The following is a 60,948-nucleotide window of genomic DNA, read 5'->3' as shown; positions in this document are numbered from 1 at the left end:
CCAGCTCTCCACTGTGGTCTGGGAAAGCAGTAGAAGATGGTCCAAGTCCTTGGGCCCCTGCACCCATGTGGGAGACCCGGAAGAAGCTCCTGGCTCCTGGCTTCAGATTGGCGCAGCTCCGGCCATTGCAGCTATTTGGGGAGTGAACCAACAGACTTTTCTCTCTGTCTCTCCCTCTCACTGTCTGTAACTCTAACTCTCAAATAAAATAAAAATAAAATATTTTTTAAAAAGGTACTTAATAAAAGGCAGGGACTCAAATAAATAATTGTTCATAATAACATTATTTTACAATAGTCAAAAATTTAGAAAGAGCACAATGTCCATCTGTGGATGAGTAAATGAACAAAACATGGTATACTCATAAGAGAATACTTCAGGAGGCCGGTGCTGTGCTTTGGTGGGTAAAACCAAATGCCTGCAGTGCTGGCATCCCATATGGGTGCCGGTTTGAATCCCACTGCTCCACTTCTGATCCAGCTCTCTTCTATGGCCTGGGAAAGCAGTGGAAGATGGCCCAAGTCCTTGGACCTCTACATCCATGTGGGAGACCCAGAAGAAGCTCCTGGCTCCTGGCTTCAGATCGGCACAGCTATGGCCATTGCAGCTAATTGAGGAGTGAACCAGCAGATGGAAGACCTCTCTCTCTCTCTGCCTCTCCTTCTCTCTGTGTGTAACTCTGACTTTCAAATAAAATAAATAAATCTTTTTTTTTAAAAGGCTACTTCAGAAAGTTTGTGGAAATGCATATTATGAAAAAACAATTCATAGATTTCCAAGCTTTTCTGCACTAAAATAAGTGATTTTTTTTTTATTTTAAAGATTTTATGTATTTATTTGAGAGTCAGAGTTACAGACAGAGAGAGTGAGAGACAGGGAGAAAGGTCTTCCATCCACTGGTTCACTCCCCAAATAGCCGCAAAGGCCGGAGCCAGGCCGATTCAAAGCCAAGAGCCAGGAGCTTCTTTTGGATCTCCCACGTGAGTGCAGGGGCCCAAGGACTTGGGCCATCCTCTACTGCCTTCCCAGGCCACAGCAGAGAGCGGGATCAGAAGAGGAGCAGCCAGGACTCGAACCGGCGCACAGATAGGAGAGAGCACCGCAAGCAGAGGCTGCATCTACTGCACCCTCGCGCTGGCCTCTAAGCTCATCTTTTAATTCCACTTTCCACAAACTTTTTGAAGCACACTTGTACAGTGGAATATTATTCAGCCTTAACAAGGAGGAAAATCTCCAACACATGCTACAATATGGATGAGTCTCAAGGACAATATGCCAAGTGACAAAAAGACAAATGCTACATTGACTCCACTTACGTTAGGTGGATAGAGTAGTCCAATATATGGAGACAGAAAATAGAATGGTGGTTGCCTGGGCCTGGGGAGGGGAACGAGGAGTTCATGTTTATTGGGTACAGAATTTCAGTTAGGGGTGGAAAAAGTTCTGGATCTGGCCAGTGATGAACAACGCAAATGAACTGGATGCCACCAAACTGTATATTCAGAAATTGTTAGGGGGAAGCATTTGGCCTAGCAGTTAAGATACTGGTTGGGATGCCCACATCCCACATCAGAGTGCCTGGACTCCATACCCACCTCTGCTCCCAGTTCTAGCTTCTTGCTAATGTAAACCCTGGGAGATGGCAGGTGATGACCCAAGTAGTTGGGTCCTTGCCATCCCCATGGGAGACCTGGATTGACTTCGGCTCCAATGATAGTTGTAGGTGTTTGGAGAGTGAACCAGTAGATAAGAAGACTCTCTCTCTCTCTCTCTCTCTCTCTCTTTCTCTCTCTCTCTCTCTCTCTCTCTCTGTAATATATAAATAAAAATTTAAAAATAAGGGTCCCCATTGTGGCATAGCAGGCTAAGCCACCCACCTATGACACCAGCATCCCACACTAAGCACTGGGGTGAGCCCCAGCTGCTCCACTTCTGATCCAGTTCTCTACTGATGTGCCCAGGAAAGCAACAGAGGGGATGGCCCAAGTACCTGGGTCTCTTCCTAATGCGAGACCACAATGGAGTTCTAGGCTCCTGGCTTTGGTCTGGTCCAGCACCTGCTGTTTTGGCCATTTGGGGGAGTGAACTGGCAGATGGAAGATCTGTTTCTCTATCTTTCTCTCTGTCACTCTGCCTTTCAAATAAATAAAGATAAATTGCTTTTATTTTAAAAATAAACAAATAGGGGCCGGCGCTGTGGCGCAGCTGGTTAAAGCCCTGGCCTGAAGCACCAGCATCCCATATGGGCGCCAGTTCTAGTCCCGGCTGCTCCACTTCCCATCCAGCTCTCTGCTGTGGCCTGGAAAAACAGTAGACGATGGCCCAAGTCCTTGGGCCCCTGCACCCATGTGGGAGACCTGGAAGAAACTCCTGGCTTCTGACTTCGGATTGGCGCAGCTCCAGCTGTTGCGGCCATCTAGGGAGTGAACCCGCAGATGGAAGACCTCTCTCTCTGTCTCTACCTCTCTCTGTAACTCTGTCTTTCAAATAAATAAAATAAATCTTAAAAAAAAATAAAAATGCTTAAAATGGTAAATGTGGTTATATATATTTTTCACAACGCTAATAAAAAGCCCATAAAACACACATGCCACATATCTTTGTATGACACCAGGCCCTGCTTCTCCCACTCTAAGGCAGAGTTTGTCTCCCCTATCAGACATTGGGCACCACTAGCTGAGAGCCCATGCCTCCTCCCTCAGACTGCAGGCTGAGACCCAGAGATGCTCAGGAAGGGCAGGAGACGTGGGTTCCCCTCCCCTCCAGGCTGCACTGTTTGTCAGGCCCATTTCACTGGGACCTGGGAGGGGCAGGCCATTCTTCCGTCCCCAGTCTCTTTGCTGAGTCAGGAGGGCATCTCTCCATCCCAGGTCACACCGGAACCTGGTCTTGGAAGTATGTGCTGTCCTAGAGACTAAGCAATTTGTCTTGACCTGAGAGATGGAGAGGGGAGGCTGCATAGGATCCTCTTGTGGCAGCTGCGGGTGGCAGCACTGGAGCACCGCCCATCTGTGGTTTTGATGCCTCCCTCTCCCTCCCCCGCCGGCAGCCCTGGGTCCCTCCTCCCCTCGTCCCCCTTCCCCCTACCGGGGAGAGGCTTCAAGCACATGAACACTTGGTACCGCATGTTTCGCACTCACAGTTCAGCATATGGCCGGACCTGCCTGTCTCTCCAGATGTGTGTGTGTGTGTGTGTCTATAGTGTCTGTACATGCTCATGGCTCCCAATGGACAAATGTATTCTCTCTCTCTCTCTCTCTCTATTATTTATTTGAAAGGCAGAGTTACAGAGAGGCAGAGAAAAAGAGAGGAGTTCCATCTGTTGGTTCACTCCCAAGTTGACCGCAGCAGCCGGAGCTGGGCCAATCCGAAGCCAGGAGCTTCTTCTGGGTCTCCCGTGCAGATGCAAGGGCCCAAGGACTTGGGCCATCTTCTACTGCTTTCCCAGGCCATAGCAGAGAGCTGGATCAGAAGCAGAGCAGCCAGGACTCAAACTGGCTTCCTTATGGGATGCCACCACTGCAGGAGGTGGCTTTATCTGCTAGGCCACAGCGCCGGCCCCAGATGCCTTCTCTTGACATTTTTGGACAGGAGCTACATACCTGTGCACTCAGCCCATCAGTGGGCAGAGCCTCCCCCTCTGCCAGCTGTCAATTCACCCCAAAGCCCACAGCCAAGATCCATCCTGGCCCAGCTTCCCTCTTTCCCTGAGGGTATGGCATCCAGGGCCTATGATTTGGCACAACAGCCCGTGAGGCACAGAAGTGGTCCTGCCAACACACACACACACACACACACACCGAGTTGAACAGCCAAAAGGTGGGAAACAATAGCTGGGGTTGGATTGCAGTTGGTGCTATGAGACAGGTGGGGGTGGAGGGCAGGGAACAATCCTAAGGAGAGACCCAAGGCTGCAAGGGGTGGGCTGTTTACCCATGCCTGACTCCATCCCAGTGCCCACTTGGCTCCCACCTTGAGCTCCGCCCGCCCCCAGTGTTGGGCTGCCCAGAACCTGCTCAAAGAGGCAGTACCAGGACAAAGTAAGCAAGCAGATGGCTGGCCCTTACCTGGTGAGGCCCGGGGCCCCACACTCTCGACCCTGGGTGTGCAGAATGGAGGGGTACGTCTGCTTTGCCAGGCTGCAAGCTGCTGGAGGCCAGAGCCCAGCACCGCTCGCATTCGTCCTCACTACTCCACTTATTTCACTCATCTGTAGGGCGTCTGGCTCTGAGGTGGGGTCCCATCCCCTCCCTGCTCACTCCCACGCCAAGCTCTGTGGGCAAGCCAGTGGATGCGTGAACGAGGGCATGACTCCACTTCTTCCCTGCACCCTCTTTTGGGGACACACAGGACTTTTGTGTGAGGCGGAAGCTCCGGACAGAGACAGGGAAGTTGAGCATCCATCCACCCCTCACGTGGATGGCAGGGATGAATCTGTGTGGCTGGGGGCCCTGGAGGAGGAGTTGATTGACAGGTACTCAGGAAAGAAGTACTCAGGGAGGTGGGGAATCCTGAGGCTTGGGTGGTGGGCGTGTTCTTGAGCAGTGCAGTCTGGGACCCAGGCCAGAAATTTTTTCTAGGGACCACTCCCCACAAAGAGGCCCCTCCCTATTCAAGGAGGCTTCCAGGGCAATGTTTCAAAGTCCTCCAAAGAACAACCACAGAGGTCCCACTGTGGGGCACTCACCTAAGCCGGGTGGCACTGGGCCTCACCTCCCAGGCACACCATTGCTTTTTCCAGGAGAAGGAGAGTGGCTAATGGCAGGGCCACTTTCTCTCTCTCTCTCTCTCTCTCTCTCTCAACCTAATTTTTAATTTATTTGACAGACACAGAGAGAGAGAGAGAGAGAGAGAGAGAGAGAAATCTTCCACCTGCTGGTTCACCCCAAAATGGGTGCCACAGCCAGGGTGGGGACAGGCCAAAGCCAAGAGCCGGGAACTCCACCCAGGTCTCCTGTATGAGTAGCTGTTATGGCCATCTGGGGAGTGAACCAGTGGATGGAAGACCTCTCTCTCTCTGTCTCTCCCTCTCTCTGTAACTCTATCTTTCAAATAAATAAAATAAATCTTTGAAAAAAAAAAAAAGAGGCGTGATGGCTGGCTGCTGCCACCAGGACAGCAGTGCTATGGCAGAACGGTGCACCCCAGGGCCTGGTGCAGGCATGGAGCAAGGGGCAGAGTGGGGCAGAGGCACAGAGCCCCTTGGGAAGTGCTTGTCGTGAGTCTGGTGTGGTGAGGAAGGGGAGGCAGCGGGGAGAAGAGACTCAGGGCCATGGGAGAAGGAGGACCCAACAATTGTGGCGGCCAGGAGGGAGAAGCCCACAGAGGAGGTAGAGGAGCCCAAGGTGACCTTGAGGTTTGGGTTGTTTATGATTTTTGTTTGTTTTTGTTTTTAAAGATTTTTTTTTTGACAGGCAGAGTGGACAGTGAGAGAGAGAGACAGAGAGAAAGGTCTTCCTTTGCCGTTGGTTCACCCTCCAATGGCAGCCGCGGCCGGCCCACTGCGCTGATCCAAAGGCAGGAGCCAGGTGCTTCTCCTGGTCTCCCATGGGGTTCAGGGCCTAAGGACTTGGGCCATCCTCCACTGCACTCCCTGGCCACAGCAGAGAGCTGGCCTGGAAGAGGGGCAACCGGGACAGGATCGGTGCCCCGACCGGGACTAGAACCCGGTGTGCCGGCGCCGCAGGCAGAAGATTAGCCTATTGAGCCATGGCGCCAGCTGCTTTTAAATATTTATTTATTTATTTGAAAGGCAGAGTTACAGAGAGGCAGAGAGAGAGAGAAGTCTTCCACACTCTGGTTCACTCCCCAAATGGCTACAATGGCTGGAACTGAGCCGATCTGAAGCCAGGAGCCAGGAACTTCTTCCAGGTCTCCCATGCAGGTGCAGGGACTCAAGGACTTGGGCCATCTTCTACTGCTTTCCCAGGCCATAGCAGAGAGCTGGATTGGAAGTGGAGCAGCCGGGACTCGAACGTGCAACCATATGGGATGCCGGCACTGCAGGCGGAGGCTTAGCCCACTACACCACAGCACTGGCTTGAACATAAAGGGGCTGGTGGTGGATGGAGTCCCAAAGACGCTGGAGCAGAGACGGTTGCTAAGAGACAAGCCTCGCACAGCCCCGCCTTCCTCTTTGCTGTTGTTACCAAGGCCCTTTCCTACTCCAGGGCAAGAAACCCACTTTATGCAGGGTCCCAGTGCCTCAGCAATTGGGTAATTTACAAAGAAATTTATTTCCCACAGTTCAGGAAGATGGCAAGTTCCAGGCCTGAGCTGGCACTGGGTCGTCATCTGGTGAGGGGTATTGTGGATCTCAGGGAAGGTGGGAAGGCAAGTGTACATGCAGGAAAGAAAGAAATGGAACCAAACCAATCCCTCCAGCAGAGCCCACCTGCACAGTAATGACTCCCTCCTGCAATGAGGCCATCAATCTGCTGGTGAGGGCAGTGCCCCCATGACTAATCACCCCTAACGGCCTATTTCCTGTGCTGACCTTGTGGTGCAGTGGGTTAAGCCACCTCTTACAACACCAGCATCCCACATCAGAGAGTTGGTTTGAGTCCTAGCTGCTTTGCTTCCTATCTAGCTCCGTGCTAATGCACCTGGGAAAGTTGCAGAAGATGGCTCAAGTGCTTGGACCCCTGCCAACCATGTGGGAGACCCGGATAGAGTTCCTGGCTCCTGTCTTCAGCCTGGTCCGGCCCTGGTAGTTGCAGGAGTTTGGGAAGTGAATCAGAGGATAGAAGATCTCTTTCTCCCTGTCTTTTCCTCTCTCTGTTACTTTGCCTTTCAGATAAATAAAACAAATCTTTAAAAAAAAATAATAAAGACCCACTTCTCATAATGTTGCATAAGCATTTAAATTTCAACATGAGTTTTGCAAAAGCCATCCAAACTATAGCATGTCTTGGGATGGGGGTTTAGCCTAGCAATTAAAATATTGGTTAAGATGCCAGCATCCTGGTTTGATTCCAACTTCCTGCCAATACAGACTTTGGGGTGTGGCAAGCAAGTGCTTGGGTTCCTGCCATCCACATAGGAGACCAAGATTGAGTTCCTGTCTCATGGTTCAGACTGGACCACTCCTGGCTGTCGTGGTCATCTGGGGAGTGAACCAGCAAATAGATCTCTCTCTGTCTTCCCTCTCTCTCTCTCTGTAACTCTGCCTTTCAAACGAATAAATATTTTTTTAAAAAGGTGAAAAATGGAATTAAAAAATAGGTTTACTTTCATGCCAAAGAAGTTCTGAAGTACCCTCATGTATATGGCGTGTGTGTGTGTGTGTATGTGGGTGGGTGAAAAGTGCTGTGAACCTGGGAAAGCAGAAGATGGCCCAAGTCCTTGGGTCCCTGCACCCACATGGAAGACCAGCAAGAAGCTCCTGGCTCCTGGCTTCGGATCAGCTCAGCTCTGGCCTTTGTGAGCCAGTTACGGATAATTTGGGGAGTGAACCAGCAGATGGAAGACCTCTCTTTCTCTCTCTATCTGTACCTCGCTGTAACTCTGTTTTTCAAATAAAATTAATAAATGAATAAATAAAGTTTTTTTAAAAAAGAAAGAAAGAGGGACTGGCGCTGTGGCATAGTGGGCAAAGCTGCCACCTGCGATGCCAGCATCCCATATGGGCATCAGTTCTCATCCTAGCTGCTCCACTTCCAGTCCAGCTCTCTGCTATGGCCTGGGAAAGCAGTAGAAGATGGCCCAAGTCCTTGGGCCCCTGCCCCTACCTGGGAGACCCGGAAGAACCTCTTGGCTCCTGGGTTCAGATCGATACAGCTCCGGCCGTTGTGGCCAATTGGGGAGTGAACCAACGGATGGAAGACCTCTCTCTCTCTCTCTCTCTCTCTCTCTCTCTCTCTGCCTCTCCTTTCTCTGTGTAACTCTTTCAAATAAATAAATAAGTTTTAAAAAGAAAGAAAGAAAGAAAGAGAGAGAGAGAGAGAGAAAGAAAGAAAGAAAGAAAGAAAGAAAAGTGCTGTGAAGAAAAAGTGAAATCACTTAAGGTGAGGCAATATTCCAGAGGTGGGGTGTGGCTATTCCATGGAGTGCTCAGCGAGGGCCATGTTAGCTACTAAAATGAGATCTGAGCAGAGAGCTGACTGAGATGCGAGGGTAAGCTACGACAAACCCTGGGCTAGAGCCTCCCGGGCAGAACGAACAGGCGTGCAGTGGTCCCGCGGCAGGGAACACGTTTATGTGCGCGAGCATCAGCGCAGACACCAGACTGCCTGGGGAAGCGTCGGGAGAACACAGGTGATGCAGTCACATAGGAGCTGCTGCAGGATTTGAGCGAGGTGTAACACAATATGGCCTCTGCATTTTATTCCATTTTTAATGTATTACTTATCTGAAAGGCAGAATGACAGAGAGAATCTTCCATATGCTGGTTCACTCTCCAAGTGGCCGCAATGGCCAAGACTGCCCCAGGCCAAAGCCAGGAGCCAGGAACTTCACCCTGGTCTCCCACATGGGTGGCAGGGGCCCAAATACTCAGGCCATCTTCCACTGCCTTCCCAGGCACATTAGTATAGGGAGCTGGATAGGAATTAGAGCAGCCAGGACTCCAACTGGCACTCCAATGTGGGGTGCTAATGCCGCAAGTGGCAGCTTAACCAACTGTACCACAATGCCATCCTCTGTCCTCTGTATTTTATTTTACTATTTATTTATTTTTCAAATATTTATTTATTTATTTGAAAGGCAGAGTTACAGAGAGGCAGAAGCAGAAAGAGGGGTCTTCCATCCCCTGGTTCATTCCCCAATTGACCACAATGGCCAGAGCTGAGCTGATCTGAACCCAGGAGCCAGGAGCTTCTTCTGGGTCTCCCGCAGGGGTGCAAGGGTCCAAGGACTTGCATCATTCCCTACTGCTTTCCCAGGCCATAGCAGAGAAATATAAACTAGTGAGTTGTATACCTAGTATTCAAAGCCATCATACTGGGGTGGGTGTCATGGCACAGCAGGTTAAGCCACCACTTGGGACATACTGCCTCTGCTTATGATCCAGCTACTTGTTCATACCCTTAGGAGGCAGGAGACGGTGGCTCAAATGAATGAGTTCCTGCCATTCGCATGGGAAACATGGGTAGAGTTCATGGCTCCTGGCTTTGGCTCCTGGCTTCCGGCTTCAGCCTAGCCCAGCTCTTGTTGTTGCAAGCATTTAGGGAGTGAACCTGTTGATGAAAGACATCTCTCTCTCTCCTCTCTCTTCCTACCCTCTTCCTCTTACTGTACTTCTCAAATAAATAATACTTAAAAAAAATAATTAGGCTGGATGAGATCATAAAAGGAATGAGTCGGCCGGTGCCGTGGCTTAACAGGCTAATCCTCTGCCTCGTGGCGCCAGCACGCTGGGTTCTAGTCCCGGTTGGGGCGCCGGATTCTATCCCGGTTTCCCCTCTTCCAGGCCAGCTCTCTGCTATGGCCCAGGAAGGCAGTGGAGGATGGCCCAAGTCCTTGGGCCCTGCACCCCATGGGAAACCAGGAGAAGCACCTGGCTCCTGGCTTCGGATCAGCGAGATGCGCCGGCCGCAGCGGCCATTGGAGGGTGAACCAACGGCAAAAAGGAAGACCTTTCTCTCTGTCTCTCTCTCTCACTATCCACTCTGCCTGTCAAAAAAAAGGAAGGAGTCAAGGTAGAAAAGAGTTGAGGTCTGAGGATTTAGCCCTGGGCCGGCAGAGGGAGCTGGGACGGTGAGGAGGAAGTGAAGGAGACTCTGGGGGAGTAGCCATTGGTGGCGGGGAAGCCATGGATGTGATCCCAGAAGCCCAGTAAGCAGCGGTGTCCAGTGTAGCCTAAGAGCCTGCGAGACAAGGGCTCAGGATTGATCATTGGATCTGTCAGTGACACTGGTGGCCTTCACCAGGGTGTTTCGGGAGTGCTGAAGTGAAAGTGGGCTCAAAAGAAAATGAGGAGTGGGAGTGATGACAAAAAGAGAGACAAGTATTTCTGAAGAGCCAGCAGTGGAAAATATAGCTGGGAAGAGATCGTGGTGTTGAGGGAAGGCATTTATTTAAGATGGGAAACAGGTTGATGACAATGATTCCCCCAGAGACAAGCAAATTGACAATGCAGAAGAGGTGGGAAGAAGTGGCTTGGGACCTGGAGCCCCACAGGTGAGCCCAGATGGAGGGGTTCCGTCAGGTGAGCCCCAGATGGTGCGTCTGTAGGAACAAAAGGGACGGCAGGCTATGCCGACAGATGCACGGAGGCGGCGGAAGCGTGTGGGATTTCTCTTCAAATTGCTTCTAATTTGGAAGCAGAGCCATATCAGTGAGCAGAAGGGAGGAGGGAGAGGAGGGTGGAAGAGAGAGGAGAATAAAATAGCTCTTGGGATGCGTGGGGGAGAGCAGGAACAAGGGTAACCAACACACACTTGGCATTTGGGAGGCCTGAACTTAAGGGAGATCAGTCAGCCTTGACCAACGTGCTTTGCCAGCCATGTTCTTCTGGCTGGGTGAAGGCCGGGGAAGTCACAGCGAAGGAGTTTTGCCATGTTGGCTATGATGAAAGGAGAGAGTGGCCCAGCAGTGGACCATTTATTCAAGGGACTGATTTCTAATGATGGATCGTGGACTCCAGGCTGGTTAAGGAGGGGAAGGTGGGTGTGGTGAGGGGAGGGAGGATCAGTGGATGAAAAACAAAGCTCTTCTTCAAAGGAGGCACAGTGCGCAACAAAATGCTACTATTTTTAATTGTTCTTAAAATCAGAAGGAAAAAAAATGAATAAAATTAAAGTGTATAATTATCAATCCAGCCTGGAACTACATTAGTCTTTATAACAGTGCAGTCATATAGTATATTTTTTATTTATTTTCATCTATTTGAAAGGCAGAGCAAGAGAGAGAGAGAGAGAGAGAAAGGGAGAGAGATGCACACACAGACCGACAGACAGAGATCATCCATCTACCAGTTCACTTTCCATACGTCTGCAACAGCCAGGGTAGGGCCAGGCTAAAGCCAGGAGCTCAGAATGCCATATGCATCTCCCAGGTGGGTGGCAGGGGCCCAAGCGTCTGGGCTATCATTCACTGTCTCCCAGGAGCAAAAATGGGAAAACGGATTAGAAGCAGAGCATCTAGACTTGAAACAGCAAGCCAATATGGGATGTGGGTGTCACATGCTGTGGTTCAACCCACTGCACCACAACACCTGTTCCTAATTTTTACTTGTTTTATTTTTTAAAAAAGTTTGTTTGCTTGACAGGCAGAGTTACAGAGAAGGAGAGACAGACAGACAGAGAAAGATCTTCTACCCGCTGGTTCACTCCTCAAACGTCTGCCACAGCTGGGACTGGGTCAGGCCGGAGCCAGGAGCCAGGAACTCCCTTGAGGTCTCCCATGGGGATGCAGGGGCCCAAGCACTTGAGCCATCTTCAGTTACTTTCCCAGACGCATTAGCAGGGAGCAGGATCAGAAGCAGAGCAGCCGGAACTCATATGGGATGCTAGTGTTGCCCGCTGCACCATAGCATGGGCCCCTGTCCCTAGTTTTTAATATTCATTTATGAAGAAAGGAGCCCATGAAGGTGAGTTAGCTGGGGCCCACAGAAGTTATAATGTCTCTTTCTATGTGTCTTTTTTTTTTTTTAAGATTTATTTTATTTACTTGAAAGACAGAGTTACAGAGAGAGGTAGAGACAGAGAGAGAGGTCTTCCATCTGCTGGTTCATTTGTCTAATGGCCACAGTGGTTGGAGCTGAGCCGATCTGAAGCCAGGAGCTTCTTCCGGGTTTCCCACATGGGTGCAGGGGCCCAGGGACTTGGGCCATCTTCTACTGCTTTCCCAGGTGCATTAGCAAGGAGCTAGATCGGAAGTGCAGCAGCCGGGACACAAACCAGTATCCATATCGGATGCCAGCACTGCAGGCCAAGGCTTTTTTGTTTGTTTGTTTAAAAACTTATTTATTTGTTTATTTGAAAGGCAGAATTATAGAGAAGCAGAGGGAGAGAGAGAGGGAGAGAGAGAGAGGTAAGTCTTCCATCCACTGTTTCACTCCCCAAATGGCCGTAATGACCAGAGCTGCACTGATCCAAAGCCAGGAGCCAGGAGCTTCTTCCGGGTCTCCCAGGCAGGTGCAGGGGCCCAAAGACTTGGGCCATCTTCTGCTGCTTTCCCAGGCCATAACAGAGAGCTGGATCAGAAGTGAAGCTGCTGGGTCTTGTACGGACACCCATATGGGATGCAGGTGACGGCTTTAACCCGCTGTGCCACAGCGTCGTGCCCCCCCATCTCTCTATCAAATAAAATTTTAAAAATCATCAAGTATTTGACAGAAGTGGCAGTGAAGAGTGGCAACAAACCAGCTACTAAAAGCTTCCAGGCGGGGGGGGGGGGGGCAGTCAGTGAGATCACGTGATGCCATCAACTTCAAAAGCTTCAAATACCTTTATTGCTTCATCAGTGACTATTAATGCTGTTCCTCAATGAAAAGGAATTTTTCATTTCCACAGACTCAGACACTCATCAACTCAGACTCCTACAGAAGGTGCCTAATCATGGAAAGAGCTCCCTGTACGCGGATCTGTGGGCAGTCCTACTTCTCTGGGAGCTGTAGCTAGTAGGATCACCTAGATGCTTGATAAACATTTGTTGAACGACCTTACAATGACAAAAAAAACTAAATACTACCTAAGTGGCCAATAAGTTTAACCTAGCCAAGTTTAAGAAATTATGGCATATCTGTTTAACGGAATGTCACACAATCAGCAACAATTATGTTTTTTTTTTTTTTTTTTGACAGGCAGAGTGGACAGTGAGAGAGAGAGAGACAGAGAGAAAGGTCTCCTTTTGCCGTTGGTTCACCCTCCAATGGCCGCCGCGGTAGGCGCAGCGCACTGATCCGATGGCAGGAGCCAGGTGCTTATCCTGGTCTCCCATGCGGGTGCAGGGCCCAAGGACTTGGGCCATCCTCCACTGCACTCCCTGGCCACAGCAGAGAGCTGGCCTGGAAGAGGGGCAACCGGGACAGGATCGGTACCCCCGACCGGGACTAGAACCCGGTGTGCCGGCGCCGCAAGGCGGAGGATTAGCCTAGTGAGCCGCGACGCCGGCAACAATTATGTTTTTGAATAACTATCCATATATGATATGGAGTGGCATTTGGGCTAGGGTTAAGATGCCTGCATCCATATCAGAGTGCCTGGGTTCAAAACTCACCTCCGGCTCCTAGTCAGCTCCTGGCTGATGCCGACCCTGGGCGGCAGCAGATGGCTTAGTTGGGCGCCTGCCACCCACTGGATTGGGTTTCTGACTCCTGGTTTCCACTCAGCCCAGCCCTCACTGTTGCAGGCGTTCGGAAAGTGAACCAGTGGGTCTCTCTGTTCTGTCTCTCAAATAAATAAATAAATAGTTAAAAGGCAGATAAAACATTATAGATACATTATGACTATACCTGGGTAAGAATGTTTGGATAGGAAAAGGAATCAAAACTATAATGGTGATTTTATTAAGCTAGAAGAATCATGGGTGATTTTTTTCCCTCTTTTTTTTTTTTAAGGTTTGTTTCTTTGAAAGGCAGAGTTACAGTGTGAGAGAGGAGGGAGGAGAAAGAAAGATCTTTCATGCACTGGCTCACTCCACAAATGGACACAGCTGTGGCTGCTTGGCCTGGAACTCCACTCAGGTCTCCCACGTGGGTGCAGGGGCCCAAACACTTGGGCCATCTTCTGCTGCTTTCCCAAGCCCATTAGCAGTGAGCTGGATGGGAAGTGGAGCAGCCAGGGCTCCCAAGGCTGCCACCAGTGACCATATGGGATGCCCGTGCAGGTGACAGCTTAACCCCAGCATCACACACCTGTGTCTCTTTTTATTTTATTCAAAAAAATAATAAAAATAAAAGTTCATTGTGGAAGGGGGGGGATGCTGAAAGGGATCAGTGAGAACAGAACCCCGTAATTCCATCAGCCAGGAAAGCCACTGCCCATGCTCAAACAGGATGTTTCCGGCCTTTCCCCACTGTCTAGTCTTTGCACGGGCTCTGACTTTTAAAAGGAGACTTTGAACAGTCACAGTGTTGAGATACCATAATCTATTTTTCTACCGTAATATTTGACGTGATAGTTGTATGCGATTTTACATTGGGAAAAAAAAATACGGTAGAGCCACGTCATTAATCAGATTCAAAAGGCTGTTGAGGGAAGAGGCGGGAGCGGAGGCGGGGGTGGGTGCGCGTTGGGTGGAGACCACAGAGACCGCAGGCCAGGGGGGCCGGGCCCCGGTGGGAAAAGCTGCTCTACGGGGACTTAGAGATGTGAAATCACGTTCCAAGGGCTGGCGCTGGACAGCCGCGGTCCTGACCATCGGCGCTCCTGTTCCAGGCAAATAAACCATGTTTCAGGTCCTCGTTTTGCACAGGGGTTTGCGCCTTGAGCCGGAGGGGCGACGAGCCCTGGAGGGGCTGCCCTCCCCCTCGCCCCTCTACCTAACTCCCCCCAATCGGAGCTCAGGTGGAGAGGCGCGCCTGAGGCCAAGGAGTGCGTGCGTCCCAGAGGGAGCTCGGGGCGGCGGGGGGCATTGACACAGGGGCGTTCCTAGCCTCCGGAGCTGACCACGGCAAGGAAGGGGTTGGGATGACTGAGGCTTGCGGGGCTGATATTCACACAGGCACGGGTCGGTCCTGGAAGGCTGTAGATGGCCGGGAGCAGAGAGAAGCGGCCGGCAGGGAGAAAAGAGGGGGCTGACGAGGGCTCTCGGCAGGCGGCCCGAGCGCCCCGAGTGTGCCCGGGGTGTCAACGAGACGCGCGGCGGGCGGCGGGCTGCTGCGGGCAGAGGTGGGGCGCGGGTCAGGGAGGCGGGGATGGGCGGCGGGAGGGAAGCAGGGTCGCGCACCTCCGGCCGGCGCCTCACCCAGGGCTCCCCATGGGGCGCCCACGGTTTCCTCCTTCGGTTGAAGAAAGCGAAGGGTGGGTGGCGGCGGCGGCTGGGGTCTGGGGCGGCGCGGGCAGGCGAGGGAAGGGGCCAGCGGGGCGAGGCGCGCGCCGTGCGTCGCGGGGGGGTGGGCGCCGGACGCGGGCGGGGGGCGGGCCCGGCCGGCACACGCTCCCCTGGCTGGGGGCCGAGCGCGCGCCACGAGCCGCCGCCGCCGCCGCCGCCGCCCGGGGTCGCCCGGAGCCCCAGATTCCCGAGCGCACGGCTGGCATGGCAGCCGCCTCGGCGCCCGGCCCCGCGGCCAGCTAGGGGCGGCCGCTCGGTGGAGCCCGTCGGATCCGGCCTCGCTCTGCGCCCCGGGGCGCGCCGCCTGCAAGCGGGAGGTGAGGACCGAGGCGGGGACAGGGGCGCGCGCGGCGGGGGGCGCTGCGGGGACTCCAGGCCCTGTGCCGCGGGGCGAGCCGAGCGCAGCGGAGGCAGGAAAGGAGACGCGGCAGCCAGCCCTGGGTGGGCAGGGGGTGTCGTAGGTGGAGGGTGGAGACAGCTCACTGCTGGGAACCGTCCCTCCCTCCGGCCCCCCGCTTCCCCTCCGTGCGCGAGGCCGCTTCTCGGCGCTGTCCCCATCCCCGCGGACCCCTCCGTCCCGACCGCGATCCCAGCCCCGGCCAAGCTCCGCGCTGCCCATCCTTCGCCTCCTTCCCTTAGACCCGGTTCTCGGGTTCCTGTCTCCAGTCCCCCCGCAGCCTCAACCCGCCCCCACCCCCTTCTTCCGTCCTGGCGCCCCTCTCTCTCTCCTTGGCTCCTGTCACTTGGAACCCGTCACCACGCCGCTATCTTTGAGTCCGGCCCCCTCCTAGCCAGTGCCGTCCCACAGGTGTCCACACGTCTGGCTGTGCACCCGTCCGTCCCTCTCGGGGTCGGCGCTGACCATGCCCAGCGGATGCCGCTGCCTACGTCTCGTGTGCCTGTTGTGCATCCTGGGGGCACCGGGTCAGCCTGCCCGAGGTGAGCGCACCCCAGGGCCCTGGTCGCGGATCTGTCCGGCCGTCCTCGCTTGCACGTTGACCTCTGCCGGCCAGAATCGGCATTGCAGTCGCTGCCACCCGCGGGGCCGGAGGGACCCAGGTGGTTGTCTCTTCGGAATGGGATGGGTCTCATAGACTATGAGCGGAGCCCACCCCTCTTCCTGTATCCCCAAATCCTCTCCCAAGCCCCGCCTCCCAGGGAGCCCTACCCTCACCCAGACTCACACCCCCCACCTCAATTTTTTGCAGCCGATGACTGCAGCTCTCACTGTGACCTGGCTCACGGCTGCTGCGCGCCGGACGGTTCCTGCAGGTACACTGTCGCGAGCGCGTGCCCCTAAAACCCTGTGCCCCCCACGCCCCGGCCCTGCACACCCACAGCCAGGTCAAGCCCCAGGACAGAGTGTCTGGGGCCTGAGAGCCTGCTGTTCACACCCTGCTCACCCGGATATCGGCCAGCTGGCCAGCCCCCAGTGCAACCCCACCGCCATCCCCCTTTGCCTGGCTGTTGCCTCTCCCAGCTTCTATCTCTCCACTTGGCTCTCCCAAGTCTGATCCAGGGATTCTGAAACATCACTCCCCTAGACACTTGGCGAGAGAGTCCCGGACCATGGCGGAGTCTGGGATCCGGAGCTGCGAGGACAGGGGGCAGGCGGATAAAGGACAGTGAGGGGAAATGGAGGAGCGGGGAAGAGAGGCTGGGGTGGAGAGTGTGGCTGAGAAGCACTTGTGATGGAAGAGACTCTGTGGAGAGCCTCCCAGTGACTGAGGCGCTGGCGTGGGGGCTGGGCAGATTCTAGCAGGAGCACCGCTCTGGGCAGAAGGGAGGTTGCTCAGTTAGCTGGGGTGTCTGAGGCTAAGGAGGGTTCATTCTTCAAAAAGTTCATAGAAATGGAAGAGAAATTTTTGTGCAAAAACGGTTAAAATCCATGCGTAAATTTTTCATTATATGCATTTTCCATGAACTTAAAAAAAACTGTCTTCACACATCCTTGGAAGGTTTTAAAGAAATGTCAGCTGTTGTCCCTGGAGTTGGGCTGGGAAGATAGTCCGATGGCCTTTGAAAGTCCCTCTTTATTTTAAAAGATTTATTTATTTATTTGAAAGGCAGAGTTACAAAGAGGCAGAGGCAGAGAGGTCTTCCATCCGCTGGTTCACTCCTCAAATGGCCACAAAGGCTGGAGCTGGGCTGATCTGAAGCTGGGAGCCAGGAACTTCTTCCGGGTCTACCATGTGGGTTCAGGGGCCCAAGGACTTGGGCCATCTTCTACTGCTTTCCCAGGCCATAGCAAAGAACTGGATTGGAAATGGGGCAGCTGGGACTTGAACTGGTGCCCATATGGGATTCCGGCACTGCAGGCAGCGGCTACGCCACAGCACTGGGCCCGGAAGTCCCTCTTCATAAACGTTTGGGAGTACTCCAGACCTGCCAGAACGGGTCCTGATGGCACTTACAGACAACACCTTTTGCTTCCCCAGCACAACCCTGCCAGGTGTATCCCTGAATCCCAGATTGAGAAAATGGGGGCTCAGAAAGGTTAGAGTACAGAAGGAGGACTCGAACGGCGGCATCTGGTGGTCTGATTGCACATCCACGTCCATGGTGTTCCACAACCCTACACCTACCTGGGACAAGTCTGTGTTTCCCTTGGAGCGGTCAGATGCCCTCTGGGTTTCTAGAAGCTCAACTCCCGCCTCCCTGCCCTCACATCCACCGCCCAGAGTCCAGACCTTGTGCCTCTCCCCTCCAGGTGTGACCCGGGCTGGGAGGGGCTGCACTGTGAGCGCTGCGTGAGGATGCCTGGCTGCCAGCACGGGACCTGCCACCAGCCCTGGCAGTGCATCTGCCACAGCGGCTGGGCGGGCAAGTTCTGCGACAAAGGTAGGAGGGGCGCTGGTGGCTGAGGACTCAAGTGTCTCCATGTGTGCCCTCTGTGTCTATTGTGCATCTGTTGTGCTCTGCTCAAGCTCAGATACATGGTATTTCATCAGCCTTTTTATTCTGTATCTGTTGTGTGAACTAATCTTCCACATGACCCTGGGGGTAGGAAAGGCGGTTGCTAACAATTACCCATAGGAAGCTGAGGCCCACAGAGGCCTGGTAAGGTGCACAGAGGCAGTTTGAGTGACAGACTGACAGTCAAGGCCACGAGCTTCCTGATGCCAAATTCAATGTTGTTTCCCACCTCCACTCCCACCCCCCCCTCCCCCGCGCTCCGCCAGAACACTATACCACCCTAGGCTGGTGTGGGGAGGGAGAGGGGTGGGGGTGGTTCTAGTATCAGCCACACCCTGAGAGCCATGGGGCTGCAGGGCCTGGCAAACGGGGCCCAGGCAGGTCTGGGAACCGGATGTGAGGAGCCATCCCACATGTCCCCTTTCCTCCCCAGATGAGCATGTCTGTACCACGCAGTCCCCCTGCCGGAACGGAGGCCAGTGTGTGTATGACGGGGGCGGGGAGTACCACTGTGTGTGCCCGCCAGGCTTCCACGGGCGTGACTGTGAGCGCAAGGCTGGGCCCTGTGAGCAGGCAGGGTGAGTGCTGGGCCCATGCGGGGGGTGGGAGTGGGGTGGGGGGACAGAGTATGGTGATGGGGAAGGAAAGAGGCAGGTCTGCTGAGAAGGTGGAGATTTTGGGGGAGACCCAAAGAGAAAACCCCAGCACACACGCAGCGTCCCTGGCTCAGTTTCTAGCCGTTTTGGGTACCTTCTGAGCCATTTCTTCAAGGACAGCCTGTGGAAGCTGCAGGTGTAGCGGACACACGTGGGACCGCTCAGGCAGGGGCCGCGGCGTCCTCGCCTCCTCCCAGAACGCTGCCTGCCACTCTTAAAGACCTCCCCGCGGTAGCCTCGCACCTGCCCGCCCGCCCGTGCGGATGAAGACCAGCCCGGCAGGACTTGTCCTCTCCCTCTCCAGCCTTGGGGCCGTGAGGGTAATAATAGCACACTTAGCCTGCGCCCTGCCTCTGGGCCAGACCCTGTGCTGACTGCCTGACATCCGAGTCTCTCATTTAACCCCCACAATTTCGAAGCTCAGTACTATTTTTATTCTTTAAAATGAGGCACTTGAGGCTCAGAGAGTGTTCCAAGGTGACAGAGCTAGAGAGCAGGCCTCTGCCCCGCGCCGCCCCGCAGCTGTCCTCTCCCACCCCTCCCTCCCCAGCTCCCCGTGTCGGAACGGCGGGCAGTGCCAAGACGACCGGGGCTTCGCTCTCAACTTCACCTGCCGCTGCCTAGCGGGCTTTGTGGGTGCCCGCTGTGAGCTGAACGTGGACGACTGCCTGATGCGGCCTTGTGCTAATGGTGCCACCTGCCTGGACGGCATCAACCGCTTCTCCTGCCTCTGCCCCGAGGGCTTTGCTGGACGCTTCTGCACCATCAACCTGGACGACTGTGCCAGCCACCCCTGCCAGAGAGGGGCCCGCTGCCGGGACCGCGTGCACGACTTCGACTGTCTCTGCCCCAGCGGCTACGGTGGCAAGACCTGTGAGCTTGTCCTACCTGTCGCAGAGCCCCCCACCACAGCGGGCACCCCTCTAGGGCCCAGCTCGGCAGCGGTGGCACCGGTCACGGGGCCAGCCCCCCGCAGCGCAGGCGCCGGGCTGCTGCGGATCTCAGTGAAGGAGGTGGTGCGGCGGCAGGACGCTGGCCTGGGGGAGTCCAGTCTGGTGGCGCTGGTGGTGTTTGGGGCCCTCACTGCTGCCCTGGTCCTGGCCACCATGCTGCTGACCCTGAGGGCCTGGCGCCGGGGTGTGTGCCCCCCGGGACCCTGTTGCCACCCTGCCCCGCACTACGCCCCGGCGTGCCAGGACCAGGAGTGTCAGGTTAGCATGCTGCCCACAGTGCTCCCCCCGGCGCCTGAGCTGCCCCCTGAGCCTGGAAAGACCACAGCACTGTGATGGAGGCGGGGGCTTCCCGGCCCCCTTCCTCACCTCACCTCCTCCGCCCCTCAGCTCCCATACACATGCTTAGGGGACTTCAGCCTCACACCAGAAATATTATTTTTTTAATACACAGAATGTAAGATGGGAATTTTATCAAATAAAAATATGAAAATGCAAGTGAGCTCCTATGCCAGGAAAAACCCACCAAAAGTTCTAGCTGCAGAAGGGCCAGGGCAGAGGCCTGGTTCTGGGGAAGCCTCGGGGCTCTGCCCACCAAGGGGCGGTGCGCCCAGAGGAACCACGCTGCCCTTCTCCCCTGTGGGGAAGGGAGGGAGAGGTAGCACCACAGAGGAGAGCGTAAACAGGCAGTCAGCTCCTGTGCGCTGGCCCAGCCGCAGAATGGACGGACGGAGGTGTCGGGGAGCAGGCTCGGGCCTCAAGGGGAGGGGTGGGCTGCCTGCTGGCTGCTCTGCAGCAGCTGCTGGAACAGTGAATGGGGCTGGCTGCGCAGGGCGCTGGGCGAGTCCAGCTCCACAACCCTTCCTGCTTGCAGCACCAGTACGCGGTCCGAGTTCAGGATCGTGCTGAGCCTGTGGGAGCAGGTGGTCAGTGGGGGACCAGGGCAGGGAGGGGGGGCAACACCCTAAAGGCGAAAGCTGAATGGCTTTCCTGCCTCCCCCCTGCGGACAGCACAGCTCTGTCCTCACAGGCTTGCCCTGGCTCCGGGCCTCCCATTGTGCTATAATGGGCCTGGGCAGTGCCTAAAAGGGACAGAGGCTCTGGGTCCAGGCCACTGCAGACCGATTAGACCGCCACTCTGGAGGCAGGCACACCTGTGGGCAATGGTCAGTACGGTCTTGTTGGCAAAGCGTTTGCGGATAGTCTGCTGGAGCAGCTGCTCTGTCTTCTGGTCCACACTTGCCGTGGCCTCATCAATGCACAGGATCTGCAACGTGTCCGGGAATGGAGGAAAGGCTTAGGGCAGGCTGGGCCCCAGCACCAGCCTCTACCTCCTGCCCTGGCCCCGCCCGGCTCAGCACACAGCCCAGCCCCACCCACCTCCTCACCCTGACAAGTCCCCTGCCTCTTCCTGGTCCTCTGGAATGTCTCCCTCTTGCCTTACCTTGGCTTCCGTGAGCAGAGCTCTGGCCAGACACAGCAGCTGCCTCTGCCCCAGGGACAAGCTCCGGCCTCCCTCTCCCAGCTCACCATCCAGGCCACCTGTGAGCCAGGGCAGCTTCACTGCAGAGCCCGGCCTCCCCTGCTCCCGCCCTGCTCCCAGGGCCCAGCACTCACCCATGGAGCCAATCACCTCCCTCAGGTGGCACTGCTCCAGCGCCTGCCACAAGGCCTCGTCCTCATGTAGGCCCCGGGGGTCCAGGTTTTCCCGAACAGTCCCACTGAACAGAAAGGGCTGCTGGGGGATGACAGCCAGCTGGGACCTAGGGGCCAAGGACATGGCATCCAGGTTGCAGAGGTGGCCACTTCCGCTCTCAGCAGTGCTCAGCTCAGGACAGGACAACCTGAACACAGCTCCCCACCCCCACGTAACATAACCCCTACCAGAGGACCGGCTATCGGTGGTGTACCTAGAACTGCGCCTGGCCACGAGCAGCAAAGACACCCAAGGCTGAAACTCTGTCTTTAAAGAGCCGACATCTCGCTGAAGTACAAACCCAGGGAAAATGCATGGCCCGACTCAGGGACAGCAGTGGCTGGGCACGGGACACTTCAAGGTCAGAGTGGGTCTGGACTTGGGTACTGAGCAGCTCTGTGGTCAGCCATAAGGTAACGTGTTATGGCTTCACAGACAGGGAGGAGGGGCAGGGCCAGTGCAGGAATTGGCAACACGCTCAGGGATTTAGGACACAGCTTCCTGACTTCACCATGTCACAGGACTCAGAAAATGACCCTAGGTTAGCCTGGGCATAGGGGTGGGAGACACATAACCCAGCTGAGGCCACTTGTGGCCACCGGTGATCGGGCCAGCTCTCAAGCTATCCCAAGTACCGCCTGCTGAGCCTGAGGGCTGGGTGTGGCGGGGCCCAGCACCCAGGGAACCTGGTGTCCAGTGTGTGGGGGGTGTCCACTGGGAAAAAGGAGAAGGATGGAGTTGCAAAGCTGTCCTGGATCAGGCTGAGGGAGACCCTGAGACCACCAGGTGGGAATCTGAGCACTGGGAGTTTGCTGTCCTTCCCCACTCGTCCTGTTCTCCATCTCATCCCCCTGCCAGCTAGGTCCTCCTCTAAGTGCCAGTACGTCCACCCCACCCTCCTTCCCCGAGACCTGAGCTCGGCCAGCTGCAGCTGCCTGGTGTCCACGCCGTCGAGCAGCACCCGCCCCGAACTGGGCTCCAGCAGCCGGAAGAGCACCAGCAACAGGGAAGACTTGCCCGAGCCAGTGCGGCCCACGATGCCCAGCTTCTCCCCGGGCTGCACACGGAAGGTCACACCGTCCAGGGCGTGGGGCAGCCCTGGCCGGTACACCAACACCACGTCCTGGAACTCCACACTGCCCTGGGCCAGCCAGCCGACACCCTGCTGGTGGGGGCCGTGGGTGGGAGATGGAGAGATGGGGGTAAGGTGAACAATGGGGAGGAGGATGGGAAGTGGACAGTGTGAGAGGAAGGCGGGGAGTGACAGGTGCAGGAGAGATGGGCGACATGGTGAGGGATGGCCACCATTGCGCAGAGAGGTGCGGGGAGCCGGGAAAAGCAGGGAGGAGCAGAGGGAAGGGAAGGAGAGGGGCTTCAGGGCTCTGAGCGCACCTGCAGTGGCTGGCCCTTGGGCTCCTGGGGCAGGTCACAGCAGTACTCCTCCAGCCGCTCCACGCTCACCAGCATGGCTTCCGTCTGCGTAAAGCTGCTCACCAGGCCTGAGAGCAGGCCTGTGAGAGACAGGGCGTAGGACAGCGACAGGCCCACCAGCCCTGAGGGGAGAAGCACAGCTGAGGGGCAGAACAGGGGCCTCCCAAGCCGCGGGCCGGGTGTATTCGCAGGCCGACTGATGGGACCGGGGCCAGGACCACAGGAGGCAGATGTGGGGTGTTGAGGGGGCCTGTGGAACCTATGGGGGATGACGGGTGGGAGGCGGGGCTGGGAGCAGGGGACGCATTTAAGACACGGAGATCAGAGGATTCACTCCAGTCCCAGATCCACATCACCCAGACAAGTCACTCCTTGACCGGGTTTACTCAACTGTGAAGTGGGGGTGATGATGACAGCGACGATGTGGGGAACCCCAAGGGGCAGGACGGTGGCAGGACTTGCTACCTGGGTTGGCGAGGCCCTGCTGGTGCTGCACCAGGGCGATGCCTGCAATGGCACTGACCACTGCTGCCCCCATGAGCTGCAGCCGAATGTCCAGCCACTGCATCGTGGCGCTGGCAGCAAACTGGCACCTCTGGTTTAGTTCCAGGAGTCGCTGGTTCTCTTCCTCAAACCTGAGGGACGCCCAGAGGGAAGTGAGGCCACTCCAATGTCACGCTGGCCACCAGCTCCCTCCCTGGGAGCTGACCTATATGCCCTCATCTCGTGAATCCAGGCACCGAGGTGCTTTTTCAAAGTGGCAGGGTGGAGGGGGATCTGCTCTGCCTGTCTTCTGATACGTCTGTTGTCCCCCCGGCCCCGGGACCATGCCCTCACCCACTCTGCCCATCTCCCCCAGGAGGCCTACACCCCTTCCCCCCCAACACGCCCCTTTCCTCCCCTCCCTGCCCTGGGCTCTGACTGGCAGAGGGAGACTTCACACACCTGTCGGTGGCCCCTGCAGCCCGGAGCACGGGGAGGCCGGCCAAGGTGTCGGCCAGGTGGGTATAGAGTGGGGACAGCGTGAGGCTGCCCAGGCGCCGCAGCTCCCGGGAGGAGGCCCTGTAGTGGCGCTGCACACGGTAGTAGACGACGCTCAGGGGCGGCAGCAGCAGCAGCAGCCAGGGCAGCCCAGAGCCCAGCACAGCCAGGAGGCCCAACAGGCCCGCGGCGTTGGCCAGCAGGATGTTGAGGATAAAGGGCAGGCTGTCGTCCACACAGGCCACGTCGGAGGAGAAGCGGTTTAGGACCCGGCCCGTAGGCGTGCAGTCGAAGAAAGTCACTGGTGCCTGGGAGAGGCGGTGTGGTTGGGTAAGGGCGAGAACTGGCTAGCGGGCAGCCCTGGGGGAGGGGGTGGGGAGGAAGACCCAAGGCAGAGAGGAGGAAAGGAGTGAAGTCTCGGCAGAGTTTGTGGGGCACAAACGCGGGGTTGGCAGAGCTTGCGGGAAAACATCCCAGGGTGTGAGAGACAGCCCAGTGGGGACCCCAAGAGGCCACACTGACCATTCCTCCCCCTCTGTGCTAGACACACACTCTCTGCTTTCAAGGGAAGGGAGCCACTTTCTCTCCCGAAGGTGGGACGACAGACCAGGGGGTGCACGCTAGCTGGATGCCAGGAGGAACGACCTCATTGCCTGTGGCTGCACAGAATGGTCAGTGTTATCAAAGGCAGATTCTCCCCAGGTTAAGCGCTCAGGCTCTGCGGTCAACCACAGCTGCCACGTAGTAAGTGGGAGACCGCAGGCAAGGCACTGACTAATCTCTCTGTTCCTCATCTGAAAAACGGGGACAATAATGGGCTACACCTCACAAGGCTGTTGGTAAGGTTAAAGGCACTGTGGCGTAGTGGGTAAAGGCACCGCCTGCAGCGCCAGCGTCACATATGGTAACCAGTTCGAGTCCTGGGTGCTCCACTTCTGATCCAGCTCCCTGCTACTGTGCCTGGGAAAGCAGCAGAGGATGGCGCAAGTACTTGGGCCCCTGCACCGATACAGGAGATCCAGAAGAAGCTCCTAAGTCCTGGCTTTGGATCAACCCAGCTCCAGCCTCTGTGGCCATCTAGAGTGAACCAGCAGATAGAAAACCTTTCTCTTTGTGGCTCTGCCTTTCAATAAAAATAAACAAATAAAATTTTAAAAAGCATCTGCATTCCCTGCCATAGCATCCTTTGCTACCCAGAGCTAGAAGGAAGTGTTATCTTGGAGCCTCTTGCACTGCACAAAAAAACTTGTGCAAAAAAGGGAAAAAACGGGGCTGGCGCTATGGTGTAGTGGGTAAAGCTACCACTGGCAGTGCCAGCATCCCATATGGGCGCCTGCTCGAGTTCCAGCTGCTCCACTTCCAATCTAGCTCTCTGCTGTGGCCTGGGAAAGCAGTAGAAGATGGCCTAAGTCTTTGGGTCCCTGCATCCATGTGAGACACCCGGAAGAAGCTCCTGGATCCTGGCTCCGGATAGGCACAGCTTCCGCCATTGCGGCCATCTGGGGAGTGAACCAGCGGATGGAAGACCTACTTTTCCTCTTTCTACCCCCTGACCTCTGCCTCTCTGCAACTCTGCCTTTCAAATAAATAAATCTTTTTTTAAAAAGGGGGAAAAATAAACATTGCATTAAGCTTAACTTCTTACAAATTAACTTATTTGAGAAGCAGAGAGATAGAAAGAGCTCCCATCTACTCATTCCCTCCCCAAATGTCTATGAAGCCAGGACTGGGCTGGACTGAAGGCAGGAGCTGGGAATGCAGTCCCGGTCTCCATGCAGGTGGCAGGAGCCAATCCCCGGCATCACCGCTCCTCCCAGAGCCTGCATTGGCAGGAAGCTGCAGTCAGCTGCTGGAGGTGGTTACTGAACCCAGGCGCTCCAAAGCCGTCTTCACTGCCAGGCTGAACATGCACTCCTAAATGTATCTTTTCATTGCACTTCTCCATGAACTTTTTGAAGAGTTCTCATATATGGCAGTCAAGTGCTTAGCGCAGTCTGCCTGGCACAGAGCAGGTGCTCAAGAACTGCTACTGTTTAGACCACTATGGTACAGTCTCAAAGACAGCCCTTCCCCTGTCCCTGCCTTGCTTGTCCCCCCTCCCTGTCTTCGCTTGGGGAACAGTCCTATATTTAAGCAGAGGACTAAGTCAAACGACTTCCGAAGCCCCTCCTATTGCCAACTCAGGAGACATGAATTCCTTTACAGCACAAGGATGTTCCCTCCTCGGCTCCTGGAGGAGCAGCAGGACCCCCCACAGCGAGAGGTTCATGGGCTGGGTCTCCACTGCGCCAGCCTTGGCCAGGTCATTTCAATTCTTAGCGTCTCAGATTTCTTATCTGTGGAATGGGGATAACTGCACCTGCCTCACAGGGTTACCCTAATAAGATAACGGAGGAGATAGGACTTTGTAACAAGGACATGAACAATAGTGCTCACTGAGCACTCGGCATGTGCCAGGCAGTACCCTAAGCACCTCCCACATGCAGTGGGCTTAGTTCTCATTCACAGGGAGTAAGCCACAAGCCAGATCCACACATAGCAACAGGAACGGTCTTAGAAACAGCTTAAATAAAGGAACAGAATGTGAGATCTAACACAGGGCCATTTACATAAATTAAAATTACATGCACACAAAATAGGCATTTTGCAGAAAGACAAAGGAAGAGACAGACACTGCACATGCCCGGCAAGGAGAGGAGTGGGAGGACACAGGGCGCGGAGGTGACGGGGGACGGACACAGGGCGCGGAGGTGACGGGGGACGGACACAGGGCACGGAGGTAATGGGGGACGGGTAACAGATACAAAACAGAAAAGGGGCCCTGCGGGAACTAAGGCTCAGTCAGCACCTGAATTCCAAACGGAAGCGACTCTCGGGCAGGTGCTCTGCCTCACTTTACAGATGAGAACAGCGTAGGCTTCAGTGGCTGGGTTTGAACCTCCAGTCCCAGAGGTTGTCACGGGGACACCCATCTGAGGACCGGCTGCCCGCTGAGGCCCACGGACAGGCAGGTCCCTCTGCAGGCTAGGGCTGCGCTCCCCGCCCCTCCCTCCCCGCCCTCACCATGAGGACTCGGTGCAGCAGGCGGTGATGCAGGGCAGTAGCTGCTTGCAGGGTGCCTGCCGCGAACAGCACTGCCCGGAGAAGGGTGCAGAAGGAGTTGAGGCCAGCGATGGTCGCGTACACGATGAGGTAGAAATGGACATCTGAGGAGCCATTGGGGGCAGCTTTGGGCAGTGGGAACACCGGGGTGCTGGATGGTGGGGAGGGGGCTGTGGGTAACCAAAAGTAGGACCACTCAAGGATCCCTTCCCCTCCCCTGGGCCACCTGTCCCCATCTTCTAGGAGACAGAGCCCCTGGAGTAACAGCCCTCAACCCTCACTCCCTGCCTGGGACCACACAGAGAGAACCAGGCCTGCTCCCAGCCTTAGCCACTCACCTGAGGCTTCCAGGCGTGAAGAGGAGCAGCTGTGGAGAGAAGGGGCCCGTGGAACCCAGGCTGGCAGGGGCTGGCACCTCCTGGGAGCCGTTCTTGGCTGCCTTCAGCTGAGAGATCCAGTGGGAGAGCCACCAGTCGGCAGCATTCCGTGTGGCTGGGTGGGGACAGGAAGGAGAAAGACCTGAGACTCATCTTCTTCGTCCTATTCAAACGCCCACGTCCTCTGCCCTTGACGCTGATGCTCACTCTTCTGCCACTCTCCCACAGCCTCCCAACTTGTGCTCCTTTCCTGGGCCTATCATCCTCCAGCTCTAGGACAACACAATCGCAAATTTACAGAATGTGGGGGCGCCGAGCTGAAGACAGCTAGAGAGAGTGGCACGCTGGTCCGTGGGACCGTCTCGGACCGGGAGCCATGCCTCTTATCCCTCTGTTGTTCGTGCTCAGTGAGTCTCTGGGCTTGGTGAGGATTGGTGAGGGTGATGGGCACCTGTGCAACATGGTAGGCACTGCTGTGAGGGACTCATGGGCACAGCCTCACCTTGCATGAGGAGCAGGGAGAAGAGGATGGCCAGGGCCAGGCCGTTGCCCACGGCCCTCCAATACGCTCGGTACACGTGCAAAGCCACTGCGCCCTCCTTCTTGCTTTCTTCCTCCAGCAGGCGGCCAGATGTGCTCTGCTCCACTTCTAGCCCCTCCTGTGTTTTCTCTGGGTTTTGTGCTGACCCAGCCTTGGCTGCAACAAGCAGGGAGGTACAGAGGAACTAAGCTTGCAGACAACAGTTGAAAACTGTTTCAAGAGGAGTGGGCGCACTTTGTAAAGAAAAAATAACTCTCTACAGTCTGGCAGTGAGAAACAAGCCCCCTCCTCCCAGCCCTGGCCCATACCTGTGTCAGGCTCTTGTCCCTCCTCAGCCCAGGCTTTGGGGACAGCTTGTACCAATGGCAGTATCTCAGAAGGAGGCCCTGGGAGAAGGAGAGAGAGGAGGGGGCTATAGCTGGTCTGTATTATGCCTTTCTAAATGCCTGCACAGGTCCTACGCTGGCTCCCCCAGACACTGAGTGGGGCTCATCAAGCTCCTCCCTCGGCCCTTGGAGTCCAACCAGCCAGCCGGCCAGATGTTCACCTCGGAGGGGCATCCCAGCAGCGCACATGCACCTGTCCAGTCACGCTCAGCACCACTACAGAGCCTCTCCTCATGCTGTACTCAGTTCCCAAAGCTCCAGTTTCTTCCTGTTTCCCTCTCAGTGAACTTGCTGGTTGTCATGTCCCTCTGAGTAACAATCCTTTAGAGTTTGTTTTGCAAAATGGCTGTTCTAAACCTGACTGCTTTCCCTCCTCTGAGGACGTCAGACTGTTCTCAGAGATCTTGGGCTTCTCAGTTTCCAAGAGCACCCTTCCCAAAGCCCCCAAGTCCCCGAGCTTCTTGCATTTCACTAATGCCGCCGTCCCCTGCTCTCCCACTAGGTTTGCATAAGTGTGAGGTGGCGATGGTTGGGCTCAGGACACATATGGCGGGGTGGCAGAGTCTACACCTGACAATTCACCTCTCTCTGACAGTCCACCTGAGCAGATCCCTTCCTCCCTCCCTCCCTCCCTCCCTTGGCCAGGCTCCTGCCCCACGTTACCAGCCTGCACGAGACGCCCGGCGTCCATCAGCAGTACCACGTCAGCTCTCTCCAGGTACTCAGTGCGGTGGGTACACAGCAGCCGCGTGGTATGGCTCAGCACACCCAGGATGCACCTGTGCAGCAGATGGTTGGCCACGTCTGCATCCACAGCGGCCAGAGGGTCATCGAGGAGATACAGTTCCTTTTCCTGGGGACAAGCAGGGGTACCCTAGGCTCCAGGACACCAGGGCCCACAGGCCCTCCTGGGAACTGATCTCAAGGCAGTCAGAGAAGACACCTGAAAAGAATGCTGGGGCTGCCCCTCCAGCTGAGACTTGAGGGTAGAGTTCCCTCCACTCAGGCGAGGCCAGTCTCAGCTCTGCTGGGTACCACTGCCTCAGGCCACATAGCGCCCTGTAAATGGCCTTTATTCTGCCTTGGAGCTATAAAAGAGCGTGGGGATAGCCAACTGCTCAGGACCACTGGGAGGGAAGAAACCGCTGATGAAATAGCCCTACCCCCCAACTCAGCCAAGCGCCTGGGGCTCAGGACGCTCCGCTGCTCCCTGCCTGCCTCCTGCCTCTAACTTACCTGGTAGATGGCACGGGCAAGGGCTATCCTGGCCCGCTGTCCCCCGCTGAGGGTTACACCCTTCTCTCCGACCTCTGTCTGGTCTCCAGCAGGCAGGATCTGACGGAACAGGTGTCTCCGTGGGTCCATGAGTGCCTCAATACCTTCTACCTCATTGCTTATCTCTTTGCAGGTCAAGAGAGCAAGGGAGCTTAACGACAATGAACTTGGGGGGAGTCAGAGGAGACAAGTCCTAATTCCAATGCCACTCAACATTTATCCGACATGTGCTATGTGCTTAGCTCATTCAAACTCCCTAACAACCTTATGAAGTTGGTGGGCTTCCTTTTCTGTTTGACCAAAGCCCAAGCAGATTAACCAGAGCTAGTATGGGCAGCACACAAACCCAGATTCATCTTCTTTTTTTTCCTACTTTACTTAAGAGACAGAGAGAGAGATCTTCCATTCTCTGGTTCATTCCCCCAAATGCATACAACAGGCAGGGGCAGGCCAAGCCAAAGCCAAGGGCCTGACACCCAAATATTGAATTATCACCCATTGCCTCCCAGGGTACACAGAAAGCTGGAACAGAAGCTGGACTAGCTGGAGGGGTCTCGAGTCAGGCACTCCAGGGGCCAGTGCTGTGGTGTAGCAGGTAAAGCCACCACCTGCAGTGCCGGCATCCCATATGGGCACCAGTTCCAGTCTCAGCTGCTCTACTTCCGATCCAGTTCTCTGCTATGGCCTGGGAAAGCAGTGAAGGATGGCCCAGCTCCTTGGGCCCCTGCACCTGAGTGGGGGACCTGGAGGAAGCTCCTGGCTTTAGATCAGCTCAGCTCCGGCTGTTGTAGCCACCTGGGGAGTGAACCAGTGGATGGAAGACCCCTCTCCCTTCCTCTCTCTCTCTATCTCTCTCTCTCTCTCTCTCTCTCTCTCTGCTTCTGCCTCTCCATAACTCTGACTTTCAAATAAATAAATTAATCTTTAAAAAAAAAAAGTCAGGCACTCCAATAAGGGATGTGGGTGTCCCAAGTGAAGTCTTAACCACTGTGCAGATGCCTGCCTTGAACCCAGATTCTTAACCTAAACAATCTATCACGCTTACCACCCTGCCTTGTTAACAGGCAGGAGTGACCATGGGCTTTCTTAGGTCCCTGGAGCCTGCATATGGCCGCAGGGGTGGTCTGCGGAGCTCAAGTGTCCCCAGGCCCCGAGGACCAACTTGCAGTCCTTTAGCCAGGTATTCACCTCTCTTCCTGGCACCCAGACAACACTCCGGACCCAGCAGACATTTGGGAACTGCCTGATGGAGATGCAAATGATAAATGACCATGGGCTGCCCCACGGTCAAAGTCAAAGGTCCTCTTTTCCAGGGAAATTCCACATGTCACCCAGGGGAAGACCTGGTGGTGATGATGGTCAGGAGGGGATGTGCGGTCGGGTGAAGTCAGGGGAGAAATCCGGACTCTCTTCCCTGAGAACTCAATACTCTGGCTTGGGGGTTGGGGTGGGGGGATCTAACAGGCTCGACAGGCTTCCCCAGGTTTCCAAAGGACATCTGAACTCTTGCGAGCCTGCCCTGCGAGAGATGTGGGAGGTCCTCCACATGGAACCAGTAGCTGGACCTGTGCAGAACTGAGCCTGGCTCCACATGCTTCAGGGCTCTCACAACTTCTGGGGGGGAACACCCATCACCACCACCCTTTTGGACCCTATGAAGAAGGGGGAACCAAGCCTCTGGACACTCTGGGAGGACCCAAGTCTGACAGGCAACTCTAGATAAATGATGCCCGACAGAAGCAACCCCTTTCCAGCAAGTCTCTGGTTTGAGGTGCCAGGGACACGTGGGGAAGAAGGTGGCTAAGAGGTGTCAAGGCCTAGGCACTCACGCTGAGGTCATCATTCAGGGCACAGGCCTCCAGCACGTCTCTGTACAGCTGGGCATCAAATGTCTTCCCAAAGAGGATGTTGTCTCGGATGGTGGCAAACTGGATCCAGGGTTCCTGAGTGGCCAGGCCAAAGCCTTTGGACAGCCCCCACACGGCCACTCGTCCACGCAGCCTGCAGAGAGTCCGGTGGGGTGCACTGGGATGAGCTCCCTGCTGGGACCTTCCATGCCCAGCCCCTACTCCCAGAAGCCTCCCAGACTACAGTCTTCTACACAGGGTCGCCCTTCCTAAGTCATGTGACTCTGAGTTGGCAGCTGTGGGACGAGGGGTGCAGATGAGACTGTAGGCTCATTCTAGACTAGGGAGGCAACAGTTGTCCTATCTGGATGGCTCAGGAGCTCAGAAGAGAGTGTGGCTGCCACATGGTACTCATTTCCAACTGAGAGTAAAAAGGCCTGTCCTCAAGCTCTCACTCCCCCCTGGGGCCCTCCCCTGCACAACACCATTTTCTGAATAGCGGACACTGGATCTCTTTCTCTCGGCCACCGTCACAGCACGGACAGCACCTTGGTCTGATTACAGTGGCTCATTTTCCTGACGGCCTTCCCCTTTTTACACTGAAAACTATCCCAAGAAAAGAGACCATGTCTTGTTCTTTTGGCCCCTAAAAAAAAAAAGTTGAGCCGGTGCCGCGGCTCACTAGGCTAATCCTCCACCTTGCGGCGCCAGCACACCGGGTTCTAGTCCCGGTCGGGGCACCGATCCTGTCCCGGTTGCCCCTCTTCCAGGCCAGCTCTCTGCTGTGGCCATGGAGTGCAATGGAGGATGGCCCAAGTCCTTGGGCCCTGCACCCGCATGGGAGACCAAGATAAGCACCTGGCTCCTGCCATCGGATCAGCGTGGTGCGCCTGCCGCAGCGTGCCTACCGCGGCGGCCATTGGAGGGTGTACCAACGGCAAAAGGAAGACCTTTCTCTCTGTCTCTCTCTCACTGTCCACTCTGCCTGTCAAAAAAAAAAAAAAAAAAAAAAAAAAGTACCTGACACCCAGCAGGGTTCAGCAAGTGCCTGCTGAAGAGCAGAGCCAAGGACAGGGTGTGCGGGGCTTGGTACCTGTGCAGCTCCCCAGCGATGGCAGCCAGCAGGGAGCTCTTCCCGCAGCCCACCTTGCCCACGATGCCCACCAGCATTCCCTGCAAGGAAGCCACACAAGTAAGGGTCCACTGCTGACAGGGAAGGGGCAGCGGGGGCAGTGGTCTCCCCCAGAGGCTGGGGGCTGCCAGTCCCCCCACTGAGGTGTCTCTCTAGGTACCCGTTAGCCTGCAGGGAAGGAATTCTGTATCCACAGGCTGACCTGGGCCTCAGTGACTGACCCTTATTGGATTTAGGATGCTCTGTTCTCCATCCAGAGCCGCTGTCCCTTTCACTGTCTGCGTGACTGGCCTGGAGGGGAGCAATGCGCCAGAATGGCAGGAAATGCCCAACAACTTGCGCGGCGAGCCCTCAGGCAGACATCCCAGAATGGGGACGGGGAGGAAAGGGCTCCCAGCGACAGCGCCTGGATGCTGCGCTGGCTAAGTCACCTGCGGCGACACTTCCCAGATCGCAGAGCAAACGGCTGTGCTTTTTTTTTTTTTTTTTTTTAATAAAAGTGTCTATTTCTGTGTGTCTCCAGTTTAAATGTTCTATTCTCCTTTCATTTCTAGTCCCAACACACATTCATGGGATGTCTCCCTGCTCAGAAAGAAACAAAACTTCCTTCTCCAAAAGCAGGCCAGCTGTCCAGAGGCTGCTCGTCTGGAATGTCCCGCCCTGCTGCCCAGGGTCAACCCGTCCGGAGGGCAGCAGCCTAGCCGGACCCCGCGCCGGGGAGTGTGGGATCAGGTCCTGGAGGCAGCTCCTCCCCTTCGCTGGCTGCAGTCACACCTTCCACTTGGTGGAGAGCCCGTCTCCGGAGAGAGAACAGGGTAAATAAACAGAGAGGGGCAGTCAGAAGGCAGAGAGCTGTGCAAGTCGAGGCCTGGTTCTGGGCTGTTTCTAAGATCCGCTGTGTTCTTGCCTTTGGAGTCTGCAGTTCATTCCTATGTCCCTATTATCAATTCTTGTTTGCTTAAGCTAGCTCCAGTGGGTTTCTATGACTTATATCCAAAAGAGCCCCAACTAACACATTAGTAAAATTCCTTTGAAACATTCTAGCCTTGTCTTGCCTGAACTAAGAGAAAAAAAAACACACACACACAGCCCAAGCCAGAAACGTGAGCCAGGTGTGGCAGAGGCAATTCAGCCACCACTGGGGAAGGCTGGGTTGAGCTGTGGGGCAAGGGGTTAGACAAAGGTCAGGACAGAGTGGCAGGCAGCTCAGGACAGGGGTGAGCCGGAGTCACCTTCTGGCCAGGAGTGCCCCCCCCCCCCCGTAAGTCATTCTCCCACTACGTGTGCTGTGTGTGTCACGGGCTGCGACTGCTTCTCAGCGCGCCACACAGAGGACATCTATCCCATGGGCAAGGGTGCTGGACCTCTCGCCTAGCTCCCTAGCCTAGGAGGATGCTGGCTAAGCCCCAGGGTCTCTTCTGAACTTCAGTCTCCAAGGGACGTAGCAAGACACACAGCACCCCTCACCCCGGGCTGGGTCTGGACGGGGTGGAGGGGAGCTGCCTGGAGACGAGAGCGAGGTCGAGGTGCGGCTCACTGGGAAAGCAGAGTGGAGGAACGAGGTGCAGAAATGAGATGTCATTGCTTCTCAGACCGCGGCCTCCCAGCACGCCCCTCCACACCCTCCCTCGGCAACTAGGGCTGCAGGGCCACCCAGCTGTGGTTGACTCAGTCCTTATCTGTCAGCGTCTCACGGTGTCTGGCCAACGAACCTTTTTCACTTCCAGGTGATTGATGAAGGTTTCCTGGCTGGTTCCGACAGGGTCCCAGGAGAACAGGGCTCCATGCAGCTCCAACACTGTCGATGGCTCTGTGGGAGGATCTGAGCAGAGAAGCAGCCGCTCAGCTTGGCTCATAACCTACCACCAACCTGGTTAGGAGGGTAAGCCAGGGCATGTTGCCAACCTGCCTGCCCTGTCCCTTAACCAGAGCTAACTCTGTGCCAGCCTCGGTCTGCCCCGCCTGGACTGTGCTCCCTCAGGCTCCTCTGGGCAGCAGCATCAGTGTACAGCGCTCAGTGGCCACACCCCCACCTCACCCCGTGCCAGGGCTGCCCTCTAGCCTCCCGTTACCTGGGCTGTAGTATGCCTGGGGGCTGTGGTTCGGAAGATCAAGGAAACGCTGGATCCGGTCCAAGGACACTTTGGCCTCCAACAGGCCATTGATCACCCAAGGGAAGTTGTTGAGGGGTAGGATGAGTATGCGGACCAGTGCCAGGGCCGTGAACACCTGTGTTGGGTGGAAGGGAAGTGAGGCATCACCTGAAGCCCCGGAGCTCTCTGGGGCCCTGTGCCCAGGTCAGCACCAGAACTGAGGGCCTCACTGGACAATCCTGGGACTAGGGGTAGCAGAGGCGGCCACTCCCAGAGCCCTGGAGACCCAGATGTTCACCCAGGGGCTCAGGTTGCATGTTAATTAAGTGCACAGGTCCAGCTCACTCTCAGACCCCCTCAATATCTAAGTAGCAATGTCACTGGGTGCCAGCCAGACTGGCACTGGATCGTGGGATTTTTCCCCAGGTCATTAGAATGAGGATAAACAGACATAACTCCAAGCCTAGGCCTGACTGGAAGGCAGAATATAAAGACGCAGTTATTACACACAGGGGAAAGCCACGTCTGAGGCCCCAGAGGTCTCTTCAGAGAGTTTCCCCTTGGTTGGGACAAGATGAGTCTGCCAGGATCCTCTTCCCCTCCTTCCCAGCCAGCACTGAGGGGCTGCGTTCCCCCCATGCCCCCTTCCTGGTCCTCACCTTGGTGGCGGTGAGCTGGTGCCCCATGAGAACATAGGTGATGAAGATGACGATGGAGATGACGACCGGCAGGGCAGCCCACAGGTAGACACAGGCTGCATCCAGGTATTTGATGACACGGAGTCGCCCCAGCTCTCGAGCCCGGCAGGCCTCTACTCGGGCCCCCAGTGCCTGCTCCCACCCGCAGAACTTGATGACCCGAACACCACTCAGCAGCTCTGTCATGAGCTAGGGACAGGGGACGAGAGGGCAGCGGGAAGTGGAGACACTGCTGGTGGGTCTTCCTGCCCAGTCCTCCCCACACTGCTGGCTGAGCACATCCAGTCCTGAGCTCCCAGATACTCTGTACTGCCCTAGCTTTGGCTTCCTTCTTCACCTCCGTCCTGTCTAGAAAGCCTGTCCCTCACATCCTGCTCATCCCTGGGTTGCAGCCCCTCCCAGTCTTCTACTTGTCCATTTGCTCCAGCTGGGGACAAGTGGGAGCTAGGATGCCCCACCTTCCTGGGAGGTAACGTGGTGGAAGGGCAGGCAGGTCCCACATGGGGTGAAAGCATTCCTTCCGCCAGTAGATGATGGACAAAGAACCATTTCCCACAACCGAAAGATGTGGGCTTCCGGAGCTGCCCACCAGTTTTGGCCCATGGCTTGGGGGATACAGGAACTATCTCCATAGGAGTACAGACCAAAGGGGTACATGACAGCCCAGGGCCACATAGGCCAACAGACCCAGGCAAGATGGCTACCAAGGAACTCCTTGCACCCTAACACCTGCCTACAATCCAAGAAGACACTGGGAGCCTTCCCAAGTGGCCGTGGAGACCCAGTCTGTAGCTCTCCAAGGTAGGGGAAAACGCCTCATGGCATAACCAGCTATAGGGGGATGCCCCCATCATCACCACGCACAGTCACTACAGAAATGAATCCGCCTCACCCACAACATCTGTGCTTGGTCCTGCCAGGAAAGTGAGCTACTGCCCATCCTAAATGTAGCTGGGGCTCTCCTAAGCTTCTCCACACATCGGGTAGTCCATTCTGGCTCTGCCAGTAAAAATCCATTTGGTTCCAGGGAGAATACCTCCTACCTGCTAGGGTCGCTGCTCGGGGCCACATTAACTAATACCACAGAATTACTAAAGGACCACGCTTAGAGCTTATTTTGCGATTGGCGCTATGTGAAGCATGATCACATATCTTCAGGATACCCAAGGAGCTACTGTTATCCTTATTTTCACAGGGGAGGAAATGGAGGTTCAAATAAGTGACTTGTCTGAGGCACCTGAATTTGTAAGTGGCAGAGTCAGGATCTGAACCCAGGTCATTCTCTAGTCTGAGCTCTTTTTTTTTTTTGACAGGCAGAGTGGACAGTGAGAGAGAGACAGGGAGAAAGGTCTTCCTTTTTGCCGTTGGTTCACCCTCCAATGGCCGCCGCGGTAGCGCGCTGCGGCCGGCGCACCGCGCTGATCCGATGGCAGGAGCCAGGTGCTTCTCCTGGTCTCCCATGGGGTGCAGGGCCCAAGCACTTGGGCCATCCTCCACTGCACTCCCTGGCCACAGCAGAGAGCTGGCCTGGAAGAGGGACAACCGGGACAGGATCGGTGCCCCGACCAGGACTAGAACCCGGTGTGCCGGCGCCGCAAGGCGGAGGATTAGCCTAGTGAGCCGCGGCGCCGGCCTAGTCTGAGCTCTTAACCTGTAGGTCACACTCACTCCCTCCGGCAGTGTGCTTGGGAGGTGGGAGGACCTGGGGATCCAGATGCCAGGCGGGGCCTCCAGATTGCTGAGGGGCCCCAAGCAGCTCTCACCTTAACTCGTGCATCCTTGTGCTGTAGCATCTCCTGGTTGCTGGCCATGATGCGGGTGGCAATCACTTTGTTGACAGGTACCAGCAGCAGGGCCAAGATAAGACCACCCACAAAGGCCACGCCTACCTGCTGGTACAGCAGGTAGAGGGTGATGGCGAGCTGCAAGGGCAGGCCCCAGGCCTCGTGGAAGCTCCCAGCAAAGTTAAGCAGGCGCTCAGAATCAGTGCCTAACAGGTTCAAGACCTCTCCAGCAGGGGGGCGCCGGGGCCCCAGCTGTAAAGTCTTGCGGTACAGGATGCTTAGCACGGCCCCCCTTGCCTGAAGGGTCACCTTCCGTAACTCATACCCATACTGATTCTGCAGCACAGCACCCAGGACAGCCCCACCAGCCAGCCCCAGGGCATACAGCAGACCATGGCTCAGTGGTTCCTGCCCCTCCTCTAGGAAGCCCACCAACAGGGAGAGCAGCAGGGGCCCTGAGAATCCCAGCATGGTCCCCACCAGCTTCAGCAGTCCAAGTGCCAGGTAGCAGCGCCCAAAGGCCCCATACAGAGCCCTCCACAGCCGGGCACCTTCCTGCCAATGTGCCTGGAAGGCACGGGCCAGGTAGGACGGATGCAGCCTGTGGGGAAGGCGGCAAGTATCCTGGGGTCTCTGGAGCTTGCCACAGGCCCCCCGGGTCATCAAGGGTGCCAGCCAGGCATAGGACAGGCGGGACAGCCAGCTCTCTCCATCCTCAGCCACCTCAGGTTCTTGATCCTCAGATATGAGGGGCTCCTGGGCCCGGGATTTTCGTGGCCCCCCAGGGGCTGCCCAGCCCAGTCCATAGGCCAAGAGGGCAGTCAGTTGCAGGATGAGAAGGCACAGACGGACCAGGGGCCCCGGGTGAAGTGGGGGCAGAAGTGTGCCTCGCTGGCAATGCCAGAGCAGGGTTAGCACTAGGGCTGGGGCTGGCAGAAGGGCAATCAGAGCCAGGGCCATGGGCCCCTGGGAGCGGCCATGAGGGGAACGAGCCAATGCCCATAGGGTGAGGCTGTGGCTGCTCCAAGCCACAGCTGCCACACACCCTGCCAACACTTCTAGCCCTAGAGGCCCTGGGCCTGCCCCTGGTGGCAGAGCAGCTGGAAGGAGGTCTAGCAATGGGAGGATGGAGAGCAGGATGGAAGCCATGAGTCGGAGGCGCCAGCCAGGGCTGCAGGGTAAGGTGTAATCTGGCCTCCTGAGGACAAGTGGGAAGAGAGAAAAGGAAGCACATCGTGGCTGACTCAGGTCAGACATAACCCTCACCTCCAATATTCACTTGCCCACAGGGAATCAACACCCTTTCCTGCCTGCACACCTTATCCCCAGCTCACTTACCTGGGAACCCAGGGCCTCTTCTCCCAGAAGTCTTCCAGATGGACCCAGCCCATTCTCCTCTGATCTACCCACACTGTTTCTTCCTTTTGAATTTTTATTTGAGAGTCACAGAGACAGAGACACAGAGAGAGCTCCCATCCGCTGGTTCACTCCCCAAATGCTGCAACTGCCAGGGCTGGGCCAGGCTGAAGCCAGGAGCCTGGAACTCAGTCAAGGTCTCGCAGGGGGTGGCAGGGACCCAAATACCTGAGTCATCACTTCCTGCCTCCCAGCATGCACATTAGCAGGAAGCTGGTTCTGAAGCGGAGGTGGGACTCAAACCCAGGCCTTCAGTAAGGGAGGGGGGTGTCCAAGCAGCATCTTAACAGCTGCACTAAAAGCTCACTCTCACTTTTATCCAAGCATGCTCCTATGATTACTCTTAAATTCACCCAAAGTACTACTCGGTTTATAAAAAATTGATTCCCATACAGGTTCTAGACACTAGTCTAAATTTTTTTTAAGATTTATTTATATTTGAAAGGTAGAGAGAGAGAGAGAGAGAGAGAGAAAGAGAGTGATCTTCCATCCACTGGTTCATTCCCTAGATGGCTACAATGGCTGGGGCTGGGCCAGGTCAAAGCCAGGAACCTGGAGCTTCTTCCCATGTGGGTACAGGGACCCAAACACTTGGGCCATCTTCCACTGCTTTCTCAGGCCATTAGCAGAGAGTGGGATCAGAAGAGGAACAGCTGGGACATAAACCAGTACCCATATGGGATGCTGGTACCGCAGGCGGAGTCTTAGCCTTCTACACCACAGCGCTAGCACCACCAGCCTAAATTTTATAAAGCTTCAGAATATTCTACTGTCTCCACTGATTCCAGAAGGTGGTGTGGATCACTTCTATGACTCCCTTAGGTGGAAAAAAAAAAAATCCTTTTTCCTGGCATACAAAAAAACCTATTTTTTCATAAACAACAGGTGATATGTCCACATTAAGAATCAAATATAGGGGCCAGCGTCATGGCTTAACAGGCTAATCCTCCGCCTTGTGGCGCCAGCACACCAGGTTCTAGTCCCGGTTGGGACGCCGGATTCTATCCCGGTTGCCCCTCTTCCAGGCCAGCTCTCTGCTGTGGCCCGGGAAGGCAGTGGAGAATGGCCCAAGTGCTTGGGCCCTGCACCCCATGGGAGACCAGGAGAAGCACCTGGCTCCTGGCTTCGGATCAGCGTGATGCACCGGCCACAGCGGCCATTGGAGGGTGAACCAACGGCAAAAAGGAAGACCTTTCTCTCTGTCTCTCTCTCTCTCACTATCCACTCTGCCTGTCAAAAAAAAAAAAAAAAAAAAAAAAAAAGAATCAAATATAGGAAAACACATCTGCAACAGCAACAGAATCCTTGAAGGTTCACATAGAAAGAAGACTGGGGATGGCTGCTGCAGCCGTTAAGATGCTGCCATTCGGGGCCGGCAGCGTGGCTCACTAGGCTAATCCTCCGCCTTGCAGTGCCGGTCGGGGCACCGGATTCTGTCCTGGTTGCCCCTCTTCCAGGCCAGCTCTCTGCTGTGGCCAGGGAGTGCAGTGGAGGATGGCCCAAGTCCTTGGGCCCTGCACCCCATGGGAGACCAGGAGAAGCACCTGGCTCCTGCCATCGGATCAGCGTGGTACGCCCGCCACAGCGCGCCAACCGCGGCGGCCATTGGAGGGTGAACCAACGGCAAAAAGGAAGACCTTTCTCTCTGTCTCTCCCTCTCACTGTCCACTCTGTTTGTCAAAATATATATATATATATATTTTAAAGATTTATTTATTATTTGAAAGGCAGAATTACAGAGAGCAGTATCTTCCATCCACTGGTTCACTCCCCAAATTGCTACAATGGTCAGAGCTGGGCCAGGCTGAAGCCAGGAGCTTCATCTGGGTCTCCAATGTGGGTGCAGGGGTTCAAGTACTTGGCCATCTTTTGCTGCTTTCCCAGGCACATCTGCAGGAAACTGGATCAGAAATGGAGCAGCCAAAACTCAAACCGGCCCCCATATGGGATGCCAGCAATGCAAGTGGCAGCTTAACCCACTGTGCCACACTGCCAGCACCTGGCTCCTGGTTTTGGTCAGGACGACCAGCCCCAGCCATTCTGGCCATTTGAGAAGTGAACCAACAGACCTCTCTCTCTCTCTCTCTCTCTCTCTCTGTCACTCCACCTTTCAAATAAATAAATCTTTTTAAAAAATGCTTTGGATTTTCTTAAAAGTCCACCTGATGGCAGTTACATAGAGGGGCTTAAGTTGAAATCAAAAACAACCTTTAGGAATTCTATTTCTGGGGCCAGCGTTGTGGTGGAGAGGGTTAAGACACTGCCTGCAATCCCAGCAACCCATATGCGTGCCAGTTCAAGTCCTAGCTGCTGCGCTTCTGATCCAGCTCCCTGCTGATATGCCTGGGAAAGCAGCGGAAGATGGCCCAAGTGTTTGGGCCCCTGCACCAATGTGGGAGACCAGGAACTCCTGATTCTTGGCTTGGGCCATTTGGGGAGTGAACTAATGGATGGAAGATCTCTCACTCTGTAACTCCACCTTTGAAATAAATAATTCCAAAAACAAACAAACAAACAAAAAAAGACCTATTTCTGGGAGCAGGCATTTAGTCTAGCAGTTAAGGTACCTGCGTCCCACCTGAGTATCTAGGTTCAATCCCCAGTTCTGGCTCCTGACTTCAGCTTTCTGATGATTCAAACTCTGGGAGGCAGCAGTGATGGCTCCTGTCACTGGGTTGCTGCCAACCATGTGGGAGACCTGGGTTGTGCTCTTAGCTCCCTGCTCTGGCATCTGCCCAGTCCCTGCCAGTGTGGGCATCTGGGGTGTCAACCAGCAGACAGGCATATTCTGTATCTCTCTCTCTCTCTCTCTGCCTCTCAAAATAAACAAATTTATTTCCCAAGAGAAGGGGATAGAAGAACAAAAACTGGGTCTGCAGAGATGGCTCACTGGTCCCAAGTTGGCCATCAACCAGCCTCAAAACCTCTCTTCATCTCACTTTCCTCACTGGTGCTGTGGGCAGCAGGGCATCTCGAGCCAAACCCAGCTGGGGCCCTTTGCTGTCAGATACTGGATCTCTCCAGCCCTTGCAAGCAGTGCACAAAGCCTGATTAATGAGACATTCAGCCTTCCTATGAGTTTGTGATGGTGTTTCTTGCCGTTTTTCTGGAACTGTGAGCTCCCAAGAGCGTGCCAGTTCTTAAAAGCTGCTCCTCTGAGCAGTTTATCCTATTGCTGCTTCACCAGCTGCGTCCACCTCCACTTTTCTTAGCCTAGGAGCACCCATAGATGCACGCGGTGAGAAACTGGACCCATAATTTAAACACAAGTCATTGTCTTTGACGAAAAACACTGCTCATCCCCTCAATTTTGCCTTCAATTCATAACAGCTGCATTTGGGCATCTGACCCTCCACAACAGGGACTGTTTCTACCATATTTCAGAAATATGTCAGGCACCAGCATCCCACACTGATGTACAGGCTGCAGTCCCAGTTGATCTGCTGCTGATCTGGCTCTGGGCTAACGTGCCTGGGAAAGCGCAGACGAAGGCCCAAGTCTTGGGCTCCTGCACCCATGTGGGAGACGGGGATGGAGTTCCTGGCTCCCGGCTTCCGCCTGGCCCAGTCCAGGCTGTTGTGGCCATTTAAGGAGTGAACCAGTGGATGGAAAATCACTTTCTCTCTCTTGCTCTCTGCCTGTCTGTTCCTCTGCCTTTTAAATAAATAATTTTTTTAAACGCCAGATGCACGGTTTCAGCTGTGCGTCCCAACAATCCACAAGACTCCGAAGTTCTGCTTAGCGGCTACGCTCGGATTTTATTCTCCTCTGCCCTCACTCCAGAGGCTACCCTGCTGACACTGCCCGGGGGTTGTGGGCTGCGCGAGAGGCGTGTGGCACACACGGCCAGGGGTCTCTACCCACCTTGGGCGGCCCAGGTGGCAGGCACTGAGCACGGCGAGCAGCGCGTGGGGCAGGGCGCCGAGTACCAGCTGGGTGAAGCAGTGGCCTGCGGTGTCTCCTTCCCACACCGGCAGCGGCCGCACTGCGCTGGTGCCGCACAGCTGGGCCAGGAGCTGCTCCATGGCCACCTAACCTGCAGGGGCAAGCCGGGGGGATAAAGGGTCGGCCAGCCGAAGCCCCTCGCCCCCAGCCCAGCCCAGCCCCGGCCCATTCTCGCAGGCAGCCCTCCGGACTGCGGCCACCCACCCACCACTTCCCTCTGTCTCTCCTCCCCTCAAACCTGCAGAAGCCGCTCGGCGCCGGATTCCGATATCCCGAGTCCCGGGCAAGCCAAACGACGCGCTACCGGGACCGGGTGCCGAGCCGAGCTCGTCGGCCGCCCCCTAGAGGCAGGAAGACCTTTGGCGCTCCCGCTCGCCCCGCCCACCCGCTTCTGCGCGCGTGCGCACCGCGCTCCGTGCAGGCTGGCGTCTGTGCGCAGGCGCGCCCGCAGGCGGACGTGTGTGCCCTCAGCTGTGTGGATGCCGGGATCTTCTTTTCTCGCTGTAGTGCAACGTCATTCATACCCTCTCACTGGCTCCCGTCTAGCTGCTGTTTACCGACTGGCACGTGCATCGGGAAGCCGAACCTGCCTGCTACACGGACGCCTCGAGCCATTTCCTTCCTTCTTGTAAGGCTAAACCCCCATTGCTGTGTCAGTACGACGGGAGCAGTAATGCAAAACTGAGTGCTGTTGAGAGAGTTGAACAACCTAGTGTGACCAGGACAAGGGCCGTGCTTACAGTACTCTTCCAAAATACTGATCTTGCGGAGAAGTAGTGCAAAGAACAGAAGCTTGAGAGATGGACCGGGTTCGAACCCCGATACCATCAACCCTTCGCGGGATGTCGGGTGGGTTATGCCTGCACCCGAGTTTTATTATCTATGTGCGGGCATGCTGTAGGTATCTACTTCACGTGAGTCGTGCAGCACCGAGGTAGCTGAACGACTACAGTTATTCCATTTAATCACAATAAGAAACTTGGTATCTCTCAGTGTCAGAACTTAACTTTCCTATTTTTTCAAACAGACTTTTTTTTTTTTTTAAGATTTATGTATTTATTTGAAAGGCAGAGAGTTAAAGAGAGAGATTGGTCTTCCATCTGCTGGTTCACTCCCCAAATGGCCTCAATGGCCAGAGCTGTACCAGTCCGAAGCCAAGAGCCAGGAGCTTCTTCTGGGTCTCCCACCAGGGTACAGACTTGGGCCATCTTCCACTGCTTTCCCAGGCCATAGCAGAGAGCTGGATCGGAAGTGGATGCCGACACCGCAGGTGGCAGCTTTACTTGCTACGCCACAGTGCCAGCACCTAATTGTCCTATTTTTGAAAATCAAGAGGCATAGGGGAGCCTTTCATAATTTTTAATAATTCATCAATCATGTAGGCAGTGATCATGAATGGCTGCTAACAAAAAGAGCCCCTACCAGTCACTGTGTGCCCAAAAAATCCAACCTGAATCTGATCAAGCCACCAGATGTAATTATCTAATTACAATAAATTTTTTTTTAAGATTTATTTATTTATTTACACAGAGAGAGCAGAGGCAGAGAGAGAGAGGTCTTCCATCGATGGTTCACTCCCCTGATGGCCGCAACAGCCGGAGCCAGGAGCCAGGTGCCTCTTCCTGGTCTCCCAGGTGGATGCAAGGGCCCAAGGATTTGGGCCATCTTCCACTGCTTTCCACTGCTTTCCCAGGCCATAGCAGAGAGCTGGATCAGAAGTGGAGCAGCCGGGACTAGAACCGGCACCCATATGGGATGCCAGCGCCTCAGGCCAGGGCGTCAACCCACTGGGCCACAGCGCCGGCCCCAATTACAAGAAATATTGGGCTGTGTGGGGACGGTGCTGGGGATACTCTCACTGGGCCCAACCTCTCCTTCCCCAACTTAGCGTGGTGGCCAGCCCATGCCCCCCTGGGTCCCAGGCCATGGCGCTGCAGGAGCTCAAAGAGGGTGTACTAGGGGATCCAGGTGTACGTGAAGCAAATGGCCTATGGCGGTTTGTGGAATACAGTTCTGATCCTAATGTCAACCCAACAGTAGGGCATCTTTTACGACCTACACAGTCCAGTACCAAAATGAGCTCCATAAATTCTCATAGCAGGAAAAGAAGGATTCTGTGCCTTAGCGCCAACATACTGTCGCAGGTTGGCTGATGACATCACGAAGAAGAACATTTTCTACATGAAAGAACTGGGGAGTAAGAGAGCTTTGACAGCCTGGGCCGCCTGCTAGCCTACCTGCCATTGCAGGAATAAGTGTGATCTTATCAATGAGAGAGAAGCCACAGAGAGAGATGCTAAGGACTATACTGGCTCCATTCATGCGATTTTTGTAGAGACCAGTGCAGAAAACGCAATAAACATACATGAACTGTTTATAGAAATTAGCGGAAGACTTCCCTCCCACGTTGCCAAACTGCCATCTGATGGTGATAGCTTCAGACTCCAAAGGCAGCCTTCAGAGCCGAGGCAAAACTGCTGCTGGCCAGAGTTAGGTGGTCCTGGAAGTTAGCGGGAGGGCTGGGGTTCCCGCCACCCGTGTTCCCCTGGCTGCTCTTGATTTCATGTAAAAAGTATTCTCTTTGAAGACTACAGCAATGGTATTTCCATCTGTGCACTTTGGTTCTGTAAAGGATCTCTGGTGTGCAAAGGGAATATGGTGTTGGCTTTTGACTTTGCTGAAAAGGAACGTGTGATTATATGGGTGTAGGATTATGTTGTCGAGTAGTTTTGTAATCAAGATTTTATGTAACACTTGTAAAGGGGAAATTAGCACTTTTGTGGTTCTTGAGGGAAAAATAAATGTGGTGAAGAATATGATCGCTTTGGGTTTCCCACTACCACTCTTAGAAGGAGTTCTATTGTTTGAAATGTGGTAGGATATGGTAAGTGGAGGGATGGTGATTATTATTTGAAACTAAATTCGGTTACATATAAAACTGATGGAAAATTGCATCTGTGCCATCTTGGAAGTACTTGTCATTGAATATGTGAGCCTTGGATTCCCAAAGTAAATTAACAGGGAGAGCAGCAGGTGCCTTGCTCAGCCTGGGTTTATATCTGATCCCGTCATGAATGGGTCACCAAACACATTATCAGCACCTTTTAAAATAAACTCCCTTGATCTAGGCAGTGGCAGTTAAGAAGCTTCCTGGAGGCTGGCGCTGTGGCTCACTAGGCTAATCCTCCGCCCGCGGCACTGGCACCCCGGATTCTAGTCCCGGTTGGGGCGCCGGATTCTGTCCCAGTTGCTCCTCTTCCAGTCCAGCTCTCTGCTGTGGCCCGGAAGGCAGTGGAGGAGGGCCCAATTGCTTGGGCCCTGTACCCACATGGGAGACCAGGAGGAAGCACCTGGCTCCTGGCTTCAGATCGGCGCAGTGCATTGGCCATAGTGGCCATTTGGGGGGTGAACCAACGGAAGGAAGACCTTTCCTCTGTCTCTCTTTCACACTGTCTAACTCTGCCTGTCCAAAAAAAAAGAAGCTTCCTGGAATAAATTAAGTGACATATGCTCTAAACTGCCTAGCAGTGGTTTAAAAACAGGAAGAAAAGGGAAAGATAAAGAAAATGATGTATGGCTGGCGCCGTGGCTCAACAGGCTAATCCTCCACCTGTGGCCCCCGCACACCGGGTTCTAGTCCCGGTTAGGGCACCGGATTTTGTCCCGGTTGCCCCTCTTCCAGGCCAGCTCTCTGCTGTGGCCTGGGAGTGCAGTGGAGGATGGCCCAAGTGCTTGGGCCCTGTACCCGCATGGGAGACCAGGAGAGGCACCTGGCTCCTGGCTTCAGATCAGCGCAGTGCACTGGCCGTGGTAGCCATTGGAGGGTGAACCAATGGCAAAGGAAGACCTTTCTCTCTGTCTCTCTCTCTCTCACTGTCCACTCTGCCTGTCAAAGAAAAAGAAAATTATGTAAATGCTGTCGATTTTTTGTTTAACTCAAGTATTTTGGTAAGGGAAAAACAAGTATCTCTTGCATAGCATAAGGAAAGTGGTATTTATGAGACAGTTGCTTAAAGGTTATAAATTATGTAAATACATTAATAGATTCTGAATTTCATTCAGCACTTCAAAAACAAAAACAAAAACAGGACAGTTAACAAGGCTGCAGCTACCAATATTCAGATTATGGAAAGTTATGTTGGGTCCTGCATTGTGGCACAGCGGGTTAAATCCCCTACCTGTGATGTCAGGGATGCTGGTTGGCTGGATGGAGTCCCCACTGCCCCATTTCCAACTCAGCTCCCTATTGATGTGCCTGGAAAGGCAGCAGAAGGTGGCTCAAATGCTTGGGCCCCTGCCACACATGTGGGAGACCCGGATGGAGTTCTGGCACTGGGCTTCCACATGTGCCAGGCCATTTCGACTATTTGGGGAATGAACCAATAGCAGGAAGATCTGTCTCTCTGTTTCTCCCTTTCTCCCTCTCTGTCTCTGTAACTCTACCTTTCAAATAAATAAGCCTAAGAAAAGAAAAGAAGAGGAAAACTTTGTGGAAACAATGAACCAGCAAAAGAATTGCAAAAGAAAGGGATGGAAAAGAAAATGTATAAATTAGAAAATACTTGGCCGGCGCCGTGGCTTCACAGGCTAATCCTCTGCCTTGCGGTGCCGGCACACCGGGTTCTAGTCCCGGTTGGGGCGCCAGATTCTGTCCCGGTTGCCCCTCTTCCAGGCCAGCTCTCTGCTATGGCCCGGGAAGGCAGTGGAGCATGGCCCAAGTGCTTGGACCCTGCACCCGCATGGGAGACCAGGAGAAGCGCCTGGCTCCTGGCTTCGCATCAGCACAATGTGCCGGTCGCAGCGGCCATTGGAGGGTGAACCAACGGCAAAGGAAGACTTTTCTCTCTGTCTCTCTCTCACTATCCACTCTGCCTGTCAAAAAAAAACAAAAACAAAAACCTTAAAGAAAATACTCAAAAGACACGCCAATCAATTGTAATGTAAAATTTTTATTTGGGTCTTGATATGGACAAATTATTATTTTTAAAGATTTATTTATTCATTTATTTAAGAGGCAGAGTTCAAGAGAGATGGAGAGACAGAGAAAAGGGTCTTCCATCTGCTGATTCACTTCCCAAATGACCACTACAGCCAGAAATGGACTGATCCGAAGCCAGGAGCCAGGAGCTTTTTCTGGGTCTCCCATGTGGATGCAGAGGCCCAAGGACTTGGGTCATCTTCCACTGCTTTCCCAGGCCATAGCAGAGAGCTGGGTCAGAAGTGGAACAGCCAGGATACAATCCAGTGCCCATATGGGATGCTGGAGCCATAGGCAGCAGCTTTACCTGCTGCCACAGCACTGGCCCCCAATTATTTTTTAAAATAATGAGATGGGGTTAGCATTGCAGTGTAGTGAGTAAAGACACTGCCTACAATGCCGACATCCCATACAGGTGTCAGTTTGTGTCCCAGCTGCTCCACTTCTGATTCAACTCCCTGCTAATTCTCCTGGAAAAGCAGCAGAAGATGGCCCAAATGTTTGGACCCTGCCACCTACATGGGAGACTCAGAAGAAGCTCCTGGCTCCTAGCTTCAACTTGGCCCAGCACTGGCCCGTTGCAGCCATCTCGGGAGTGAACCAGAAGATGGAAGTTCCTCTCTCTATCTGACTCTCCCTCTTTTTCTGGCTTTCTAAATAAATAAATAAATCTTTAAAAAAAGAGACAGAGATATTTTAGCATTCTTTGGATATTGCTTGGTTTTAAGAATCAGTGTTAAAAATTTTAAATGTATTAATAGTATTTTAATAGTATTGCGATTGTTTCTTTTTGAAGTCCTTTTCCTGTTATTTATGGGAATGCTTGTGAATAAAATTATATGATGTCAAGGATTTGCTTTAAAATAATGCTAGGGTTGGGTCCGGCACTGTGGTACAGCAGGTTAAAGCCTCGGCCTGCAGCACCATCATCCCATATGGACGTCGGTTCAAGTCCCAGCTGTTCCACTTCCAATCCAGCTCTCTGCTATGACCTGGGAAAACAGTAGAAGATGACCCAACTCCTTGGGCCCCTGCCCCCATGTGGGAGACCCAGAAGAAGCTCCTGGCTCCTGACTTCCGATCAGTTCAGCTCAGGCCATTGCAGTCATTTGGAGAGTGAACCAGCAGATGGAAGACCTCTCTCTCTGCCTCTCTCTGTAACTCTATCTTTCAAATAAATAAAATAAATCTTTTAAAAAAATATTACTTGGGGACTGGCATTATGGCATATAGTAAGGTTGCCGCCATATGGGTCCCAGTTCATGTCCTGGCTGCTCCGCTTCTAATCTAGCTCCCTGCTAATGGCCTAGGAAAAGCAATGGAAAATGACTCCAGTGTTTTGACCCCTGTCACCCACATGGGAGATCTGGAGGAAACTCCTGACTTTGGCCTGGCCCAGCCCTGGACGTTGGAACCTTTTGGGGAGTAATCAGTGGATGGAAGATCTCTCTCCCTATCTTTCTCCCTATCTCTCTAACTCTGACTTTCAAATAAATAAATCTTAAAAAAAAAAAAAAAACTACTGGGGGCTGGGGAAATGAGTGTGAATATAGTGGAGTAGCATTGGTCTCAGTCAATGATTGTTGGTAAGAGGTGATGGGTGCATGGGTAGGATTTATATTATCCTCATTTTCATTACATATGTTTGAGTTTTTTTCACAATCAAGGTGTGTGGTTTTTTTTTTGTTTTGTTTTTTTTTTGTTTTGTTTTTTTTTTTTTTTTTGACAGGCAGAGTGGATAGTGAGAGAGAGAGAGACAGAGAGAAAGGTCTTCCTTTTTCCGTTGGTTCACCCCCCAATGGCCGCTGTGGCTGGCGCACTGTGCTGATCCAAAGCCAGGAGCCAGGTGCTTCTCCTGGTCTCCCATGCGGGTGCAGGGTCCAAGCACTTGGGCCATGCTCCACTGCATTCCCGGGCCACAGCAGAGAGCTGGCCTGGAAGAGGGACAACCGGGACAGAATCCGGCGCCCCGACCGGGACTAGAACCCGGGGTGCCAGCGCCACAGGCAGAGGATTAGCCTATTGAGCCGCAGCGCCGGACACAGTTAAGTTTTTATATTTTAAATTTATTTTACTTATTTGAGAAAGGTCTTCCCTCCATTGTTCACTCCCCAAATGACCACTACAGCCGGCGCTGCACTGATCTGAAGCCAAGAGCCAGGTGCTTCTTCTTGATCTCCCATGCGGGTGCAGGGCCCAAACACTTGGGCCAACATCTACTGCCCTCCTGGGCCACAGCAGAGGGCTGGACTGGAAGAGGAGCAACCAGGACTAGAACCAGGCTCCCACATGGGATACCGGTGCCGCAGGCAGAGGATTAGCCAAGTGAGCCATGGCACCGGCCCAAATTTTATTTATTTGAAAGGCACAGTTATGGGAGGGAGGGAGGGAGAAGGGGAGAGGCAAAGAGAAAGAGAGAGATCTTCCATCCACTGGTTCATTCCCCAAATGGCAACAATGGCCAGGGCTGGACAAGATCAAAGCCAGCAGCCAGGAGATTCTTCCGAGTATCCTATGTGGGTGCAGGGGCCCAAGCACTTAAGCCATCTTCCACTGCCTTCCCAGGCACATTAGCAGGGAGCTGAATGAGAAGTGGAACAGCCAGCACTTGAACCAGTGCCCATATGGGATGGTGGTGTCCTAGGCAGGAGCTTTACCCTCTATGCCAAAACACTGGCCCCAACAATTGAATTTTTAATTGTGGGATACTTTTTAGTTGTTGTTCTTTGTTTGTTCGTCTCCCTGAGAGACAGAGATGTCGACAGGGAAAGAGAAACAGTCCCATTTGTTGGTTAACTCCCCAAACACCCATAGAAGATGACACAGAGCCAGGCTGAATCAAGAGCCTGGAACTCAATCCAAGTCTCCTACACTGGTGGCAAGGATTCAACCGCTTGAGTTGTGATCACCTGCTGCCTCCTATGGTCTGCATTAGCAGGAAGTTGGAATCAAGAGTGGAACTGGGGGCGGCACTGTGGCATAGTAGGCTAAGCCTTTGCCTGCAGTGCTGGCATCCCAGTTCATGTTCTGGCTGCTCCTCTTCTGATCCAGCCTGGGAAAGCAGTAGAAAATGGCCCAAGTGCTTAGGCCCCTGCTCCCCTGAGGGAGACCCAGAAGAAGCTCCTGGCTCCTGGCTTCGGATTGGATCAGCTTCGGCCATGTCTCTCCCTCTCTCTGTTACTCTGCCTCTCAAATATAAATTAACCTTAAAAAAAAAAAAAAAAAAAAGCGGCACTCTGAATTACTCGAATTCAGGCATTGCAATATGGAATGCAGGTGTCACAAAAAATGGCTGATTTCTATGTTAGATTTTTATGGCTAAATTTATCTGAAGCACAGAGAGACAGACAGAAATCTCCCATCTGCTGGTTTCACTCCTCAAATTCCCAGAACAGCTAGGCCTGGGCCTGGCTGAAGCCAGGAACTCGCAACTCAATCTGGGTCTCCTATGTGAAGTGGCAGGGACCCAAGTACTTGAGCCATCGCCTGCTGCCTCCCAGGGTGCCCATTATCAGGAAGGTAGAATTAGAAGCAGAGCCAAGACGCAAACCTGTTGTGAGGATCGGGACCCCTGGCTAAGCTCAGGGAGATCCACAGCTAAACTTAGTCCAGATTCTTGTCTTCCCACCTGTAGGAATAAAACCAGGAGATGTACATGGAGGTAGGCAGGATTTACTGAAAGGCAGAGGGAAGTACATACTCAGACGTGAGTGCAGACAACTCCATGAGGGAGAATTGCCTCCACCCAGGCTGGCGTCATCCTTTTTAAAAAGATTTATATATTTATTTGAAAGGCAGAATCACATGGAGTGAGAAGGAGAGAGGGAGATCCTCCATCTGCTGGGTCACCAAATGGCTGTGGTAGACAGGCCTGGGCAAGGCTGCCAGGAGCCAGGAGCATCATCCAAGTCTCCCACGTGGGCGCAGGGCCCAAGCACTTAGGCCCTCCTCTGCTGCTTTTCCCAGGCACATTAGCAGGGAGCTGGCTCAGAAGTGGAGCACCCAGGACTCAAACAACACTAGAGGTGCTGCCGCTTAACCAGCAGGGCCACTGAGACAGCCCTGGGGTCATCCTTTTATAGGATAAGGGGTGGTGTTCAGGGCAAGGCTGAACTGAATATTCAAAGAAGGCAGGGTTTGGGGTAGGGCTGTAGCACCTGTGGTGGTCTCCAGGAAGATGAATGATGGAAAGTGAGGCTTAGCAGTGTAATGAGGGTGGGCATGCCAAACCTTCAGCCATGTCGAACAGGCAGAGAAGGTGATGGGATTTGGGTGATGCAGGTGACTTGGGTATTGGCAGTCCTTAGCTCATCGCTGCTCACATTAAACCTAGGCACTTCCAAATGGGTTGTGGGTGTCCCAAAAGGCTGCCTAACTGCTAGGCCAAATGCCAGTCCTAACACAATGAAGCTTTTAAACTGGAGATTAATGAGGTGGCTGTTTAGCCTACAAGTTACGTCTCTGGTTAAGATGTCCATGCCGGGGCCAGCACTGTGGGTTAAGCCGCTGGCTGAAGTGCCAGCATCCCATTTGGGTGCCTATTCAAGTTCTGGCTAATCCACTTCCGATCCAGCTCCCTATGAATGTGCCTGGGAAAGCAGAGGGAGATGGCCCAAGTGCTTGGGACCCTGCACTACATGGGAGACCTGGATGAAATTCCAGGATCCTGGCTTCAGCCTGGCCCAGCCCTGGCCACTGCAGCCTTTTGGACAGTGAACCAGCAGGTGGAAGATCTTCCTATATATATAATTCTGATTTTCAAATAAATAAATAAATCTAAAAAAAAAAAATACCCATGTCCCATACTGGGATACCTGAGCTTGATTCCAGGCTCCTGGCTCCAGCTTCCTGCTAACACACACCCTAGGAGGCAGCACGGATGGCTAAAATCACAGGGTTTGTTAGGTAGGAAGTCAGATATGAGCTTATGTGTGACAAAGGCCTAAGGAGCCATTTGGGTCCAGCATCCGCATCTCAAAGTCATCCCAATAACCTTCCAGGCGCAGCCCAGTATCTGCACTTCAAACGCCCCGCCCCTTCTACCCCATAACCATCCTTCCTCTAAGTCTCCTCTAAGGCAGGGCGACACCAGTCAGGCTTCCTCCTGTCTGATAACTTCAGGGGGAAAACTCAGATAGGAGTTTTTCTATTTACATCCAAGAAGTCCTTTGTTCCAGGAGGAACAGAGGTGGGGAGGCAAGACCCATCCCCTTAAAAACCCCTCAGCCTCAACCGGACTGCGTGCTCAGCCCTCTGCCTCGCTACTGAGCCGCCCGCCTGGCCTGCCCAGGTGTACTCTCTCCACTCAACCATGTAACCCCGCTCTCCCCCCAGTTCGAGCGACTGGGCACTCTCTCTCAGGTGCTGTCTGGAGAGGTGCCCATCCGTCCTTACGGATGTCCCTTCCCTAATAAACCTTGCTATTTTACTTTCCACTACTCTCGGCCTCACGCCTGAATTCTTTCTTGCGCAAAGACAAGAACCCTGCCATTCACCTGTAACAGGTTCCTGCCACCCACTTTGAAAACCTGCATTGCTTTGGTCCAGACCCAACCCTGGCCACTGTAGATATCTGGGAAGTGAACCAGTAGATGGGAGCACTCTCTTTCTCTCTATCTGCAACTCAAACAAAAATGAAAATGGAGATTCGGGGAGTTTGGAAAGTGTTTCTCCAAGAGTGGTCTGTGGACCACTTGTGTTACAGTCAGCAGGACTGCTTATTCAAGTGCAAGTTCCAGGTCCACTTTAGACCTGCTGAGTGAGACTCTTCAGGAGACGAGATGATTCTTTTTTTTTTTTTTTAAGATTTATTTATTTATTTATTTGAAAGTCAGAGTTACACAGAGAAGAGAGGCAGAGAGAGAGAGAGACAGAGAGAGAGAGAGAGAGACAGAGAGAGAGAGAGGTCTTCCATTTGGTGGTTCATTCCCCAGTTGACCACAATGGCCGGAGCTGCACCAATCCGAAGCCAGGAGCCAGGAGCTTCCTCCAGGTCTCCCATGCGGGTGCAGGGGTCCAAGGACTTGGGCCATCTTCTACTGCTTTCCCAGGTCATAGCAGAGAGCTGGATTGGAAGTGGAGCAGCTGGGACTTGAACTGGTGCCCACATGGGATGCCAGCACTTCAGGCCAGGACTTTAACCCGCTGTGCCACAGCACCGGCCCCAGGAGATGATTCTTAAATTTAGTATTAAACTCTATAAATGGGGGCTGGCGTTGTAGCAGGTAAAGCCACTGCCTACAATGCTGGCACCCCTTGTGGGCACCCGTTCAAGTCCTGGCTGCTCCACTTCTGATCCAGCTCTCTGCTATGGCCTGGGAAAGCAGTGGAAGATGGCCCCAGTCCTTGGGCCCCTGCACCTATGTGGGAGACCTGGAAGAAGCTCCTGGCTTCAGGCTTCCGATCAGTACAGCTCCGGCCATTGCAGCCATCTGGGGAGTGAACCAGCGGATGGAAGACCCCCCCCCCCACCTCTGCCTCTCTGTAACTTTGCCTTTCAAATAAATAAATACATCTTTAAAAAATAAATAAACTCCACAGACTTTGGTGTGAGGGGTCAGATGGGTCAACAATTAGATTGGTCCCAGCAGAAAATGAAGAAAGGGTACAAAATGCTTGCTTTCCCCAAATGTTGTCTTTAACCAGGTCAAATTGCCTATCCCATTCCTTGGGAGCTTTCAGTCTTATGAAAATAGCAAAGGAGTGGTGATTCCACCCTTCTGTGTTTTTTTGTCTTATCATGAGCAAGCTAGACAGGACAGACAAGATTACAAACCCAGATTCTCTCTCTCTCTCTTTCTCTCTCTCTCTTTTTTAAAAAAAGATTTATTTATTTATTTGAGAGGTAGAGTTACAGAAAGGAGAGACAGAGAGGTCGTCCATCCGCTGGTTCACTCCCCAAATGACCACAATGGCTGGAGCTGGGCCTATCCGAAGCCGGGAGCCAGGAGCTTCTTCTGGGTCTCCCACACCAGTGCAGGGGCTGTCATCTGCTGCTTTCCCAGGCCATCAAAAGAGAGCTGGATCGGAAGAGGAGCAGCCAGGACATGAACTGGTGCCCATATGGGATGCCAGCACCACAGGTAGCGGCTCAGCCTAATAAGCCACAGCGCTGGCCTCAAACCCAGACTCCTGATGGATTTTTGTCCCCCTGTCCTCTAACTGATTGTTAGCTGCTGCTCTGGATTTTTGTTTATTTGTTTCCCCAAAAAAGTGTTTAAAAGACACAGACCCTCACAGTTCAGCACATTTTGCCTCTCTTGGAGCCCCTTGTTGGCCACTGTGGCAAGAGGTTTCTGAATTAAACCTATCTTGCTTTTCCCTCTGCCTGTCTGCAAGGAAATTCTTCTTTCACGTGAGACAAAGAACCAAGGTCATCTTTCTCCACCACCATTTCACCTGTAACATTGAGAGCCTTGTCCAAGCTTGTAGAACCAGTGTCCACCACAGCCCATGCTCTCCCCATGCCCTTTAACGTGAGGCTTTATCGTTCAATTTCTGCATCAGAAACTTTCCTCAAGACTTTACATGTGAACTATTGTCAAATACTAAAACATACTATTTTAATTTAATAATCCTTGGTAAATCTGTTAAGGTCCCTAGCTAGGTAGACAGGAGCCTAGGTGTGTGCAAGGGGTGGAAGAATACTGGGAATTTCTGTGTGATGCAACAAAGATGCAAGCCTTGGCAGCAAACCAGCATTTACATATCAAAGTCTCCCCATTGTTCAATAACCTGGCCAGGTGGCACCCAACCCTCTCCCTGGGGGAAATTTGAAAGAATTTCCTCTGCCCTCCACCAAGGGAGCCTTTGTGAAGTTCTGGGAGGGATTCCACACCCAGAAAGCCCTCCACCCAGCAATATGTCAGAAAGGTTGTGGTGGGAGGAGAAAGAGGGCCCACGCCCAACATCCACGGAAACTCCAGTTGGAAGGCACATTGGGCTCTCGGCTCCTGCCTGGCCTGTCACGTGTGGGCTCTTCGCGATTTCTCTGCAGTAAGCTTTGCTAGTAGGCTTACCCTTATTCTCTGTCTTACATCCCACAAGAATCCAGAGCCACCAATCCCCAATAACAAATCTATTGTCAATGCAATACCCTAGAGAAAATATAAAAACATAAGAAAGCATAATTAGGGGGCGGGAGCTGTGGCATAGTGGATAAAGCCACCACCTGCAGTGCCGGCATCCCATATGGGTGCTGGTCCTGGCTGCTCCACTTCCAATGCAGCTCTCTACTATGGTCTGGGAAAGCAGTAGAAGATGGCCCAAGTCCTTGGCCCCCTGTACCCATGTGGGAGACCCGGAAGAAGCTCCTGGCTCCTGATCAACATAGCTCTGGCCATTGTGGCCATCTGGGGAGTGAACCAGTAGATATGTTAGGTAGGAAGTCAGAAACTGAGTATATATGAGAAAGGCCTGAAGACTAGCACCTACTGCGGAAGCTTCAGAAGCCCAGCATCTTGCACTTCAAAGTCCTGCCTGGTGGCCGGCTCAGTGGCTTAACAGGCTAATCCTCTGCCTTAATCCTCCGCCTTGCAGCACCTGCACACCGGGTTCTAGTCCCGGTTGGGGCGCCGGATTCTATCCCGGTTGCCCCTCTTCCAGGCCAGCTCTCTGCTATGGCCCGGGAAGGCAGCGGAGGATGGCCCGAGTGCTTGGGCCCTTCACCCGCATGGGAGACCAGGAGAAGCACCTGGCTCCTGGCTTCGGATCAGCAAGATGCGCTGGCCGCAGCGGCCATTGGAGGATGAACCAACAGCAAAGGAAGACCTTTCTCTCTGTCTCTCTCTCTCTCACTATGCACTCTGCCTGTCAAAAAAATTAAAATAAATAAATAAATAAATAAATAAATAAATAAATAAAAGTCCTGCCCAGCTCCTGATGACCTTCCAGGGGGTCCTGTCCCTTCTACTTGGCCTGATGAACGTCCTTCCTCTAAGGCGGGGCGATGCCAGCCAGGCTTCCCTGTCTGATAACTTCAGGGGGAAAACTCAGAAAGGAATTTTTCGTATTTTACACCCAACAAGTCCTTTGTTCAGGAGGAGAAGGAGAGGGGGAGAGAAAAGGTGGGAAGGCAAGACCCAACCCCTTAAAGACCCCAGCCTCAATGTGAACTGCGCACTCTCTCTCAGGTTCTGTCTGGAGAGGTGCGCATCCATTCTTACGGATGTCTTAGTTACCCTAATAAACCTTGCTATTCTGCTTTCCCCTGCTCTCTGTCTCACACCTTAATTCTTTCTCGCACGAAGACAAGAACCCTTTGCTTCTTCGGTAACAGATAAAAGACCTCTCTCTCTCTCTCCCCCTACCACTGCCTCTCTGTAATTCTGCCTTTCAAGTAAATAAATAAAACTTTTTTTAAAAAAAGAAAGCATAATCAAAATTGTAAAAGCCTTGCATAGTATTGGTTAACCACTCGCTAAACTTTAAGCAAGAGCCAGCTAGGTCTGGGAGACACTTGGGAGTGCCCTGACGATCTACCACTTTCTGACTGTTTTCTCTGCCTGCTCCTACAGGGAGTCCTCTGCCTACCATTCCTCTTGGCAGTGACAGCAGGCCAGACGGACCCAAAATAACTAGTCTTCTCATTAAATCTTCGACTATTTCTTCTCAACACACGCCCTTGGCCACACAATTGCACACACATCAAGTGTAGACAGATGTGCCCCTGATGTAAGTCTGACAAGGGCTTCCTACTCAAATACATGTTTGAGTACAGCACATGAGATAATAGCTCTTCTTCCTCTATGCTGAGCTCCATTATCCCACCGAATTTTCCAGACTTCAGAGCACGTTGGGACCTCCAGCTTCCCAGTGAGCCTTGCAGAGTGTATAGCCATTCCCGGTCTAGAAGGTCTGGAAACCTCAAAAGCAGGTAGGTTCACCGTGGTAAGTGCAGTTTAACCTGAAATAAACAGACAAATGAAAAATCATGACTGGGGCCCAACATTGTGGTACAGTGGATTAAACTGCTGCCTGCAATGCCAGCATCCCATATGAGAGCCGGTTCAAGTCCTGGCTGTTCCACTTCTGATCCAGCTCCCTGCTAATGCTTAGGGAAAACAGTGGAAGACAGCAAAAGTACTTGGGTCCCTGTCAACATGGGAGACTCTGGTGGAGTTCCAGCCTGCTGGCTTTGGCCCAGCCCGGGAAGTGAACCAGTGGATGCAGGTTTTCTCTCTCTCTCTATCCTCTTTCTCTCACTCTGTCTTTCAAATAAATAAATAAATCCTTAAAAAACAAATCATGACTGCCTGGTTGACTGGTAAGTAAACATTTGCAAGTTTTAGCCACTTCGCACAAACCCAAATCCTACACAGAAGCTGGGCTACAGTGTGTCTCATTGCATGTGCACAGCAGAACAGGGTGAAGTTAAGTGTGGGAGATGTAAGAGCCAGAGGACAAGGGGGCAGTGCTTCTGTTCAATTCCTTGTCCTCTGTTGCTGTTTTCCACAGAAAACCGTGGCCAACTCCGTGCTCAAGCACATCAGGGAAATCCTAGTTCCCACTGATCATCTGAAGTAGGTACAGAAGGATATGGTTGGGCCAGCGCTATGATGTAGTGGGTAAAGCCACTGCCTGTGGCATGGCTTCCAATACGGGCACTGGTTCACATCCCGGCTGCTCCTCTTCCCATCCAGCTCACTGCTATGGCCTGGGAAAGCAGTGGAAGATGGCCCAAGTCCTTGGGCCCCTGCACCCGCGTGGGAGACCAGGAAGAAGCTCCTGGCTCCTGGCTTCAAATTGGCTCAGCTCCTGCCATTGTGGCCACCAGGGGAGTGAACCAGCAGATGGAAGACCTTTCTCTCTGTCTCTTCTCTCACTGTCCATAGCTCTACATCTCAAGTAAATAAATAAATCTTAAAAAAAAAAAAAAAAGGATATGGTGCCCTAGTTTTCATAACACCTCAGTGTTCTTATTTTTTCCAATTTTTATTTATTCATCTGAGAAGCAGAGAGAGAAAGAGAGAGGGATGGCATGCGTGCTCTCAATTGTTGGTTCCCTGTGCAAATGCATGTACTGTCCAGAACTGGTCCGTGTAGAAGCTGAAGATAGGAACTCAACCCAGGTGTCTCACAGAGAGGGCAGGAACCCAACTACCCGGGCCATCAGCACTGCCTCCTGGAGCTGCATTCACAGAGAGCTGCAGTCAGACATCAAGAAGTTTACTGAATCCCAGTACTCTGCTATGGGGTCTGGGTGTCCCAACCAGCATCTCACCCCCAAGCCGGAGCCCACCCCCAGTGTCCTCATGTTGGTCTGATGCTGGCAAAGAAGTCACACTAAGATTGTTTCTGATGGTCACTGATAACCAGTTCATTTATGTTTTCCCAGGATATAGAGGAGAAAAGGTAAAAACAACAATTTCTCTATCCAATATCATTTGACCTATTAGTTTCATCCAGTTTCTTAGAAACAGTCACACCATTGCTTCTTTCATTTTTTAAAAATGTTCCAGGTTTTTTTTTTTTAAAGATTTATTTATTCATTTTAAAGTCAGAGTTACATACAGAGAGAAGCAGAGGCAAAGAGAGAGATGTCTTCTATCCGCTGGTTCACTCCCCAACTGGCTGCAACAGCTGGAGCTGGGCCAATCTGAAGCCAGGAGCCAGGAGCTTCCTCTGGGTCTTCCCATGTGAGTGCAGAGGCCTAAGGACCCAGGGCGATCCTCCACTGCTTTCCCAGGCCACAGGAGAGAGCTGGATTAGAGCAGCTAGGACTCGAACCAGTCCAAAGCTGCAAGTTTGTCTCCTTCCTTCCACTTTGAGAACGCTCCTGGTTCCTGGCTTCGGATCCGGATCAGCTCTTGCTGTTACAGCCATTTGGGGAGTGAGCCATCGGCTGGAAGACCTCTCTCTCTCTCTCTCTCTCTCTCTCTCTCTCTGCCTCTGCTTCTCTGTAACTCTGCCTTTCAAACATATAAATAAAATTTAAAAAAAACCTAAACCAAGAGGGAAAAACATTCTTAACACCCTTTTCTCTATAGCTGCCATCCTGATTCTCTGCTTTTCTGTACAGAAAAGCATATTGAAAGAACTGCCTGCACTTTCTGTCCCCATTTTCTCTTTGCTCATGCTCTCTGAATAACAAGGCTTTTGCCCACGTACTCTGCCGGAAGTGCTCCTTTCAAGCTTTCATGGTGTTCAGTCAGATGGTCACTCTTTAGACATTATTTTACCATTGGTGATTGTAGTGGTTATCTATTGCTGTATAAATCTTTACCCCCACATTTCATAGCTCCAAACAAAAAGACGGTTGTCATAGTTTCTAAGGGTCAGGAATCCAAAAATGGCTTAGCCGTAGAGTTGTAAGTGAGATTCTCTCCAGGAGTGACATCCAAGCTGTTGGCTGGGGCTGCGGTCGCCCGAAGGCATGCCTGCCTTCCAACATGCCCTCTCTCGTGCCTGGAAAATCAGTGCTGACTGCCGGAAATAGTTCTCAGTTCCTTACCATGCGGGCTTTGCTCTGAGGGCTGCTGGGCATCCTCACAACGTGGCAGCTGGCTTCTCCTCTGTGAGAAAGAGAACCGAGCTGAAGTTGAAATATCTTTTGGGGGGGCCAACGCTGAGGTTAAGCCTCCACCTGCAGTACTGGCATCTAATATAGGCACTGGTTTTTGTCTCGGCTGCTCCACTTCCAATCCAGCTCTCTGCTAATGGCCTGGGAAGGCAGTGGAAGATGGCCCAGTGTTTGGGCCCCTGCACCCATGTGGGAGACCCAGAAGCTCCTGGATCCTGGCTTCAGATTGGATCACCCGCGCCAGCACGTTTCTCCCTCTCTGCCTGTCACACATGTCCTGGATATCTCTCTGGTTCACTGTCTGCACTTCATTTTATCAGAGAGGTCTTCCCTCACCATCCTATACAAGTGGAAAAATATCTACATCTATCACTCTCTATTCCCTCACCTAATTTAATTCCAAATGCAGATTGCTACTTGAGATATTATCTATGTGCTTTTTGTTTATTATCTGCCCTGCCTCCACTAGGCTATGCTTTCTATAAAATCAAGGATTTTATTACTTTTGCTCATTTCCATATCCCTAGCACTTAGAACAGTGCCTAACTCATGGTAAATACTCAATAAGTTATTTGTTGAATGAATGAATGAACTCATTAATAGGGAAAACTGGGTCAACCTACAAAAGGCTTTTCTGCTCCCAACAGCTCTGGAGTGGGGAACTGAGTGAGCCCACAGCAGCAGCTACAGGCATCACTCATGAGTAACAACACCATGTGGACTTGACTGGCCGCCCATTAAGTACTTGCACTATCCTGGCTTTTTCACACAATATCTCGAATCTTTAGAACCAGCCTATAAAATGGGTCTAGCACTCGGTGGCTAGCCAACCAGGCTTTGGAGACAAGCATTTGAATCTTGCCTCGGCCCATTCCTTACCTGTATGATCTAGACAAATTGTTTGCTCCTCTGTAAATGTGATTCATAACATAATCTCTTTCATGGAGTTGGTGGGAGGATTAAATGAGATAATGCATGTGACACATTAGCAAGCCGGCTAAGATAGTCGCCGGCTGATTTCTTATTATTGTACCCATTTTGCAGATGAAGCAATCATTCTCAGCAAGGTTAAGTGACCAGTATATGACCACATGGGCATCTGATGAAAGACTGAGTGAGGACCCGGTGCAACTGCACGGCATATTTTTTATGTAATATCGAATAGAGCTTCTCAGCTCTTGAGAAATTCTGGTCTTCCTTTGAAGATTATTCCCCATCCTGTTAGCGCCTCCTTGTGGCCAGTAAGCGAATATTTACTCATCAGAGTCTGGAAACGTGGTTGCCATG

The 60,948-nt window shown here is 53.5% G+C and overlaps 2 protein-coding genes, 1 long non-coding RNA gene and 1 pseudogene across 6 annotated transcripts; 3 read left to right on the top strand and 1 right to left on the bottom strand.

The window, feature by feature from the left end:
* Nucleotides 1-15,774: 15,774 nt before the first annotated feature.
* DLK2 (delta like non-canonical Notch ligand 2) lies at nt 15,775-19,949 on the top strand. The gene is made up of 5 exons (XM_062186166.1): nt 15,775-15,876; nt 16,146-16,209; nt 17,648-17,778; nt 18,287-18,431; nt 19,060-19,949. The coding sequence occupies exons 1-5, from the start codon at nt 15,801-15,803 to the stop codon at nt 19,793-19,795; spliced, it is 1,152 nt and encodes a 383-aa protein (XP_062042150.1). The 5' UTR covers nt 15,775-15,800; the 3' UTR covers nt 19,796-19,949.
* Nucleotides 19,861-42,487, bottom strand: ABCC10 (ATP binding cassette subfamily C member 10). Of its 4 annotated transcripts, XM_062186164.1 has the most exons (22): nt 42,402-42,487; nt 42,083-42,254; nt 36,782-38,000; nt 34,980-35,207; nt 34,300-34,456; nt 33,940-34,049; nt 32,189-32,268; nt 31,078-31,249; nt 29,210-29,308; nt 28,637-28,826; nt 27,896-27,973; nt 27,549-27,743; nt 27,008-27,161; nt 26,631-26,820; nt 23,532-23,875; nt 23,052-23,221; nt 22,548-22,708; nt 22,067-22,320; nt 21,077-21,222; nt 20,904-21,001; nt 20,614-20,726; nt 19,861-20,370 (listed from the first exon to the last, which is right to left on the bottom strand). In XM_062186164.1, exons 2-22 carry the CDS (start codon nt 42,241-42,243, stop codon nt 20,217-20,219), a joined length of 4,473 nt encoding a protein of 1,490 aa, XP_062042148.1. In that variant the 5' UTR covers nt 42,244-42,254; nt 42,402-42,487; the 3' UTR covers nt 19,861-20,216. The 4 variants fall into 4 exon arrangements, with proteins under 4 accessions (XP_062042148.1, XP_062042146.1, XP_062042147.1 ...); XM_062186162.1 differs by having other exon boundaries at nt 20,904-21,222; XM_062186163.1 differs by having other exon boundaries at nt 20,904-21,222; nt 22,067-22,317.
* A 138-nt stretch (nt 42,488-42,625) lies between these two features.
* LOC133756886 (uncharacterized) lies at nt 42,626-57,633 on the top strand. Its single transcript, XR_009865549.1, has 3 exons — nt 42,626-42,791; nt 56,922-57,015; nt 57,597-57,633. It is a non-coding gene; the product is annotated as an uncharacterized LOC133756886 (long non-coding RNA).
* LOC133756341 (ras-related protein Rab-22A-like) lies at nt 43,933-44,674 on the top strand (annotated as a pseudogene).
* Nucleotides 57,634-60,948: the final 3,315 nt, after the last annotated feature.

Source organism: Lepus europaeus, chromosome 3 (genome assembly GCF_033115175.1).
Source record: "Lepus europaeus isolate LE1 chromosome 3, mLepTim1.pri, whole genome shotgun sequence".
In the NCBI taxonomy this organism is placed as follows: domain Eukaryota; kingdom Metazoa; phylum Chordata; class Mammalia; order Lagomorpha; family Leporidae; genus Lepus; species Lepus europaeus.
The sequence above is the reverse complement of the archived record's forward strand: the minus strand, read 5'-3'. Positions and strand labels throughout refer to the sequence as shown.

Coding starts and splice junctions, on each gene's coding strand:
- DLK2 (XM_062186166.1), top strand. CDS start 15,801: ATGCCCAGCGGATGCCGCTGCCTACGTCTCGTGTGCCTGTTGTGCATC. Junction 17,779..18,286: donor GGGCAAGTTCTGCGACAAAG/GTAGGAGGGGCG, acceptor TTTCCTCCCCAG/ATGAGCATGTCTGTACCACG. Junction 18,432..19,059: donor GGGCCCTGTGAGCAGGCAGG/GTGAGTGCTGGG, acceptor CTCCCTCCCCAG/CTCCCCGTGTCGGAACGGCG.
- ABCC10 (XM_062186162.1), bottom strand. CDS start 42,243: ATGGAGCAGCTCCTGGCCCAGCTGTGCGGCACCAGCGCAGTGCGGCCG. Junction 32,269..33,939: donor ATCACCTGGAAGTGAAAAAG/GTTCGTTGGCCA, acceptor GCTTCCTTGCAG/GGAATGCTGGTGGGCATCGT. Junction 22,709..23,051: donor GCAGGGCCTCGCCAACCCAG/GTAGCAAGTCCT, acceptor TTCTCCCCTCAG/GGCTGGTGGGCCTGTCGCTG.